Source organism: Rhinoderma darwinii, chromosome 10 (assembly GCF_050947455.1).
Source record: "Rhinoderma darwinii isolate aRhiDar2 chromosome 10, aRhiDar2.hap1, whole genome shotgun sequence".
Lineage (NCBI taxonomy): Eukaryota > Metazoa > Chordata > Amphibia > Anura > Rhinodermatidae > Rhinoderma > Rhinoderma darwinii.
In genome coordinates, this window is record NC_134696.1 from 79,253,771 (window position 1) to 79,325,859 (window position 72,089).

The 72,089-nt window shown below is 42.3% G+C and overlaps 1 long non-coding RNA gene across 2 annotated transcripts; it reads right to left on the reverse strand.

Moving 5' to 3' along the window:
* Nucleotides 1–13,081: 13,081 nt before the first annotated feature.
* On the reverse strand, nt 13,082–58,165 carry LOC142661505 (uncharacterized). 2 transcript variants are annotated; one of them, XR_012850755.1, is made up of 4 exons: nt 58,101–58,165; nt 51,468–51,571; nt 32,381–32,464; nt 13,082–13,202 (listed from the first exon to the last, which is right to left on the reverse strand). It is a non-coding gene; the product is annotated as an uncharacterized LOC142661505 (long non-coding RNA). The 2 variants fall into 2 exon arrangements; XR_012850754.1 differs by lacking the exons at nt 13,082–13,202; nt 32,381–32,464 and adding an exon at nt 48,634–49,118.
* Between the last annotated feature and the right edge of the window lie 13,924 nt (nt 58,166–72,089).

Sequence of the window (72,089 nt, forward strand, 5' to 3'; positions counted from 1 at the left end):
TTTTTGTGTTAAAAATTATGTTTTTATTATGAAAAAGCACTAAAATGTAAACGTTTTTTGGTATTGCCATATTTGTACTGACAGGTAGAATAAAGTTAACTTACTATTTTTACCACACGGTACACAATGAAACTAAAACAGAAAAGCAATGGCAGAATTGTTGGTTATTTATTTTTTTTTAATAGACCTAAAAAAATTATAAAAACTAATCAATAAAATATATGTACCCCAAAAAATACATCTCTTCCTGAAAAAAGAAACAAGCCATTATACTACTACATGGACAGTAAAAATGTCTTTAGAAAAATAACAAAAAAAAAATAGCTTGGTCCGTAAGGTCCAAAATAAACCAAACCTTAATGGATTAAAAAATAAATGAAAAACATGATAAGAGTTTACTTTCTTTGAAGGGACCAAAAATTACTGTTCATTGAACTGAATATTGCTTTTATTTTTACATGACATTTGCACATTTTATATTGAATTCAATTTATTACAAGTTTTTATACTATAAGTGTTTTGAAGTGTGCACATTAAATATAATTTTCTATAATTTTCAAAGAAATATAAGTTCAGGACCATGGATAAGTTCCAGGGGAATACATTTTTATTGCATTTATTGGTTTTATTGGTTAGGGTCCAGAATCTAGATTAAAAAAAATTGGGAAACAGATTTATTTAATGGTTAATTTAATATTCTTAAAAATATGTAAACCATTGTACATGTGATCCCTGACACATCGTTTTGTCATCCTTCTTAATTTTTTGCTCAGTTTTATTTTTTCTAAGTTGATTTTGTGGCAACGATGGGTCTTCATCGGTTAATTATGATCATTCGTATGTAAAAAATGTGTTAAGAGATAATAAGGGCACATTCAGACGTGGCAGAATTGCTGTGGAATTCCACTGCGGACAGTTCGCAGTGGAAATCCTTTGCAGACAGTTTGTCCATTAGTTTCTGTCATGGTCACAGGGTATATGGACCCACTAGGCTGCTCCGCTGTAGCGGAGAGGCAGCTGGCCAGGTCACAGTCTATATGAAAGTCTATAGCAGTTAGTAACACTCGGGTACCTGAACTAGTCCAGACAGTGGCTGTTGCTTCAGCACGGATGGAGGTCGGTTCAGCAGGTAGCGCCAGACGTGGCGGGCAAAATCCGATGTGACAGAAGACACTGGACGTGGCAAACGACAGCAGGTGCAGTAGACTCCGACACTAGTAGGCACAGGAACAAGAACAGCATGAGATACAGGAACAGGTAACAAGGCACAGGTAACAACTGGAACGGGAAACACTAAGGAACCATTTGCAAAACAGACTTGGTATAACTAACAACGCTCAGGCAAGGATCAGAAGGGCTGGTGCCTTCTTATGGACCAGGAAATCACGTAGTTGATGATGATGATTGATTTACAGGTGCGCACGCTGGAACTTTAAGAGTGGGCACGAGCGTGCACGCGCACCCTACGGGACACAGCAGACCGGAGCGGAGCGGGCGTCGGGAGGTGAGTAAACCCGACGGCCCGTGGCCATGGACTCTACAGTTTCCACAACTTTTTAGTTATCTTCGTGCAGACATTGCGGAAAACTCCGCTGCGGAACATAGACTGCGGTGCAGAATTTTCAGTCCGCAGCATGCACTGTCTGTTGCGGAGAAGCGGAATTTCACTGCGTATTCCAGCCTTTGCAATGCAAAAACTGAAATCTGTGGCAAGTCCGCTGTGTTTTCTGCAACGTCTGAATTACCCGTCAAATATGCAAATGTTGGTGCAGATTCGTTGCGTAATTGCCCCAAATCTGCATCAACATTTGCAGCGGAAAAATTCTGCCATGTCTGAACGTGCCCTAAGGGTCTGCTTGTCTTCCAGAAACTGAGAACTTGAATAAAGTTAAGCTGTAATACCAGACAAAGCCCATAGATAAGAGTGGCACTGTTTCTAATATCGCACAACATATTTAAAATCTTTATTAAACTCAGAATATACCTCACGAATCCGGATGTATACCCCAAACGTAGTCAGCGAACGTAATGAGAAGGGAACTTACCAGACAAATATCTGACTCTAATAACATCGAACTGCCCACACAGGGTAAAACAATGCTGAAACTATGTAAAAAATAGAAAGACAAATATGAGTATATGTCAATAGGATGTAGTTATTTACATGAAGGCAATGCAAGCAATGATTTCCAAAGAGGTAGTCTCATGAGTAACTGCTGTAGAAGGCAAATATCAATATGTTATCATAACGTTTTCTAACAAACAGGAAGTTGGATCCTCCATATGTTACTATATACGTATATAGTACCCTGTATGTTACTGTAGTATCGAGAAAAAAAATATTTGCCATTAGATTGGTTTTATTTTAGTTAGCCATTAAATGGTTGTTGGTAAATGCCCGTCACTTTCGGATTGCTGTAATACCAGCCTAGCTGCTGGATTTTCTTATTCCTTCCTGGTTTGTGATGCAGAGCCAATCCTATCTCTCTTTCTGCATCCAGTCCTGGTCCTAGGAAGGATATTTAACTCTGGTTTGGTCTCTGAGTTTTGCGTCTTACGAGTTTCATGTGTATGGATGTATCTGATCTACACTCTGAACCTCCCCTTTATAACTTCGGATTTCTTGGATTTGGACTTTGGCTTTCCTGTGGATTAACCCTCTGCTTACTGATTTGGATGTTCTACTCTCGGCTAGTTTTTGACCCTTGCTACTCCTCCTGGTACTCAACTGTTCTTTAATTTGGACTTGTATTGTCTCTCCTGGTTACTCGACTCTGCTTGTTTGACTTCTCTCTTAGTCTGTCAGGTTTCCTGTTCTAGTATAGCCTGCAAGTGCACCTCTTGTCTAAAATCTTACTCTGCAATCGCAACCTTGGTCCCGAACAGCCAAATCCAACCTGTCTCATAGCGGGCTCTGGTGAAAACCTTGGGGGTGCCTTAGACTCTGCCAACCAGAGTGGTGACAGATTTGATCTGATCCAGACAGTTTCCTGCTACTTTAGGGAATTACTCTTATAGTAATTCCATAAACATACATCCTGGGAAATTGCTCAAATAACTATTCCTTGACAATCATATCACATATTGAGGACTCTCATTTTCTAATGGCTAAATTATATATTTTTTCATTATTTAATGCAAGAGTTAATAATTTTCTGTTTCTTTAACAAACAAGTTTAAAGTGTATAAAGTTCTGTTACAGTGAATGGAAGGTTTCAACTGCAGACTCAGATATTCTGATCAATAAAGGGGCATGGTATTCATGCCCCTTTACTGTCAAATAGCCTGTTAATGGATTTGCGTTGTTGTGGGTAAAACTGCCCTTTACCTGCAAAATCGTGTTGCCATAAAGGGTATATTAATTAATGGCCTACAATTTTGCGGGTAAAGGGCCCTTTGACAGCAATTTGACAAACGCGCCGAACATTGTGCCGTTGTTGGTCGCATCGCGGCTGGGTCAGTGCAGCTCCATGTGACCTTACCCTAAAGGTGGGTCTTCCCTTTGAATTTTCCCTATGATGGAATATAAGTGTGTGTTTGTATAACTTTGTCTGCAGGTCATTTTGATCATTGTATATCTCACTCCTAGCCCTTGGTGCCCTCCGTCCTGATTTTCTTGTATACATTCTGTTTTTCTCTGTTGCCTCTGTGCTTAATTACTTTCTGCAAATTTCTGTTTTCCGCCATCTGTATTTAATTGTGTGAGGAACTTTTCTATAATGTACAGTAAAGGGAATAACCCAGATAAGCAGGTTCACTTAATTAGTTAATCCCTTTTAAGAAGTGTTAGTTTTTTACTTCACAAATAACTGAACTGTTACATTTACAAATGGTTTTCTTTTCTTTATACTGAGCTAATTATATAACAATCTTCTTCACAGGAGTACTATCTTTATCTGAGATCCTAGAAGGGGCCTTTAACCATTTTAGCAATTATTCTGCTGAGATGAAACTCTTTATCAGTGTGAGGACTATTCAGTGCTCATTAAACAGTTTCTGTCAAATCACAGATACTTTTGTAGATAACCTTTGTTTTTTGCAACGTTTTCTGCTGAGTTGATGGTCTTTCCTGGCTTCTGGGCACTCTGCCACTTTCTAAACCCTTAGGCATTGATGCGTTCCTGCAGTTACAAGAGACTGCGTACATTTTGTAAGGAACGGTGCATCATCCGGGACACTGCGGATATGGCCCCTTGGGGAATTTGTGTTTATAGAATTCCATATTCTGGTCTTAAAGGTCAGTGATGGGGAGAAACATCAGTTCACATTGACTGAAGTGAACAGAAGTGGAAATAAAGCAAACTTCCATTAAAATCCATGGAGATGAAATCATACTTTTGTTTAACCCTTTAGCTGCCTAGGTTTTCGGAAATAATTTTGTTTTTCACCTATCACATTTCTCACAGCAGCAAAACCGTTTGCAAGTCTTTCTCATGTAGTTGAGTCACTGCAGACATCTTGCTATGTTATTATTGTAGATTGTATAACATACAGAAGCACCTAGCGTTTACAGTCTGCACTTTGCAAAGAGATGAACACAAGAAATGACTGTGCTGTCTTTCTGGCGAAAGAAAGCTGAATGGATTCAATATTTGGGTTAATTTCCTTTTCTGCCGTCTGGAATCTGTCCTTCTGCCCTATTTCTCTTAATCCTTTTGCATTCTGAGCAAAAGCTTTAAACATCCCTGCATTGTCTTATCTTTATTTCTTTCTATGTCTCAATTTTTTTTCATTGTCACTTGTTGTTAACATTTTTTTCAGCTCTCTCAGCGTTGTATTTTCTTGAGACTAAGTTATTACCATAAAGTAATTCACTGCTGCATCATTGGGTAATAATTTCTCTTGTGTAAGCATTCCATTGTGTTCTACTAGATAACGAAGCAGTTTATTAATGTTTTATGCTTTTCCATTTCCTTTGTCTCAATTATTGTTTATGTGTAGTTGTATATAGATGTGAAATGTATATATGTTAACAAGAATGCACACGTTAATGATGTCCTTGCTTTCACTATGGACGCTTTTGTAGGGCTAATTTTTCAGATATTTTTGCATTTTTCGCAGAAGTGCCCAACTAATAGTCCATTGACCTTTTTGTAAAAAGCAGAAAGAAAAATAATATGTTTATTTTGTAACCTAACTAGCTGGACAAGATAGTATAGCATGTTGCCCTATTCTCAGTGGTAGACATATCATATGTGCGACCTGTGCAGTGGCACAGGGGCCTACAAGGTAAGGGGCCCATTGCCATCTTAAAAAAACCTTCCATCCATCTGTCCATTCATGTCAGGGACTGAACTAATGAATTTCATAGCACTCAATTATTGGTTAGAGTTGTAAGGGAGTGCTCTATGATAAGCTGTTGGAAATCAAGGGGCCTATAAACTGTTTTTGTACAAAGGCCCTCTGCTGTCTGTGTCTGCCCCTGCCTATTCTATCTGGTTCTTTAGGCTACAAAAAAGTGTAAATTTACTTGCGATTCATCTTTTCTGTAGGCTGCAGCACAGACATAAATACATAGTAGTCAAACTCTATAAGGTTATGCTAAGAGAATTTCTGCCATGGATAACCACAAATACCGTACATCATAAATCTGCAACAAATCTTGGAATTTCAAATTCTCAACATGCCCTAAAAACTGTGCTGACTTTTTTTTTTTTTAATGTATGAGCATGACTTAAGAGTTTAATGTTATCGCCTTTTAAATGTGATCCTATTTTCTAGAAACCAGATAAGGAATGCCCATAAACAGAATAAATTTTGTTGGGCAAAAAAACTGTGATGCTGATCAGTCTATAGGTTCTAAAATTTGCATTGGTAAATTCACATTTTCTTTGTCATAATGGAAGGAACACATTCACGTGGAAATGTAGCAAGATATCTTAAAGGGAATGTGTCGCTAGAATTTTTTTTTTTTTAGTTAAACAGTTAGTGTATAAATGATTAAACATTGTTCTAATTTTGAATTTTTTCACGAGTCAGGAAATATTATAAATTAGATTCTAATTTATAACATTTCCCAGTGCTGGTCACTAGATGGAGCAATTCCCAAAATTGCAGCATTGGCATGTGGTAAAGCAACCACATTGCTTTATGCTGCAAAATTTGAGAATACACACTCGCTCTAGTGAGCTCACAGAATCCCCCCTCCTTTATCCTGGCTAGTGCCGGGAGAAAAGAGGGGATTGAACGGTCAAACCTCCTACACTGTGTGTCGCCATTTTTTGAGCGATCACACAGTGTAGTAGGTTTACATACAGTAGTAATCACACACTAAAACACGTACATACACAGAAATAACTTACCTGCTCCTGCCGCCGCCGCTCCCTCCGGTCAGTCTGCTCCGTCTGCTCCCTCCGCTCCAAGTGCTTGCTTCAGAACACAAGTCCGGAAGCCGCGACCGGAAGTAGTAAACTTACTGTTCGGCCGCGGCTTCCGGTCCACAAGAAAATGGCGCCGGACGTCGCTCGGCCGAAGACCTTCAATTTGGACTGTGTGGGAGCGGCGCATGCGCCGTTCCCACACAGACGGCGTACAGCATAGTGGATGGACGGGTCCCGTTCGCATTCACTATGGGGCTGTATGTGCCGTATTCCATGTCTGTATGTGTCGTTAATCGACACATACAGAGATGGAAAAAAAAATGGCATAGACAAGAAAAAGTTAAAAAATAAAAAAAAGTAAAACACAAGCACACAAATAAATAATTTTTTTTTTAATAAAACACTAAAAGCAAATTGATATAAAAAAAATTTTTTTCGCGACACCAGTCCTTTAAAGGTGGGACAAAGCACAAGACAAAACAGAATGGCTTCCTCTGAAGCTCCAAAATCAAGGAAATAAGGGTCCTCTTACACAGCACGGCACAGGTCGTGTAAACAAGCGTCGATCAACTAGACAGCTCGTTGATCGACGCTCGTTTGCTCCTTTCGCAAGTAGCTATGATTGGAGATTAGTGATCGTTACTACGTGCTGCCAACAACGATAATATTTCTTGCAGCACAAAACAATACAGTAAGCCGATGAACGTTTTTGAGGATGCAGTTCTACATATGTTTCTAGTATGGACCTGAGCCTTTCACAGTGGCATATCTACCATCATGAAATGCAAAAAGGAAAAGGAAGCAGCACTCCAGCAAAGATTTCAAGAATCCAGATTTATTCTCCCATATGCGAAACAGAGATGATGCAAAGTTTCAGATGCTTAATGCAGCCTTTGTCAAGCATTGAGCAGCTGAAACGTTGCATCATCTCTGTTTCACATATGGGAGAATAAATCTGGATTCTTGAAGTCTTTGCTGGAGTGCTGCTTCCTTTTCCTTTTTGCATCTACATTGTGGGCATCCATCAGTCGGATTCCTGGAAGCTGGCACCCATTTTGACCCTGGAGGTTTAGTTCTGCTGTGCTGCACACATTTCTACTTTTTTACCATCATGAAATGATATCGGCTCATGATGGTTGGGGGCCAAGTCCCGAACTGTTCACCTATAAAGACATATTGTAAAAGGAATTAGCACAGAATATTAGACGTAATAATGAAGTGGTGTACATTAAATTAAATAAAGGCACAGTACATTTTGGAGTAGCTCTCAGTGGGGAGAGGTGCCAATTCTCAGCTTTGAAGCCCATGTCGGATTAGTAGAATGTGCATAAACTCCTTTTGGAGGTTCCCTCATTGCAAATGGTAATGGTCTCCTTGTGCCATCAGGCAATGGTGTGATTGAAGGCCTTAGGAGCTCTGTTTGGCAGGGGTGGGCTGGGTCGGGGGGGAGGGGGGATATTGCTGATGCTGATATTATGTAAACTGATATAAAGTTTGGGCAGTGCAGGGGAATGTGGAGGACAGGAGCGGGAGCGGTTCAGCACAATCCATGGCATTCTCCTGCACAGGCAGAGTGTGTGTACTCTGAGAGGCTGCATTATACATCAGGCGTGATGTCATTAAATGCAGCCTCCTGAAGGTTATACACTCTGCCTGTGTAGGAGAATGCCATGGATTTTCTCAAATCTCTTTCACTCCTATCTCCAACTAGGCTCTCTATCTCTAATCACACAGCTCTCCTCTCCTCCGGCCTGCAACTTGATAGGATGATTCCTCCATGGAGCTTAGGACTGGAAAAGCTAAAAATGCTTTATAAAATATTTTTTTTGTGGGGAATGGGGACTTGACTGTAAATGTTATGTCTGAGGGGAGGGGACTCTGTATAATTAGTTTTAGTAGGAAAGGGGAAACTTGAATGTAAATGTTATGTATAGGGAAGTGAATTTTTTATAACTAGTTTTTGTAGGGGAGGGGGGACTTTGCTGTAAATGCTATGTGAGGGGTACTTCTTAAAGATAGTTTGTGTGGGCGAAAGGGAACTTGACTGTGAATGGCTTGTGTGGGGGGACTTCTATAGCATTCACATGTTGCGTTCATATCCCCTTTTTTTGCCACAATTTTTGCAAAAGCTTTAAAAAAATGACATGATTATAAAACTAACTCATGAAAACCCTTGAAAGAGGATGATTTGACTGTTCATTGATGTTGGGTAAGGGGTAAGGGGTTTTGTTGTAATAATTATGCGCGGCAAAAGTTTAGTCATAGTTTTTGTGTGTGTAAAGAGGGGCTTCACTATTTTCTTCCCTTAGGTTATATTCACACGTAGCGAGTGAGGTGCAGTTAAAAACCGCATTGTGATTTGCAGCAGTTTTGTGATGCAATAGTTAACCGCACATTATTCAGAACATACATAAATGTATTTCACCTGTTAAAAGAAGGTGCAGTTAATTACCACATCGCACAAACTGTGGTCAAACCGCATGAGTTTTTACAGATGTGGTTTTGATGCGTCTTTTTACCATACCTCAATAGGTACATGTGAATATACCCTTAGGACTCCTTCACACAGATTTTCTTTTGGCATTTCAAACTGCATAAAAAAATACATGTTAAAACACCAGCCATTTATTGAAATATTGAAATATTACAGTGATTTTCTCACTTAGGCTTTGTTCACATGGCGTGTATTTAACGTATTTTTGACGCGTGCCAAAAAACGTGTGCATTAAGCTTCCCATTGACATTGTAGTGCATACGATGCATTTTTTTACGCTCGTGTGTTTAAAAAAATGCGTCCTGTAAAAAAAGAAGCGTCAGATCAATTCTTGACGCATAAGACACGCAGAAAATGCAAAATTCCCACATCCCGGCAAAATGCATAAAAAACGCCTGTATTTTAAAAAGTGCTTTACAAAAACGCTAACGTTTTTACACATTTACACGTCAGTTTTTTTTAGCGCCATATGAACAAAGCCTTACCCTCCATGACAGCACTGTAGGAGAATAGGGCTTTGCCTCTATTAGGGACAGGAAACACACAAGAGGTTAAGTAGTCCCTCCCTGCCTCCCTCCTCAGTGTTTGGCTGGTATCAGTCGGTTAGCTTATTGTAAACGGTTAATCACTAGGCTGTGAGTTGTCGTTCCTACCTCCACTTTAGCATTGCTCCCATCTTCCCTGAATTTGGGACCCTGTTCATCTCTCCTGTGCCTTTGGTGAGTTTGCCGGTTCTGGTCCTCCATGAGTTCCACAGCTGTGCACTTCCCCGCAACAGGGAATCCTACTGCTGGTCCAATGTGGCGTGCATTCCAGCGTCGAGTGTCATGGCGGTGCCTTGTTACCAGCGTCCGCATGGAATGGGCTTCAGTGCTTCAGGGAGCAAACAGAAGAGGAGCGCACTACCGATTGATAGATATGATCAAGCCTCATTCTCTCAGGTAGGATTGTTTGTACAACTCTCTTGACTGTTATCATTTCTGAGTCTGAGAAGTCTGCATCCAAACCCGGCATGGTGGAGCATAGCATGTTTTCCAACCCAGTAAGTAGTTTCTGTTTATGGGAATTGTTGTAAGCTGATTAATTACTCACCCCCCCCTCTTTATTATTGTTGTTTCAGTGTGATAAGGAACCATCTAGCAAACCTAAAACAGAACCCTCATCTTGTAAATGTGCTATATGTTATAAGAAATTATCTTCTATTAACAAAAGACCCCAATGCCATCTTTTCAAGCACAGGAAAGATTATCAGGGATGAACAACCGTCATTTATGGAAGAGATTAAGGGGATGGTCAAGCAAGAGATTCAATCTCCTTTGGCCACTTTCTCTCAGCAATATTTTACCTCTGAACCCCTTCCAACTCCTAAGAAAAGGAAAATTGTGGTAGAAGAGGATTCAGGGTCTGAGGGGGGTAGATAACTTCCCTCCATATCAGAAGATATCCTTGAGGAAGGTGAACTACTGGGATCTTCTGCTCCCCAAAAGGAAGATAAATATTATTTTTCAAGTGAAAATATGCAGGAACTTCTTAGTGCAGTAAGAAGTAATATGGGGGTAGAAGAAATACAATAAATCCTTACGATCCAGGATGAGATGTTTGCTGGGTTGCAGGCAAAAAAGAAGCTATGCTTCTCTATCCATGAAAATCTTCAGGGTCTTATTGAAGACGTATGTAAATTTCCCCAAAAACAACTATTTTGTCCAGCAGAGATAAGAGATAGATTTCCACTAGACGAAGACAAACTAAAAAAGATAGAAGGCCCAAAAATGTATATAGAGGGTGCCAAAGCAGGTAAAAAGACAATACTACCTTTGAGGATTCTTCTCAGTTAAAAGACCCACTAGGCAGGAAGACTGATTAGGCCTATTAAAAAAATCATGGGAAGTTTCTTCGGCCCTGCATCAAGTAAACATAGTGGTTACTTGTGTCAAGATCCATCTATAGATAGTTAGGCCAACTGGAAGTTCACCTAAGAGAAGGGACTTCCAGAAAATATATAATTGTCTCCATTCCCCTATTGGCCAATCCAACAGAGTTACTAGCTGATGCTTCAGCAGAATCCAACAGGATTGCTTCCAGAGCAGTGGCATACTAACTCCACCAGAAGGGAAATCTGGCTAAAAATGTGGACAGGTGATCCCATATCCAAAACCAAGCTATGTGCAATCCCCTTCCAAGGGGAATATGTGTTTGAGCCAGATGTAGTTAACATCTGGAACAGACGACAGATAGGAAAAAGGCTCTTCCTGAAACTAAAATTTCCAGGAAGAAACCATCCTTTCGTCCTTTTCGTGGCCAGGCCCAAAACTATAGAGGGAAAGGGAAGATTGGTAGATGGTGCTATCCCAAAGGCGGCAAAGGCAAGAATATCTTTCTCAGCCAAAATAAACCATATCAAACAATGACAACAAAATTGTGGAGGGAAGAATCTCAAAACACCTAGAGCAGTGTAAGGTGATAACACAAAAACTCATGGATCCTTTGTTCCATAAAAGATGGATTCAAAATAGTTACATTCTATCCCCCAAAAAATATGGTTATTACATCCCTTCAAGATCCATCACAACAATTTGCGCCAAGAGGAAGTCTTCAGAAGTTATTGATACAGGAAGTTTTTTCCCCAGTTCCACCTATGGAAAGACGATTAGGTCACTATTCCCAGTTATTTCTAGTCAAAAACCCAATTCATCATACAGGATTATCATGAACCTAAAACCCATTAAACAGATTTGTAACCTACCACAGGTTCAAAATGGAATCAATAAAATCTACTATTCCACAGATAGGACAAGATTTCATGTTTGCTACAATAGACCTCCAGGATGCATATTACCACATTCCTATCCATCAGGTATACCGGAGATGCCTAAGGTTTCCTATGTTGGAAAATCAAAAAGTAGTGCATTATCAGTTCAATGCTCTCCCATTTGGAATATCATCAGCACCAAGAATATTCTCAAAAATGATGGTGGAAATAATGGCTTTCCTCAGACATCAGGGTATTCACATCATCCCTTACTTAGAAGACCTTCTGTTAGTAGCTCCAAACGCTTCTAGTCTGACAAACCAGATCATCCAGACACAACAGACCCTATAACGTCTAGGTTAGATTATGAACAGAAAAAGGTCAGATCCATCTCCTTCAAGACGCAAGACCTTCCTGGATTCTCACCAGCAAATGTCCTTTCTCCCACAGGACAAGATAATTATTCTAAAACAAAAAATATTTTTTTCTGATATAACAGAGACAGATATCCATAAGGACGACAATGTCAGTCCTAGGATCCATGACGTGCTGTATGCAGGCAGTGGCCTGGTCCCAGGCTCACTCCAGAGAACCAAAACAAATCCCATGTATCCCTAGACAAAAAGATCATATTGAGAAAATCAGTAAAAACCTTTCTCCTTTGGGCGATACAGATCAACAATCCATTGGCACCCTTATCAAGTAAAATCCATAACTACGGATGCACGCAAGATAGGCTTGGGAGCAGTGGTGTAGCTATAGGGGTCGCAGCGTTCACAATTTGGACCGGGCCCCGAAGCCAGGGGGCCCGCGGCCACCCGCACCACATCAATAAAAACTTACTATAGTAACTGGGGCCACGGGGCCCGTTACTATAGTAACTAAGAGTACTTACCTTCCTGCTTCTGGAGCGCAGTGGAGGTCCTGACGTCACAGCACTTATACAGTATAAGATTAGTGTCTGCCGGTGCAACACTAACCCCCATTATTACCCCGGTACCCACCGCCACCAGGGGTGCTGGGAAGTGCCAAGTACGATCCAGTACCCAATAATCTGTAGTGATGGTCGGGTAATGGGGCGGCCGAAGGCTGGTATTACCAGCCTGGGAAAGGCCAGAAACAGCACCCCCCCAACCCCCCCATAATGCTAACCTGCTGCTGCTTTATTGTATCTGGCTGATTATGAAAAAATGTGGGGGACCCCCCGTCATTTTTGAAAAACAAATAAAAATGAATTGGAAAGAACGATGTGGGGTCCCCCCCAATTTTCATAACCAGCCAGATACAACACAGCAGCAGCCTAGCATTATCAGGGTGGGGAGGACCACTGATTTTGGCCTTTCCCAGCCTAATACTACAGATGGTCGGGTACTGGTTTGTACCCGGCTCTTCCCAGTACCCCTGGTGGCGGTGGGTACACCTGCTAACATTAAGCCTTGTCTTAGTAATGGACGCTGTCAATCAGCCAGCAGCTATTACTAAGGTGGTAATAATAAAGTTTAAAAAAATACAAGGACATAGAAAAAATATTTTATTGAAATAAAAAACACACACAAACCCCATTAACCATTTTATTGAGAATAAAAAAAACCCTGTCATTGAAGTAGTCCTCGAACCCGACGTAGTTCAACAACCGAACCTGTAAAAAAACACAAGAAAATAATTAGTAACACATAAGCAAAACAATTATTATACTTACCTTTCCTGGTTCAGCGCTGGAGCCGCAATGTCAGCGAGCTGGGCCCTATATCTAATCCTATCATGTGTGATACTGTCTGCTGCGCTATGTATCTAATCCTGTCATATGTGATACTGTCTGCTGAGCTGTGTATCTAATCCTATTATGTGTGATACTGTCTGCAGAGCCCCTGTATCTAATCCTATCCATAGGTTATAGGGTCGTAGTGCTATAGATATGTTGTCTCCTATACACACACACATATATATATATATATATACACACACACACACATACACACATTATTTTTTGGGGGACACATATGTATTGGGCAGGGGCGTAACTAGGAAAGACTGGGCCCCATAGCAAACTTTTGACTGGGGCCCCCCCTCCCCTGGGTGTCACACAACCCCCCCCCCCTTGTAGATAGTGCCTTTTTTACAGCCCCCCTGTAGATAACGCCATAAAGCCCCCCCTCTGTAGATAGCGCCATACATCCCCCTGTAGAGAACGCCATACAGCCCCCTGTAGAGAACGCCATACAGCCCCCCCTGTAGAGAACGCCATACAGCCCCCCCTGTAGAGAACGCCATACAGCCCCCCCTGTAGAGAACGCCATACAGCCCCCCCTGTAGAGAACGCCATACAGCCCCCCCTGTAGAGAACGCCATACAGCCCCCCCTGTAGAGAACGCCATACAGCCCCCCCTGTAGAGAACGCCATACAGCCCCCCCCTGTAGAGAACGCCATACAGCCCCCCCCCCCCCTGTAGGGAACGCCATACAGCTCCCCCCTGTAGGGAACGCCATACAGCTCCCCCCCTGTAGGGAACGCCATACAGCTCCCCCCCTGTAGGGAACGCCATACAGCTCCCCCCTGTAGGGAACGCCATACAGCTCCCCCCCTGTAGGGAACGCCATAGAGCCACCCCCCCCCTGTAGGGAACGCCATACAGCGTCCCCCCTCCCAAAAAAATGCGACCTACAGTGTGTCCTACAAAATACATGTATCCCCTCTCCACAGGATCTCCACAGGATAGGGGATACATGTGCGATCGCTGGCAGCGATAGGGAGAACGGGGGACTGAAAGCTCTGACTTCCGGCGTCTGCGCAGCTCAATAAAAATGAAAGGATCGCTGGTCATGCATCCGCACAAGCACGACCGGCGCTCCATCCATTTCTACGGAGCTGCCGACACAGACCCCGGAAGTCCGAGGTTTGTGATGGAGAACTTCAGGGGACTTTCAGTCCCCCGTTCTCCCTATCAATGCCAGCGATCACACATGTATCCCCTGTCCTGTGGAGATCCTGTGGAGAGGGGATACGTGTCCTGTGGAGAGGGGATACATGTCCTGTGGAGAGGGGATACGTGTCCTGTGGAAAGGGGATACATGTCCTGTGGAGAGGGGATACATGTCCTGTGGAGAGGGGATACGTGTCCTGTGGAGAGGGGATACATGTCCTGTGGAGAGGGGATACATGTCCTGTGGAGAGGGGGGGATACATGTCTTTTGCTCTATTTTGCGCCTTCAGGACCAGACACCGTTTAGCCATTTTTAGCACGCGCTAGTTGAACGGCTATAACTTTTTTATTTGTTGGGCTAACGATGTGATTTTTGCGACGTTTTTTCCGTAGACCATGCAGGTTTCATTTTTTATCGTTTTTATACACACCTTTTTTGCTATTTTATAATTTTTATTCATAAAGTTTGAAAATAATAGTAAAAAAATAAGCTTTTTTACATTTCAGCTATTTTTTTTTTGGTAATAACATAGTTTTACCCTAAAATAGACCTTTTATTTGTGATCGTCATTGTCTACCGTAAATTTTTATATATTACATGTCTATATTAGGGTAATTAGGTCAGCGCTAGAATTACAGCAATGATTGGCGGGGGGGGGGGGAACGTTTTTTTTTTGGGGGGTGGGTATTTTATGTGTATTTATTATTTAAAAATTTTTTGCACTTTACTTTATTATTTTTTTATTACTATGGTCTGTCCCCCAAAGGTCAAAGAAGACCTTTGGGGAACTTTATATATATTTTTTCTTTCTTTTACACCATGTTTTTCCACTGTAACTGGAGCTGCACAGCAGCCCCAGTTACAGGGGAAATCAGCCCTCTCATAGTGACGATTGTCACTAATAGGGCTGTGCTGGGTCTAGTAAGACCCAGCAGTAGCCTGCCACTAACGGCACCCGGCGATCATGTGACCAGTCACATGATCACCGGGAGGAATAGAGACAGCGCCGCTGCTGCTGTCTCTATTCCTATACACAGCGTTCATTCAGCGCTGTGTACAAGTGATCAGAGAAGACAGAAGCAGCGAAAGCTGCTTCTATCCTCTCCTCAGGGTCCCCGGCAGTCACTGACAGCTGGAGACCCAACATTCAGCTGCCAGATCGCGCGGGCAGCAAGTTAAAACCCGAGCCGTAGAAAGTCTATGGCTCGGGTTTTAAGGACCCGTCCCTGACCGCTGGCCGTAAAAATACAGCCAGCGGTCGGGAACCAGTTATTGGCAGAGCGGGGAGATACCTCCCTGCTCTGCCGTAGTGTTCAGTGGCGTCCCGCTGTAGCAGCCATAGCGGCTGCTAGCGGAGCCTCCGGCCATGGTGGGGGCCCGTGCCGGCGGGCGACATGGGCCCCCTCATGCCGCGGGCCCCGTAGCAGCCGCTACTGCTGCTACGGCGGTAGTTACGCCACTGGTATTGGGGCTATTTCCCCATGATGCTTTAAGTCCTTAGTGACACCCCTGTCTGCTAGTGCTGCATTGTTGGGTAACTTAGGAGACCCAGTGATGCAACTGAAAGCTGTGGGCCGTCGGCCATGAGAAGTTTGCAGTGGGGGCCCAATAAGAACTTTTGCATCGGGGCCCATGAGCCTTTAGCTACGCCCCTGCTTGGGAGCAACATTGGATCAAAGATCTTTTCAAGGGATTTGGTCAGGATGTCATCATTCTTCAAATTTCAGAGAGTTAAGAGCAATCCTGGAGTCCCTAAAAGTAACAGAACATCTAACCCTAAACTCACATGTGAGAATTTATTCAGACAATATGACTACATTTGCATACCTGAGACATCAAGAAGATACCAGACAAAAATCCTACAGATCCTGGCGGGCCAGATATTTACTTGGGTAGAGCCTCGACTATTATCCCTCTCAGCCTCCCATCTCAAGGGTTCTTCCAACATCCAGGCAGATTTCTTAAGTCAGAAAGATTTAAATCCACCTGAATGGTGCCTAAAACAAGAATTGCGAACCAGAAAAACTCAAAAACTGCTCTATTCTTTTCTCTGAACCCAAATTCCACTGATACCAAAAACCTTACAAAGAATCAGGTTCAGAAATCAAAGGTGATCTTAATTGCCCCCCCCTTTGGGACTGGTTCGGACTTTTAAACAGTCTAAAACTAACAGAACCATGGATACTGCCAATAACTCAGGATCTCCTATATTAAGGACCAATCTTATATACAGACCCTCAAAGGTTGCAACTATCAGCCTGGCTTCTGAAGCCTCCATCCTAAAATCAAAAGGACAATCTGAAATAGTAATCCATACACTACAAAAAAAAAGCAGGAAAGAAGTGACTAATGCTATATATAACAACGTTTGGAAGAAATTCCTTTCCTGGTGTGGGGATGAAAAGCCAAATATTCTTCATCCCAACATAGCAAAAATCCTGGACATGCCCGCAGAGTAGGAGAAATCCAAGCTCTCTACAAGAGAACCATATCTAAAAATTATGGAAGACAGAATTATTTTTTTTGTTCAGACCCCACGTTTTTACCAAAAGTGGTATCAGAATTTCACATCTCTCAGGACATTGTACTCCCATCTTTCTGCCAAAATCCAAAAAACAAAAAGGAAGAAGAGTTCCACTCCCTGGACGTATGCAAAACCATACTGAAATACTTGGAGTTGACAAATTTTTGGAGGACAGAATAGAATCTCTTTCTCCAGTTCTGGGGATTAACCTGTTAGTGACCACCAATATGCATTTTCACGGCAGCCACTAACAAGCTTTATTCCGATGCATACGCCTTTTTACAGTGCTGCATCAGAATAAACAGAGCAGGGAGCAATTTAATCTCCCGGCTACCTCCGGGAGCTGAAGCCTGGGAGCAGTCCTGCTCGAAGGGGTGAGATCGATATCGCCAGTTTAACCCCTCAAATGAGGCTCTCAATAGCGAGTGCCGCATCTGAGTGGTTTTGGAGAGAGGGAGGGAGCTCCTTCTCTAATCCCACCAGCACCCTGATCGCAGGATGTCGGTGGTTTCTATGAAAGCTGGGGGGCCTGGGGGCGTGGCTTGGACATGGCGCTGACCAGACGTGCTGCTTGAGAGCTCCGTTCCTGCACTTCCCTAACCCGATCATAAGCACATTAATAAGCACCATTTTACTTACCTGATGGTCAGGAAATCCAAGGCCTCCACGGGGACTCCTTATTGTACACGGCAGATGTCTTCAGCCGGCTCCATCCAGCGATTCCTGACCGACGCTGCTGCTGGAACATCTTCTAAGATGGCGCCGCTGGAAGGGAGATGAGATGGCGCCGGGACTTCGCTTCCAGAGGGGCTGTCATTTGCGGCCGGCGCTGCTGCATCAGGTACTGATTGTACCTTCTCCTCGATCTCGGGTTCTCCGAGGCAGTTTCCCTCCCTGCTGGATGGGATAGAGCCGTGCTCTTCTGGGGCTGTGATGGCGCTGCCTGCGCGGGACTGCTCGCCACGTGGTGCCTGTCATGGCGGCCGGGTCTCTCCTTCATCCTCCCCTCATGTGTTGGGGTCTGCATTGCTGCCTTCTACCTCTCCCAGAGATTTGGCTGTTCATCCCTCCTCTCACATGAGTGGTTCTGCTGTCCTAGGGGATGATTTACAGGGCCTGAGACGACAGTTATCAGCATTGCCCACTAAACAGGACATGGAGCGTTATGTAAACCGTCTTGAGACGACGTATAAATCAGAGATACAATCTCTTACCACCAATCTATCTCAATTGTCCGATCAAGTCCAGCGGACGGAAAGCGATGTTTCCGTTATTACACAGCAGCAAGTTTCTCATGCCGACCGATTGGATCAACACTCTCATCAGATTCACGCGTTATTTAACCTTGCTGAGGATCATGAGAATCGGAATCGCCGTAATAATATTCGGCTTCGGGGCATCCCTGAGGATATTTCTCCGGGTCAACTCATCCCTGCTTTACAGTCTCTTTTTAATGCATTATTAGGGCGCCCTGCTGATGATCCTCTGGAGCTGGATAAAGCTCACAGGACTCTAGGCCCTCGTAACCCGGATCCGGATAGGCCTAGAGATGTGCTATGCCGTGTCCATTTCTTTTCTCTTAAGGAGCAGATCATGAGGAAGGCCCGAGATAAAGGCGAGGTTTTATTACAGGGGGTCAAGATCCAGCTGCTGTCTGATTTGTCCAGGATGACGCTGGACAAGCGCAGAGTGCTACGTCCTTTGCTGGATGTCTTGAGAGAACACGAGATCTCCTATTACTGGGGTTACCCCTTTCAGCTGCAGGCTCGCAGGGATGGGACACTGCTGAGTGTTCGGGACCCAGGGGATGTTCCGGATTTCTGTGCTGCTCTTCGCTTGCCTAGAGTTTCTCTTCCTGATTGGACTTATGTTCCCATCCCGCCGCCGCGTCCACGGTCTCGCAGGCGAGGTCATTCTCCTGCTTCTCCTATGAGGCATCATGATGGTCGTCCTGCTGAGCCGATGTGATACCCTTCTAATGTCTCCCACTTGCGGCCTGCTGTCAGAGTTTAATTGCAACGGTTATTGTGTTTATCATCTGAGGCAATTGTATCCGGAGTTTCATGTAGACATTGCTGTTTGGGTCTGCATTTTGTTCTAGGTGATTGCTGCTGGAGATCTGGTGGCCACCTGATGCTGATTGATTGCTGTCAATGCGCTACAAATGTGAATGTTTATAATTTTTATTATTTTCCTTTATTGCTAACCTGTATGTGCATTTATGCTGACAATGAATGTATTCAGGGGTGTTCTCTGATGGGGTTTCTTTAGGTCCCTACTAATGCTGTACACCCTTATTTAATTATTTTGGGGTATCATGCTAAGTGCCTTGGTTTTCCTTTCTTTTCTGTTATATCATTATTTGATATATAAAATTTGCTGGGTTGGGGGGTGCGGGGCGCTGGCTAGACCTTGTCCTGACACTTCTCCTCTTAGGGTCTCACTGGTTATATCCGGTGTATATTGGATTGTTTCTCCTTGATTAGATCAAGGAGTGGGTGCTTGTTTCACCCGCTTGTTTGTCTCTGTTATCGTGTCTCCCTTCCTTGTCTGTCTTGTCTTTCTCTTCATCGCTGTAGCACATTTTTGGGCTTGCTCGTACTACATGCGTTGGAGATGGCACAGTTGAAAATCTGTACCTTTAATGCTAGAGGGCTTAATGTCCCGGAAAAACGCTCGCAGATATTGTACAACATGCACAAAGAGCGTGTAAATATCTTGTTTTTACAGGAGACTCATTTTCAGGTGGGCCATACTCCACAGTTTACGAATCGTTATTATCCAGTCTGGTTCCACAGTGCCAACTCGGAATCCAAGTCTAAGGGCGCTAGTATATGTCTTCATAAGTCACTTTCTCATAAACTCATAGACGTCCTAGTTGACCCAGGTGGTCGGTATGTGTTTCTTAAACTGTCCATTCCGAATAAGCTGTTCACCTTGGCTAATTTGTACCTCCCCAATCAGGATCAGGCTCGGGCGTGCTGCACGTATTTGCGGAAATTGGAGGAGTTCACGGAGGGAGTCTTAATTGTGGGCGGTGATTTTAACCTGCCATTCGATTCCAGACTTGACACCTCCACGGGCAGGTCTGCGGTTCCGAAGTCCCACTTGGGAACCTTGAAGACTGTGATGCATTCCATGCAATTGATTGATGTGTGGAGGATACTGCACCCTCATGTAAGAGAGTATACTTACTTCTCCCCGCTACACAATATGTACAGTCGGCTGGACGCCTTTCTTGTTAGCCACCATTTGCTTACCTGGCATCCTACTTCTGAAATGGGCCCTATGGTTTGGTCGGATCATGCCCCCGTATTTCTGACACTTACATTTCCTAGCTCGGTACCCAATTTCCAGTCTTGGAAACTTAACGATAATCTATTGCGTGACTCAGTATGTGTGTCAGCCCTTAAGGACTCGCTAACTGGCTTTTTTGAGGTACATGCACATGAAACCACCCCATTACCATTACAGTGGGAGGCGCTGAAGTGTGTAGTTAGAGGAGTCCTGATACAACATGGGGCACGTTTGAAGCGGGAAAAAGGGGTAGCTATTGCGCGGCTCCTTATTCAGATACGGGATCTTGAATCCTGCCATAAGCGCGTTTTTTCCTCTCAGATTTTTGCGGAACTTACTACAGCGAGAGAATCCTTGCGTTCTCTGATAGACCAGTCTCACGCGATTGGTAGACTGGTTCCACTCAGATGCGGGTAAGCAATGGGTGCACATTGAGAAGGCTATGTCTCCCCTAGCACTGTCGTCTCTGCCTTGGTTGTCTGTTCTCCAGCGACCTTCATCTTCTCTGCCTTCCCTCACACGTCAGTTTCTTGTAGTCTGGGAGCGGATCGTTGCTACGATGGACCTTGTTCACCGTCCAGGTCCTCTGACTCCTCTTTTTGATGACCCTTCCTTCCCTCCGGCGGTGGGTGTGGACACATTCCTCTGTTGGGAGAGACAGGACGGTGGTTATTTGGCTAAGACTCTTACACCTGAGGGTGAAATTTTGTCACAGACTGTTGTCTCTGAGGCCTGCCTGGGGAGACGGTCAATATGGTGGTCCTATTTTCAGTTGCGCTCCTATCTTTCCTCCATGGGCGATTGTCTTGTATTGCTGCAGGATAAGACTCCTCTGGAGCACTATTTGTTGTTGACTGCTGCCCCCTCTCATGTGTTGTCCTACTTACACGGGATCCTTCTACTTAAATACGATTACTCTCAGTTGACATTCACTACAGCATGGGATGAGGAATTGGGGACTCGACATTCTGCTGAAGAGTGGGGCACATCTTTCTACCTGGCGCACAAGTTACCGACCTCGTGTTTCGCTCAGGAAAAAAATTATAAGATACTCACCAGATGGTACCGGTGTCCTGCTTTGCTGCATAGGATATTTCCTAATGTATCTGAAGAGTGTTGGAGGTGTGGGGAGGCTCCTGGAACTATGTTGCACATTTGGTGGGACTGTCCCAAGCTCCGTCCCTTTTGGGGAAAATTTTTTGATCTTGGTGACAAACTTTTTCATACTGAGGTCCAGACTTCAGCCTCCATTGGCTTACTTTCCATGGTTCCTGGATCACTCCCACACCTCAAAAAGGGTGTCTTTCGGCATTTTTTGACTGCAGCGAGAACAGTGATCCCTCGTCATTGGAAGTCCAGTACTGTGCCTTCTTTGAAGGAATGGGTAACAGAGGTGAACGGGATTATGAGGATGGAGGAGTTGATGTCCGCTGATCGGGGTAAATCTGAGCTCTTTGTCCGAACTTGGGCAGTGTGGTCCGGATTCCAGGGTGGTACTGATCTAACTCTCTGGCTGGATGGCCTCTTTTGAAACACCTATATGCCAACTTTTATGTGCTATGTCCGTATGTGTTTCCCTTTGTTGTCTTGTGTCTGTGTTAGTCTAAAGTATAATGTGCACCTATATGTGACAACTCTTATTCAAATGTGGGGACTGGTTTCCCTAAATATTGCACTAATTCCGCTGCACTTATGGTACTGGTATTCTCATTGCATTTCTTATTTAGCTTATACTTGCTGATTAGGAGGCTACCTCCTACTGCTGTTTCTATGTTTCTGTAAATTTTATGCGATATTGAAGTTATTATATTGCACTGCGTGCAAAGTTTGCAAAATTATGAAACAATGTGTATGCTGTTATATTTTTTGTATTTTCAAAATAAAAATCTTTGATAAAGAAAAAAAAAAGCTGGGGGGCCTAATAAAGGCCCCCATGTCTGCCACTAGTTAGCAGATGCCTGTCCGTTTTACACGGACAGGCACTAATACACTGCAATACAAAAGTATTGCAGCGTATTATAAAAGCGATCGGATGATCGCATAGTGAATTCCCCTAGTGGGAGCACTAAAAAAGTAAAAAAAAGGGTAATTAAGTTCATTTAAAAAAATATAAGTGAAAAAAAATGAAAAACCCACTTTTTCCCCTTACAAAATGCTTTATTATTAAGACAAAGTACAAAAAATAACACATATTTGGTACCACCGCGTCCGTAACGACCCCAAATATAAATGTTTTATATTATTTAACCCGCAGGGGGAACGTCATAAAAAATTAAAAAAACAATTGCTGTTTTCTGGGAATTTTGCCTTAAAAAAATGTGATAAAAAGTGATAAAAAAGTCGCATCTACTCCAAAATGGTACCAATAAAAACTACAAGTCACCTCGCAAAACAAAAGCTCTGATAAAACTGCATTGGCGTAAAAATAAAAAAAGGTATGGCTCTTGAAATATGGAGGCACAAAAACAAATAATTTTGAAAAAAAAGTGTTTTTACTGTGTAAAAGTAGTAAAACATACACAATCTATATAAACTTGGTATCGTTACAATTGTAACAACCCGCTGAATAAAGTTATTGTGATATTTATACCACATGGTAAACGGCGTGAATTAAGGACGCAAAAAAGTGTGTCAAAATTGCTGTTTTTTTATTCCCCCAAAAGTTAATAAAAGTTAATCAATCAATTCTATGTACCCCGAAATGGTACTATTAAAAATACAACTTGTCCCACAAAAAAACAAGACCTTATACAGCTATGTCGACGCAAAAATAAAAAAGTTATAGCTCTTTGATTGAGACCATGGAAACAAGTAAAAAAATAGCTTGGTCATTAAGGCCTAAAATAGGCAGGTCATTATAAAGGCACAAAAACTTCCAAAATGACTATAGCAAATGCAAATAAAAAAGCTATCATTGAAATTTACCAAATCTATCACCTCAATCCCCCAGAAAATGTAAAAGCTCACTCTACTAGAGCAATGTCTGTGTCTTAGACTGAAAGAGGAGATGCTACCTTAGATCAGATCTGCAAAGCAGCTACCTGGTTTCTGTCCATGCATTTATTAATCATTATAATAAACATATGTCTCACAGGACCAGTGAAATGTTGGCTATGTGATTCCACATGCGATATTACAGCTCCACCTCCTGTATATTTTATATTTCCCATTTTTTATGATCAAATAAAAGTTGAGATTTTTCTACTTTAATATATAAATAGTGTATGACTCCTTGTTCTCTTTTGTATATATTTATTAATCATTACAGACTTAATCTGGCTTCTGTTGGGAATGTTTCCTTTGGCAGGAAAGTTCTTCACACTATAATCTCCCCCTAAATTTTTAAATTGTTAACTCTCCTGTGGTGCTGTCATGGAGGGTAAGTGAGAAAATAGATTTAGACTTACCGGTAATTTGGTTTCTAAGAAACCCTCCATGACAGCCAGGGCCGGACTGGGACTTTTAATTAGCCCTGGCATTTTTAAGCAGACAGTCCCTCCGCAGGCCATACGCAGCCGCCAGTGTTGGGCTGGAGTACATGGGACCACCTTTCAGCTATACAAGACATAGGGAGATTTATTAAAACAGGTGTAAATGAAAGAGGAATAGTTCCTGATAGCTCCAACTCCAAAAAATCCACTGCTTTTCTACGAGTATAATGAACATGCTCATTATTCTAGATCATGGCCTGATATACTGACGTATAAAGATTGCAAATTATACCATTATACAATGCTAAAATATCACCATACTGTAACTAAATAGTATGATTTCAATTTTATATTCAGCTATATACACAAACACTCAAAGAATGCACTGAAATGGATTTTTCAAAATGCTTTATTCCAGGTATTGGCCTTTTAGGTAGGCGATTTTAAAGGAGACGTTTCTGCCTATCCAAGGCCTATGTCACAATCACTGTATTTCAGTAAGGCTATAAGTGTAATGGCGTCTACCATACGCTCCAGGGAGACACTGGTTTGTAACAAACTTTAAATACTCACCTTGATCCCGTTCCCAAGCAGTCCTATGTCAATGCAGGCCTGCTCTCTTCTGAGCAGGTCTGCTGGGGCTGAACGACGGCGCTGATCGGCAGGGCAGAATTATTTGCCCCTTCAATCAGCGTCTTTCAATAAAGGAAGCTTTGCGATGACGTCATCGCGCCACTAGAGTAGTTGAAAAGCACTGATTGGCAGGGCAGAATGACTTGCCCTGCCAATCAGTGCCTTTCAACAACGGAAGCGGTGCGATGACATCATCGTGCCGCTAGCATCATTGAAAGGCGCTGATTGGTGGGGTAACTCATTCTGCCCTGCCAATCAGTGTCATTGTAAGGCAGGTACATTTAGTGCAGAAGTGGGTGGTGGCTGGGGCTGATTTCATTGGCGCTGCTGCCCCCTCAGAGAGGCAACTGGCCACCGGTCTTAATTGTTTGGACGGCCAGCAGGCGGCCCCCTGTTCATCTGCCCATCTGGCCCAGATGACAGAATCGTGAGTCACCCCCCCCACCCCGTATTATTATTATTTATATATATATATATATATATATATATATATAAATACTAGTATATATATATATATATATATATATATATATATATATATATATATATATATATATATATATTTATGCCACTATTTCCTCTGCATGCTCTTTTGCTCATATTATCATTTGAGCCATGGGTAGCTGGCTCTACAATGCGGGATTATGTACATCATTGTGGTGGTGTCAGATGGTGGTGGATAGCTCTGCCAATAAGAGATTGGGAAAGTGCAGTAAGGCATTTGCTATGGTTTTGACAAGCTTGATAATTTTATCCAGATGAAAAAGGACAGTTTTAGACTCATCTTCTTTGTCTTAAAGGGAAACTAAACGTTCAACAAACTACTGGCATGTTATAGCGACATATCAGAAGTTTTGAGCGGTGGTGGTCCGAGCACTGAGACCCCCACTAATCACTAAAATAAAGCGGCAGAAGCGCTCGTGTGAGTGCTGAGCCGCTTCATTTCTGTTCCGCTTTTTCCGGAAAGCCAATGTAGCGGTGCACGGGCTCATAGACTTTCTATTGAGCCCGCTACATTGATTTCCGTAGAAAGCTGAACAGAAACGATGCGACTCAGTGCTCAGACCCCCACCAATCAAGACTTCTGACATGTCACTATAACATGTCAGAAATTTGTTGAACGTTTAGTTACCCTTTAAGAAAAAGAGATGACTTTATCAATGCTTCTGAGCTCTTCTCTAGAATGGACATAGGCCACAGAATTCTAGCTTTTCAAGCTTTCTTCTTGAGATGGGAGAAACTGCACCAGGGTGTTTTCACTCAACCAGACAAAAAGAAATGTATGAAGCATAAGGAACAGTTGACCCCTCTGAACCCATGTCATCACTTCCTGGGACACCACTTCTGAATGTTGATCTAACTTGCATTTGAGACAACCTCTGCACAGTGTTTCTTCTTAGCCAATGGAACATTACAAGCATGACAACTCAGATATCTTCTTGTAGTAGATTTTGTGTTGTGAGTGCTTCTGCGAAAGGGCACTTGTACAAACACTCATTCCCATTCATTGCCCTGTGTAAAGAGGGCAGGAATCAGCCGACAAATGCACAAACTCCCATTTTTTGCGGCCCAAAGGTCTATGAAAATAAAGAACCCATAATGTCCTTTGAAAGATGAAGAACAATCCCTTTCCCCTAGAAGACAAATCTGGACAAACTGGACTCTTTTCACATTTAAAATGTTGCTGATTGTACAAGATGACAATGTAAAAAAACCAGACCCATTCCACCCTTAGGCCTCATGCACACGACCGTAGCCATGTGCACGGCCGCGGAGTGTCATCCGCGAGCCGCCCGCAAGTCGCGGGCCGTGCACATGGCCACGTCCATTATTTTCTATGAGCCTGGACCACAGAACACGGCCGTAATAAGACATGTCCGTTCTTTCTGCGGTCCAGGCTCCTGGGCCATGCATGGACCATGGAAACCACCATCGTGTGCATGGGCCCATAGAAATGAATAAGGCCGCAATTCTCCCGTGGATTTTTGGGGGAATTGCGGCTGCACAGGTCACATCATTCTTGCTGCTAGATCTGTGATTGCGAAATCCTGGAAATCAGACTCTCCCTGTACCACTAAAGAACTTTGCCAGACTGTACAATTTGCTTATAGTATGGAAAGAATTCTAGCCATAAATGCGCACTCGTTTTGAAGTTGGATGTGAGATGGGAGATTTGGAGTACCTATTATTCAATTAGAAATCCCTGATTCTATTTGACATTTTCTTGCTCTTTAGACTTCGTATAAAGCTCTTGGGAGAGGATCTCCTTTGGTCCAAGGTCTTTTCATATATTAATACAAGATTATGATGCAATGCATTATGTGATAGCAATACTATTCTCACACATGAGCACTGTTTTTGTTTCTATTTGTTTTGTGTGTTTATTTCCTACATCTTTTTTAATCTTATGCATATATGAGTGCAATATTTATTAATCCCCATCGTACATTTCAGTCCCTGCGTGACCAACAACAATTGTTAAATATGCCCAGGAATGTCATTTGTTATTTCTATGTTGAGAAACACGAATAAAAAACTTAATTTAATTTAAAAAAAACAGACCCATTCCACAGCAATATAAGCTCCTGGAAGGGAAACTCATGTCTAACTTAAGAAGAAACACAATGGAAAAAGTCACTGCTAAGTAAAAATAGGTGGATGGAATTAACCCCTTAATGACCAGCCTATTTTAAACCTTAATGACCAAGCCATTTTTTAAGTTTTTCCATCGTCGTATTCCAAGAGCTATAACTTTTTTATTTTTGCGTCGACATAGCCATATAAGGTCTTGTTTTTTGCGGGACAAGTTGTATTTTTGTAATAGCACAATTTTGAGGTACATATTATTTATTGATTAACTTTTATTCACTTTTTTCGGGGGGGGAATAGAAAAAAACCTGACATTTTTTCCACACTTTTTCGCGTCCTAAATCTACGCCGTTTACCGTGTGGTATAAATAACAAAAAACCTTTATTCAGTGGGTTGTTGCGATTGCAACGATACCAAATTTGTATAGTTTTTGTATGTTTTACTACTTTTACACAGTGAAAACACTTTTTTTTCAAAATTATTTGCTTTTGTGTCTCCATAGCTGTAACGTTTTTATTTTTTCATCAATGCAATTGTAGGAGGGCTTTTATTTGTGGGACGACTTTTTAATCACTTTTTATCACATGTTTTTTAAGGCTAGATTCAAGATTTATTTTTTACAACGTTCACCGTGCAGGTTAAATGGTGTAATAAGTTTATAGTCGGGGTCGTTATGGACGTGGCAATTCCAAATATGTGTAAATGTTTTACTTTATTTTGTTTGTTAATAATAAAGCAGCTTGTAAGGGTGAAAAGTGGGTTTTTAATTTATTTTTTTTCACTTCTTATGAAACTTTTTTTTTCACTTTTTTACTAGCCCCACTAGGGGACTTCACTATGCGATTATCCGATCACATTTATAATACACTGCAATACTTCTGTATTGCAGTGTATTATGCCTGTCCGTGTAAAACGGACAGGCATCTGCTAGGTCATGCCAGAGGCATGATCTAGCAGGCATTCACGACAGGCAGACCTGGGGGCCTTTACTTGGCCCCTCGGCTGCCATCGAAGACACAGACACTCGGCGATCTTATCGCCGGGTGTCGGTGGGATGAGGGGTAGCTCCCTCCCTCTCTCCAAAACCACTCAGATTCGGTGCACGCTATTTAGCACCACATCTGAAGGGTTAAACGGGTAAGATCGATACTAATATCGATCTCACCCGGCAGAGCAGGGACGCCCCCAGCCCTCAGCTGCCTCTGGCAGCTGAGAGCAGGGAGATTTGACAGCTCCCTGCTCTGTTTACTTATTCCGATGCAGCGACGTAAAAAGTCTATTGCATCGGAATAAGGCCCGTTAGTGACCGACGTAAAAACACTATGGGCCGGTCACTAACAGGTTAACATCTCATAGATATCAGCACCTTAAAAACTTTCCTTTGGAAGCCAAAGGGAAAACTAATTAATCTAGAAACTGGAGGAAACAGGCCACCACCTAAACATAAAAAGGGTCAAAGGGAGGTGACCCTGACCCATTTTTACCGAGCAGGTACAAAATAATACAATGGGAGGAGGGTAAAAAGTGGCTCTGATAGAGATAACTCACAGTTTCAACTTCCTGGAGACGGGAAAAGCTCATGCACATGCTGTCGCACCTCCAACAGGCTTACTGAAAATAGAAGTGATTGCTGGAGCTAAGAGAAATGTATATGGCTTTGCAAATTCTATACAAATAGGACAGCATCAACGCGTATAGACGGCCCGTTACATGTATTAAAATGTTCCGTTTTTCTTTAACCCTTCATTGACGTTTAAATGAATGAAAAAACTAAGAAATGACCTATATGACATGTATTGTGCTGTATATATTTATGTATGTATTAAAGCCACGATTATCAATAATCATCACTGACATACTGCGTAATATTGAGTCAAGCCAAGTTGATCAATTTTCTAAATAAAAAAAGTGGTGCTTTAACAAACATTTTCGTTATATATTTTAAAGGCTTAAAAAATATTGTTTTAAACATATTGATTGTTCTCAGCCTATACTGTGAGAGGCTTAACTGTTTTATTCCGAGTCCTACAGCAAGAAATGCTCTGATGCTTTGTAAAAATGGCACTTAGCCACTAGACAATCATTTAGCATATGTCCATTAAAGATGTTTTTATATGTTTATATTATATAGTTAAACGCATGCCATGACTTGGATTTATATGGATATTTGCTAGTGTATGCAAATGCTTGACTTTAATGTTATGTTTATGCAGATGCATTCACTGTAATTTCAGAAGTAATGTCTTTGTTTGACAATACAACTAAAATGTTACCATTAAAAGCCAAGAAGACATTAAGACTGAGACAAGAATTCAGGAGATAATATAGACTTTAAAGCACATGTATTATTTTTCAAAAACTTTCATTACAGGCACGAAATACGCCTAAAGAAACCACATGCCAGCGCCCAAATTACTTAATATAGAGAAGAATATATGTGGCAAAAATATCTACCGTCTTTCAGGCCTTATATATCAACCTAAATTGCTTTAACCTCTTAAGAACACAACTTACTTTGGCCTTCAGGCTGCAGCAATTGTTTTTTCGTTTTTTTTTTTTCATTTTTATATTGACACATTCCAAAAGCCATGGCTTTATTATACAGTATAAATAAAATATTTACTTTATTATACTGATGTTGAGATTGCGGTGATAATAAATATGTATTTTTTTTAATTATTATTATTATTACTATTTTTGCACAATAAGTTTATCTAGTTTAACAAGTTTATTTTTAATGAAAGAAGTGGAAATTATTTCATTTATTTCTCCTTAGTCTCACTATGGGACTTGAATGTGTGGTCCTCTGATTGCTTCAATAATGTATTTCAATACTCTGCTTTATTGACAGGCCCTGCAATAGACCCTGCCTAATAAGCACAAACACATGAAAGATGCAGTGGCTTTTGTTGACAACCCATCGGCACCTCAGGATTGCGTTGCAGGGGTGCCGTTGGGGTAACAGAGGGAGCATTCTTCCTCTGTAACCACTTAGATGCCACGGTCGCTGTGCCTGCACCATCACCATGACATAATAGTACATCAGTTTGCTGTGACATACTAATATATATTATAATGAGGCTGGGAGGGTTTGACTGATTTAACTAAGAAAATGATAATACAGAATACAGAAATAAGTTGCTCCTCAACCTGCAGTAAGTTGTAAGAATTTTCAAGTTTGCATCGTAGTTTCTATCAATAATGGACGGATATCACAGTAACCGACGGATTCCATTAAATTATAATGCCATTTTTTCTATAAAATCCGATGGAATCTGCAATGGAGGCTTGGAATGAAGCCTCCAGCACAAATGTGAACAGAACCTTAATTATGTTCAAGTTCTCTGTTTAGCCAATGGTTTAGCTCCATTACTCTGTTAAATTATAAACCCGGAACAGTGGACACAATGGACGGAAGCCATAGAAACATGCAGTACTGTATAGTAGTTATTCGATATATGGACAAAAGTATTGGAACACTTACACATTACACCTACTGGAGCTTTTATGACCTCCCATTTTAAATCCATAGGCATTAGTATGGAGTTGGTCTATCCCTTTGCAGCAAAAACAGCTCTTACTCTTTTTGGAAGGCTCTCTACAAGATTTTGGAGGGTGTCTGTGAGAATATTTGTCTATTCGTCCAGTAGAACATTTGTGAGGTCAGACACTGATGTTAGACAAGAGTGCTTGGCTCTCAATCTCCGTTCTAGTTTCTTCTAAAGTTGTTGGATGGAGTTTAAGTCATGGCTTTATGTGGGTCAGTCAAGTTCTTCCACATCAAATTCATGAAACCATGCCTTTATGGAACTTGCTTTGTGCACTGGGGCACAGTCATGATGGAACAGAAAAGGGCCTATCCCAAACTGTTCTTACAAAGTTGGAAGCTACAATTGTCCAAAATGTCTCGGTTTACTGAAGCATTAAGAATTCCCTTCACTGGAACTAGTGGACCTTGGCCAACCACTGAAAAGCAATCCCATAGCATTATCCCTCTTACACCAAGCTTTACAGTTGGCACAATTCAGCTAGGCAGGTAACGTTCCCATGGCATTCACCAAACCCAGTCTCATCCATCAGACTGCCATATAGAGAAGCGTGATTCATCACTCCGCATAACACGTTTCCACTGCTCCAGTGTCCAGTGGCGGCATGCTTTACACCACTCCATCCGACGCATGGCATTGTGCTTGGTGATGTAAGGCTTGCATGCAGCTGCTCGGCATGGAAACACATGTAATGAAGCTCCTGGAGCACAGCTTATGTGCTGATATTAATGCCAGAGGAAGTTTGGAACTCTGCAGGTATTGAGTCATAAGAGCGTTAGCAACTTTATGCACTATGTGCCTCAGTACTCGGCTACCCTACTCTGTTACTTTACGTGGTTTGACACTTATTGGCCGAGTTGCTGTGGCTCCTAAATGCTTTCACTTTGCAATAATACCACTCACAATTGATCGTGGAATATCTAAGAGGGAAGCAATTTCCCGAACTGACTTGTTACAATTATTACAGTACCACGTTAGAATGCATTGAGCTCTTTAGAACGACCCATTCTTTCACAAATGTTTGTCAAGGTGACTGCATGGCTACGTGCTGGATTTTATACATCTAGTGCAATGTGACTTAAAAAAAAAATATATATATATATATATATATATATATATATGAGGCAATTCTTGAATGAGCCTTAAGGCTGGCGCTTCATTGATGATTTTGACTAATCACATTCACGCAGCCATTTTGTTTAAGAGGCATGAAAGTCAGGAGGATCTGAGTATGAGTTATATACAGACAATAGCTTTCTTATAGAGCAGAATATAGTTATTATTATATAAATCTCACTTGAGCTATGCACACTGCATAAAAATAGAAAACTGGGATTTTGAAGTCAAATACTCAAACAGCTGACGATTTTGATAAATGATAGGACACATTATCTGAAACATGCTATACAAGTTACAAAAATGTTAAAACAATATTATCCCCAACTTGTTATTGCATGTTACCAATTTTTCTAGAAATATGTTGCGACTCATTAGAAATGTCAAATCATAATCAGTGTTTGTGGAATGGAAATGGTGATCAAGTTACTAATTACCTTTTGGAAAATTAGTAAATATGACAAGATTTGGGGTATTACACTTTTCAGACTTTGATGAATGATGACGCTCCTTTGTTTTGAAATTATAATAACAGTTTTAAAAGTTAAAGAGTTTTATGTGGAAAGAATCTTCCAAACTACAGACTCTCTCTCTCTCTCTCGCTCTCTCTCTCTCTCTCTTTTCTATTAGATGGTCATTGAATGAACACAGAGGCTGGTGCTTTAAATTGTATTTGAGTGCTGAGGTGAACTGATCCAATGATCCATAGCAAGTGATTAATACAGACCAGTTACTAGCAGAGTGGTTTGCACTGACCTGTGGCTAACACTGTCACACTTGGACAGAACTGTATTTCTCTTGTCATCTTCTTTGTTTTTCCGAAATTAGAGTTCCTGTGTGCTAAAAAAAATAAAAAATGACAAGGCCCTGTGCACATTAACTTCACATGCAGTTGTCATATAAAATAAACAATAAAAAAATTATTTTAAAATATTTTAATTTTAACTATAGAAATTCAAAATAATAATATCAATATATATATTTGAAACAATTTCTCATGATAGTAAGAGACGGTTGATTATATTAAATGTTATTATTGTTATTGCATTAGAATTATTTGACACATGTTCCAACAATAGACAATCAGAGGCCTTACATTAGTTTATAACTTGTTATCTTATGAGAGAGTCCTGACTTTTTCTGCATTACAAGAAAAACACCAGATGCCGCGCGAGACGCTTTATCACTGATCCCTCATAGACTAGAGTCTATGGCGGGATGAGTGAAAATGCAAGAAAGTAGGACATGTCCTATATTTCCATGGACCCTTCACACACTATGTTGAAACAACGGCCATGTGAACAGCCCCATTGAAATACATGTATCCGAGTAACGGCCGTTAATTTAACGGCTGTCACACGGAGGAGTTACATGCTCGTCGGAATGAGCCCTAACTTCATTGGTACCTAGTCCCTGCAAGAATTGTCCATACAGTACCCGACTATTCCCTCAATTGTTTTAGAGGCTGCACTTCATCTAGTACTATGAATCAAATCTGGTCGGAATGCCCCAAAGTGTCAAACTTCTGGACAAAATCTTATTAAATTGGTGACTAGGTTTAAAGGAACAGTGTCACGGAAAAAAATATTTTGATATCAATTTGCATTTAGTGTTTTATTATAAAATCTTTTATTTATGTGTGTGTTTGTGTTTTACTTTTTTCTTTTTTCTAACTTTTACTTCACTATGGGGGCTGCCATGTTGTTTTTCATCTCTGTATGTGTCGATTAACGACACATACAGACATGGAATACGGCAGCTACAGTCCATAGGAGTCAATGAACGGGACCCGTTCCATTGACTTTGCTCTATGGCTCTGTACAGCGCAGACGCAGGTCAGAGTCACACAGAGCAGAGCAGCTGTTTGCAGGGAGAGAGCAGGCGCCATCTTGAAGACCAGCTGCACTGCAGGTAAGATGTACGTCTCTGCATGTCCCACTCTCTCTCTCACAGACTGCCGCTCTGGTGACCCCCGACAGGCCCCCCCCCCGACGGCCCCCCCCAACGTCCCCCCCCTTGACGGCCCCCCAACGCCCCCCCCCCCTAATGGCCCCCCTCCCTTGTGTGAAGGACACATGAAGAAACTGTACTGGGAAAGCCCTGAACGATAAATCTCTAGTTGTGCTGAGACTGTTTGGGGATGTGACTAATGAACCTCTCAGTCTCAGTACAATTAGAGAGATTTATCATTCAGGGGTCTGGGAAAGCTGGGTGACCACCATTACCCCTCCTAATGTAGTGTGTTTGGGGATGTGACTAATGAACCTCTCACACTCCAGTAGGAGGGGTAATGGTGGTCACCCAGCTTTCCCAGACCCCTGAATGATAAATCTCTCTAATTGTGCTGAGACTGAGAGGTTCATTAGTCACATCCCCAAACACACTCCAGTAGGAGTAATGGTGGTCACCCAGCTTTCCCAGACCCCTGAACCATAAATCTCTCTAGTGCTGAGACTGAGAGGTTCATTAGTCACATTCCCAAACAGTCTCAGCACAACTAGAGAGATTTACCGTTCAGGGGTCTGGGAAAGCTGGGTGACCACCATTACCCCTCCTAATGTAGTGTGTTTGGGGATGTGACTAATGAACCTCTCACACTCCAGTAGGAGGGGTAATGGTGGTCACCCAGCTTTCCCAGACCCCTGAATGATAAATCTCTCTAATTGTGCTGAGACTGAGAGGTTCATTAGTCACATCCCCAAACAGTCTCAGCACAACTAGAGAGATTTACCGTTCAGGGGTCTGGGAAAGCTGGGGGACCACCATTACCCCTCCCACTGGAGAGTGAGAGGTTCATTAGTCACATCCCTAAACACTCCAGTATGAGGGGTAATGGTGGTCACCCAGCTTTCCCTGACGCAGATATAACCAGGAAAGGGCTGGATGGACGGGCTGAGGGTGCACAGGGTTTTTGGGGATCCCCCTCTGTCATGTGATCGGACCTAGGTTACCGGTTCATCAGACGGGGTTCATGTGACTATAAATCTGTCCATAACAAGAGACAGTGCACTCAGGACAAGCCCTGCCCTCATGCCGTAGTTGTGTGGTTCTGTCTGCAGTGATGGCGGTGGGTGGCTCTGACACCCGCCTCCCCCGTCGGGTCATCTCAGGACAGAAGGGGTCTGGACTGGAGACACAGCGCCGCACCTGTCCTCAGGTCGTGTCTGGTATTGCAGTTCACCTCCATTGAAGTGAATAGGACAGAGTTGTAATACCACACACGACCTGTGGACAGGTGTGGCGCCATGTTTTCCTGGACGACCCCTTTAAGACTTTGCCCGTGTGTGTGTGGCAGAGCGGAGTGTGCACGGGCGCCGCTGATACTTCATAGCCGCTTATCAGCTGTTTTGAAGAATGAGCGGCGAGCACCCTCCCCCCCACACACACACAAATCCCCCAAACACGCAAAATCAAATGTAATCAAGCGTTTAGTATGTGTTTTTTTGCACGTAAAATGTGCAAAACAAAACATGTCAAATACACAGCGTGTGAACCGGTCAACTGAAAAGTCATTCACTTCACTTTCATCATTCCAAGGCTGGGTTCACACGACCTATTTTCAGGCGTAAACGAGGCGTTTTACACCTCGATTTACGCCTTAAAAGACGGCTCCAATACGTCGGCAAACATCTGCCCATTCATTTGAATGGGTTTGCCGACGTACTGTGCCGACGACCTGTAATTTTACGTGTCGCTGTCAAAAGACGGCGCGTAAAATAACAGCCTCGGCAAAGAAGTGCAGGACATTTCTTGGGACGTAATTTGAGCCGTTTTTCATTGAAAAACGCGAGTACGAGCAATTACGTCTGAAATGACGGAGCTGTTTTCTCCTGAAAACAGCTCCGTCATTTCAGACGTAAATGCAGTTATCATGTGCACATACCCTAAGGGTATGTTCACACACAATGTTTTCAGCTGAAAAATCAGAAGCAGAACGCCTACAAACATCTGCCCATTGGTTTCAATGGGAAATACGGCGTTCTGTTCCGACAGGGCGTTTTTTACGTGGTAGTTTTCCAAAAACAGCACGTAAAAAGACGCCCGACCAAAATGAAGTGCACATCACTTCTTGGGACATTTTTGGAGCCGTTTTTCATTGACTTTATAGAAAAAAGCTCAAAAAACGGCCGTTAAAAACGCGAGTTTGATTAAAAAATGGCTGAAAATCAGGAGCTGTTTTCCCTTTGTTTAGTAAGCGTGTGAACATACACTTAGCCTTTTGGTGTGTCCTATAACTTCTTCCAGCTGCAGAATCACACCAAAAATGGCTGCCGGACACTGCTTAGCAATTTGAAGACACCTTTACCTGGCTTGTGAGAGGGGGGGTGAGGTTCCCTCCCACATTTACAGCAGCTGTGAGTCAGGTTGCTTTGCCTTATTCACTTTGCTGTAATTCTGGGAAGTGCTCCCCCTGGTGGCCAACATTGGAAAACATGTCAAATTATTATTTAATTTTTAATACTTTCCACCATACGGAAAAAATAAATAAATACAGCAAAAAACGTAAAAAAATATAATAGAAATAAGTAACGACACTTAAAAAAAAAGGTTTAATTTGCGACACATTCCCTTTAATATCAGTAAATGCCTCTGGGAAGTCTTACTTAAAATATCCATAGAAAATGTTTTTTCTACTTTTTCTTGGCTGCAAAACAAACAATAGCACGAGCATAGAAACAACCTGCTCTCGACTTCTCCGAAATCAAGCGGAGACTAAATTACTATATGATCAATGAAAAGCTTACAACACTGACCCAAAGAAACATTGAACCCTTTGAACGGATGTGGGAATCCTGAAGACACTATGCATTCTCCTTTTCTTGAATGCCTGATACTAAATTCCCCAGCCACAGAATCTAGTAATTTGAATGTCCCTTTACTTATTTTCCATAATCCTCTTCATCCTCCTCCTCTTGTATCATTGTTTTTTGTTAACCTTTTTGTGATTTATAATCCTTTGCTCTGTTTTTGGGCTAGCTGAATTAAGTGGTTTATGATATAAATGGAGTTAATTAACCCACTGATTGTGTTGCTGTGTTCCTGTGTGTGATACTGTGTGAGATTACGGAATTGAGTGCTTACAAATAGAAGATAGCAAAAACTGACACAATTTAAAAAACGATTTTTCTTTGCGGTTTCTTTCCTGCTGAGCAGCTGACTAGGGGAGGGGTTAACTGATCGCAGGTGATATAAATTAGCCTGCAGGCCTCAGTTGAGCTTGCTCTGTTTTTGGTCTAGCTGAATTAAGTGGCTTGTGATATAAGTGGAGTTACAAAACCAAATTTAAAAAGAGGAGTTAAAGAGGCTCTGTTACCAGATTATAAGTGTATATCAGTGCTGTAATGTAGATAACAACAGTGTTTTTTATTTTCAAAAACTATTAATTTTGAGCAAGTTATGACCTATTTTAGATTCATGCTAATTTGTTTCTTAATAGACAACTGGGCGTGTTTTTACATTTTTACCAACTGGGCATTTTAAATAGAACTGTATGACGCTGACCAATCAGCGTCATACACTTCTCTCCATTCATTTTTAGCAGTACTCGCAACACAGCGGAATCTCAAGAGTTTACGCTGTGCAGTCACATATTCCCACATTAACTTTACCGAAGTGTCTTGAGAGTGAATAGACATTGCCTCCAGCCAGGACGCAATTTCTATTCACACTCCTGACATTTCGGTAAAGTTTCTGTGAATGACAGCACAGCGTGATCTCGCGAGATCACGCCGTGCTGTGTGAGTAAGTCCCCAAGAAACTTATAATCTGGTGACAGAGCCTCTTTAAAGTCCCTGCAATTACTCTTTTTCCTTTTACTTTTTCAATTGTTCACAGTTTTTTTGTAACTGGGATAATGGACAGCAGGATTGGAGGTTTTCTTCAGTGTACAGTGTGCCTTATGTATGCACAAATTGTAAAGGGTTTGCCAGACACAGGTTCTGCGTCGACGCCCGGGGTTAATCAGCCTTCATCAGCTCCAAGATCTGCCAGAGTGATGCGATCTGTTACCACTCAGGCTTGCAGGCTGAGGAGAGGGAGAACCTATCACAGCCTGGACTGATGGTTCTAGATCTCGCCCTTGGTCTATTTATACCCTCACTTGCAGCATGTTCCTTGCCTGCGATTGTCTGGTTTCCTGGCTCTGCTATTCCTGCTGTTTACCTGATTGACCACTGTAACTTATTGACCCTGGCTTGCCTGACTATTCTCCTGATCTGATTTTGCTACTACGTACTCTACTGGTTTAATTTGGCTCGTTCACCTCTGCCTGTTGCTCACGGTGTTTCCGTGGGCAACTGCCCCAACTTCCCCCTTTTGCTTCTGTGTGCCCTTGTCTTGCACTTACTGAGCATAGAGACCTTCGCCCAATTGTACGCCGTCACTTAGGACAGGCCGTGCAATTAGGCAGGGACTGAGTTGCGGGTAAGATTAGGGCTCACCTGTACGTCTCCCTACCCCTATTCATTATACAAATGGAGCCGGATTTCCAGGGTAAATACCTCTGTGGCAGATGTGAGCATATTGTTCACCTGGAAGCTCGCATTAGAGATGTGGAGGAGCAAAATGCAACACTAAGGGCGATAGACAATCTTGAGCGGAGCATGCTGCTCACTGAACATGCAGTTAGCGGGGTAGAACTTGAGGGTGAAGACATGGGTTAGCAGGATCAGGCAAGTAGCTGGGTTAATGTAGTTAGGGGCAGTAGATAGGGGTCCAAGAAAAGCAATGCCAATCCTGTTTCTGATATTCCAAGTAGAAATTGCCAAGTTGGGTGATGATGCGAGGGTGTCGGTCTCAGAAATGGCACCCCTAGTGGATACTGATCTCCCTAACAGCTAGGAGAACAGCCAAGCTAGTAGTCGGCGGGATGGTAATGCAGGTAAAGCAAGACAATTGCTAGTTGTAGGGGATTCTATAATCAGGAAGACGGAGAGAATAATTTGTCACCAAGACCGCCTCAACCGAATGGTTTGCTGTCTCCCTGGTACCAGGGTTCGGCATGTGGTGGAACGGGTGGATAAAAAGCTGGGAGGGCCTGGTGATGAACCAGCTGTCGTGGTCCATGTGGGAACCAATGACAGAATACATGGTACGTGGAGGAGCCTTAAGAATAGTTTTAAAGGACTAGGCTACAAGCTGAAGGAAAGGACTTCCAAGGTACTATTCTCAGGAATACTACCTGTGCCATGCGCATCACAGGAAAGACAGTAGGAGCTCAGGGAGTTAAATGCATGGCTTAAGTCTTGGTGTAGAGGAGAAGGTTTAGGTTTCTAGAGCACTGGGCTGACTTTTCATTGGGGTACAAAATGTATTCTGCAGATGATTTGCACCTAAATGGAAGGGGGTCTGCTGTGCTGGAGGAGAGAATTCTAGTTGGGGTGACAGAGTATTTAAACTAGTGCTGAAGAGGGAGGTCAATGAAGAAAATAAAGGGGTAGTTAGGTTAAAGAGGGGTCAGACTATATTGGTGGGGGGAGAAACAGACTGTGGGTAGAGGACCAGACAACAGGATAATGAGATCCTTTTGTTACAAAACATCAGTAAAAATAAAAATGCCCAAATAATGTCAAATAATCACATTTCTGATACTGAAAGTGAAAAATTGAAAGGCAAGTTAAAGTGTATGTTCACAAATGCCAGAAATCTAGCAAGCAAAATGGGGGAGCTGGAGGCCTTGGTACTGGAGGATAATATAGATATAGTTGGTGTTGCTGAAACATGGCTAGACTCTTCACATGACTGGGCTATAAATCTACAGGGTGTCACGTAGAGTTCGTGGACCCACTGGGCCGTATCGCCTTGGTGGTATGGCAGCTGGCCAACAGGGCGCAGGTTAAAGTCTATAGTTCGTATAGGGTAACTGTGGCAGCTCGGACAGTAGCAAGGCAGGCTCGGCTGGGACTAGGCAGCAGGCAGACGTCAGGAGTGGTGAAGCAGGAGAGGCATGGTATACAGCACAGCACGACTCTGGCTCAGCACGGCACACGACCAGGATAGCATGGGATACAGGAACTGGAACAGGAACAGGAGCACACTAGGAGACCATCGCATAGACAAACTTAGGGTATGACAACAACGCTCAGGCTTAGAAGCAAGGGGCTGAACCCCTCTTATAGTCCAGGGCACTCATGGGCTGGTAATTCATTAAAGTCCGGTGTGAGTGCTGCCCCTTTAAGAGCGGGCACGTGCATGCGCTTACACCATACGGGATCCGGCCGAGGTAAGTAAAAGCGAGCGCTGGCGTCTCCTGATGGCCCGCAGCCACGGACATGACACAAGGTTTTTCCCTGTTTCGGAAAGACAGGACAAATAGGAAAGGTGGTGGTGTATGTGGGAAGTTATATGAAGGCGAGTGTGAAAGAGACAATAGTGGGTGAAGATTGTGAGGAGATTGAAACCTTGTGGGTGGAATTACAAAGGGAGGTAAACACTGAAAATATTACTTTTGGTGTAATCTATAGACCCCCCAATATATCTGAAGAGATAGAAGGTCAAATGGAGCGGGCTGCACAGGCTGGTACTGTAGTAATAATGCGAGGTTTCAATTACCGGGATATCAATTGGGGTCATTGTTCGGCTTCAACTGCAAAGGGGAGACATTTCCGCAACCTGTTGCAGGAAAATTTTATGGGCCAGCTTGTGGAAGACTCGTTTAGAGGTGAAACTCTGTTGGATCTGGTCATTTCTAATAATGCAGAGCTTGTTGGGAATGTCAATGTTCGTGAAAACCTCGGTAATCAGATCACAATATAGTTACATTTTACATATACTGTAAAAAACAAACACAGGCTGGGAGGGCAAAAACACTTAATTGTAAGAAGGCCAATTTCCCCAGGATGAGGGCTGCAATTCAGGATAAAGATTCGGAAGAACTAATGTCAAATAATGGTACAAATTATAAATGGGAGATTTTAAAATCTACTTTGGGTAATTATAGTGCAAAATTTACTCCTATAGGTAACATGTATAAACGACTAAAATTAAACTCCACATGGCTTACACCTTCTGTAAAAAGGGCAATACATGACAAAAAAAGGGTATTTGAAAAATACAAATCTGAGGGTACAGCTGCAGCCTTTGTAAATTATAAAGAGCTTAATAAAAACTGTAAAAAGGTAAGAAAATCAGCAAAAATACAAAATGAAAGGCAGATGGCCAAGGATAGTAAAACAAATCCCCAAAAATTCTTTATGTATATAAATGCAAAAAAGCCAAGGTCTGAAGATGTAGGACCCCTAGATAGTCGTAAAGGGGAGTTGGTCACAGGGGATCACGAGAAGGCAGAGTTACTATATGGGTTCTTTAGCTCTGTATATACAACAGAAGAAAGAGCAGCTGATGTAGCTGGTGCCAGTGCTGTTAATATATCAGTTGATATACTGAATTGGCTGAATGTAGATATGGTCCAAGCTAAGTTAAATAAAATAAATGTACACAAGGCCCCGAACCAGATGGGTTATACCATAGAGTTCTTAAAGAGCTTAGTTCAGTTATTTCTGTCCCCCTCTTCATAATATTTAGAGATTCTCTTGTGACTGGTATAGTTCCAAGAGACTGGCGCAGGGCAAATGTGGTGCCTATTTGCTCTAGGTCTACCCCAGGTAATTATAGACCAGTAAGCATAACATCCATAATGGGAAAAATGTTTGAGGGGGTATTGACGGACTATATACAGGATTATGTGACAAAAAATAGTATTATAAGTGACAGCCACACGGTTTTACTAAGGACAGAAGTTGTCAAACCAACCTGATTTGTTTTTATGAAGAGGTGAGCAGAAGCCTAGACAGAGGGTCCACAGTGAATATAGTGTTTTTGGACTTTGCAAAGGCATTTGACACTGTCCCACATAGATGTCTAATGGGTAAAATAAGGACTATAGGTTTAGAAAGTATAGTTTGTAATTGGATTGAGAATTGTCTCAAGGACCGTATCCAGAGAGTTGTGGTCAATGATTCCTACTTTGAATGGTCCCCGGTTATGAGTGGTGTACCCCAGGATTCCATGCTGGGACCACTATTATTCAACTTATTTATTAATGATATAGAGTATGGGATTAATAGCACAAGATATGTAGTAATGTTTAGTCTATGGAAGATGTTCGAGATTTGCAAGTGGATTTAAACAAACTAAGTGTTTTGGCGTCCACTTGGCAAATGTAGTTTAATGTAGATAAATGTAAAGTTATGCATCTGGGTACCAACAACCTGCAGGCATCATATGTCCTAGGGGGAGCTATACTGGGAGAGTCACTTGTTGAGAAGGATCTGGGTGTTCTTGTAGATCATAAACTAAATAACAGCATGCAATGTCAATCAGCTGCTTCAAAGGCCAGCAAGGTAATGTTGTGTATTAAAAGAGGCATGGTCTCGCGGGACAGGGATGTAATATTACCACTTTACAAAACATTAGTGCGGCCTCATCTAGAATTTGCAGTTCAGTTCTGGTCTCCAGTTCATAGAAAGGATGCCCTGGAGTTAGAAAAAATACAAAGAAGAGCAACAAAGCTAATTAGGGGCATGGAGAATCTAAGTTATGAGGAAAGATTAAAATAATTAAACCTATTTAGCCTTGTAAAAAGACGACTAAGGGGGGACATGATTAACTTATATAAATATATTAATGGCACATACAAAAAGAATGGTGAAATCCTGTTCCATGTAAAACCCCCTCAAAAAACAAGGGGGCACTACCTCCGTCTGGAGAAAAAAAGGTTCAACCTGCAGAGACGACAAGCCTTCTTTACTGTGAGAACTGTGAATCTATGGAATAGTCTACCGCAGGAGTTGGTCACAGCAGGGACAGGAGATGGCTTTAAGAAAGGTTTGGATAATTTCCTAGAACAAAAAAATATTAGCTCCTATGTGTAGAAATTTTTCCCTTCCCTTTTCCCATCCCTTGATTGAACTTGATGGACATGTTTTTTTTTTTCAACTGTACTGACTATGTAACTACTATGCTAACCAACTGAATATCATATACAGTCCAGTTTTATAATATTTATTGGAATATTTTTATGCTCTTGTTTAATATTTCATCATTGTTTTTGTATGCATTGTAATACATTGAGTAAAAACAAATTCTTCAAGAATTATTTGACACCTTTTTTACTCCCATTCCCTCCCCTCATCTATTATCCAGAGTTATGAGTGGCTACAAACCACATATCTCCCTTTGGAAGACCTGTCACATTGATGTACAATATTACATGTGCAGACCATGGATTTTTAATGGAAACTGTGTAGTGCTTAATTTCCCCTTTGGTGGCGCTGCAGGAAAATTGAGCACTTGCTGCCATGTTCACTGACAGATTAAAACTGATTCTTAAGGTTCCCAGAAGCAAAATGCTTTGTGAGCAGCTTATCAGCAAGGATTTCTCTGGTAAAAATAGATTTTCCAAAACAATTAAGTGTATCCACTGTGATCACGATTCATTAAAATGAATACATACTTTGGCAAGATTTATAATTATTTGTTTATCTCTAATTAGTATTTATAGTATATAAAGATTAACACAGTTAAATATGATATTCGTTACTGAATAAGATGTCAGTTATACAAGGATAAGGGTTCCGTCCGACCTTTCCGTCAAAGGAAGCAATGAACGGAAAGTCAAATGGAAACTATAGCTTCCGTTTGCATTACCATTGAATTCACTGGTAATGCTTCCGTTGCAGTTGGTTTCCGTTTGTTTCCGTTACGTAAAGTTTTCATTTTTTTTGTAGAAACAACAGCGCAGCCCACTACGCTATTGCTTCCATGAAAAAAAGCGGAAAATGTACAGAACGGTAACAAATGGAAACCAATTGCAAATGAAGCATTACCAATAAAATCAATGGTAATACAAACGGAAACTATGTTTTCCGTTTGGCTTTCCGATCATCAGTTCCTCCGACAGAAAGGTGGAATGGAACTGATGAACGGAAGCCTGATGTGAACACACTTAGGCTACATTAGGACAAGCGTTTGCAGTCTCGGACATGAAAAACTGATGTTTTTCTCGTCCGAGGTGCACAGTGCGGGACCCGTTATCACGGATCCCTCATAGACTATGGAGGGATGCGTGAAAACACAAGAAAATAGGACATGTCCTATTTTTCCACGGATCCTTCACACGCTCCATTGAAACAACTGCGGTGTGGATGGCCTCATTGAAATACATGTGTGCATGTGATGGCCGTTGTTTTAACGGCCGTCGCATGGACAAGTTACATGCTCGTCTGAATGAGCCCTATCACTGATCTTCAAGTAGTGCTACAATGCAATTTTTTAATGGTAATACCATATAAAAGAAAAAACAATCAAAAGATATCAGATAGGGTCCTGAATGATAAAGTACTAAACAGACAAACAAAGGTGAAATAAAAAGGGGGATAAAGAATTCAGGTATAGTTAAGTCGGTCTGTTCCTCTTTGTGCACCATATCATCCCTGCAACAACCACAGAGCACCCGCTCCAAAAATGTAGCTACTCACATGACCCATGCACTGGTGAATGATCACATTGCTTGCCACTCTGGTAAGCATCCAACACAAATAAGTCAAACTTTATGAAAGGCGAATTCACGGTAATTTTTTTTGGAAACACATTAGACCTCTTGTATATTATCTCTCCTCCAGAAAAAAAATGTCTATAGGTAGTTATTTTTTATAAATCTTACTTAAAGAGGCTCTGTCACCCCATTATAAGTGCCCTATATTGTACATGATGTGATCGGCGCTGTAATGTAGATTACAGCAGTGTTTTTTATTTAGAAAAACAATTATTTTTGACGGAGTTATGACCTATATTAGTTTTATGCTAATAAGTTTCTTAATGGACAACTGGGTGTTTTACTATATGGCCAAGTGGGCGTTGTGGAGAGAAGTGTTTGACGCTGACCAATCAGCATCATACACTTCTCTCCATTCATTTATACAGCACATAGCAATACAGCTATATTGCTATGTGCAGCCACATACACAAACACTAACATTACTGCAGTGTCCTGACAATGAATATACATTACCTCCAGCCAGGACGTGATGTGTATTCAGAATCCTGACCACTTCTCTGCACTTCTCCGTGATTTACAGCACAGCAGGCGTAGTCTCGCGAGATTATGCTGTGAACTGTCATTTACAGCGAGATCTTGCTGTGCTGTAAATCGCAGAGAAGTGACAGGATTCTGAATACATATCCCGTCCTGGCTGGAGGTAATGTATATTCAGAATTCTGTCACTTCTGTAGCGTCTCTGTGAGATTTACAGCAAGGCAAGCGTAATCTCGTTTGAAATGACAGGTTACATCGTAATCTCGCGAGATTCCGCTTGCCTTGCTGTAAATCTCACAGAGACGCTACAGAAGTGACAGGATTCTGAATACACATCACGTCCTGGCTGGAGATAATGTATATTCATTATCAGGACACTGCAGTAACGTTATAGTGTGTTTATGTGGCTGCACATAGCGATATAACTATATCGCTATCTGCAGTGTAAAGGAATGGGGAGAAGTGTATGACGCTGATTGGTCACTGATTGGTCAGCGTCATACACTTCTCTCCACAACACCCACTTGGCCATATAGTAAAACACGCCCAGTTGTCCATTGAGAAACTCATTAGCATAAAGCTAATATAGGTCATAACTCTGTCAAAAATGATCGTTTTTCTAAATCAAAAACACTGCTGTAATCTACATTACAGCGCCGATCACATCATGTACAATATAGGCCACTTATAATGTGGTGACAGAGCCCCTTTAACCAATCCGAACCCTACTCTGTTCTGACGAAGAGCAATGACCCGGAAACAGTACTGTCTACAGATGGGAATCTCTGGGTTGACTTTAGGGCATTGGACATCACCTCTAGGTGACTCTGAAGAGACTGTTTTCTTCATTCGGGAGGAGAGCTGTTTTGCACAATTTTCCCAGGGAGTTTTGCCTTAAAAACTCCTTACCTTTTGCTGGATCTTTGCAAGGAGAATCAGTGCTAAGAAAAAGTATAAATGTACCCCATAGCAACCAATCAGATCCTTTCCTTTATTTTCAGACCTGCTCTGAAACATTGAAACTTTGTTTCTATCCAGTTAACTACAGTATTCCTGACAATTGGTTGACTTCTTCTAAAAGAGAAACAGCATTCATAAAATAAATCTTTATCAGTTATATCTATCTATCTATCTATCTATGTACATTTAATTATATAGAACTAGTGTTAGACGAAAAAACCTGTTTATAGCAATTTAACTCATTAGAATCCCGTTCATTAATTTATTATGGCGCTATGAAAGACTTTTTTGTCTGACATTTGGTATTAAGATTGTTCAACAGTTTTACATATGACAATAAATTATTTAAATGAGATTTGACATATATGCATGTTTGTTCGGGGATGCCTGGAGAGCCGGTGTAATTGTTTATTGTAAAGATATTTACTTCAGGTACTTTCTATAATCTTAATTAGGATATAGTATTTTCAAAGTTTAATATATTCTGATTGACTATGATTATTATTTTAAAACTCCAGAAATCACTACTAAGACTCATCAATTTCATTTTAATGCTGATGGTGTAGGGGGTTTAGGTTATACTATTTCCATAAATATTTGTAAAGAAAAATTAACTAGATCTTTAGTTGGATAAAGCCAAAGTAGAATTTAAATATGAAGATGTAACGATAATGTTTACATTTAAATTTTGTTTTACACGGTAGCCTCTGTTCCCATCTGCATTCTATATTTATTCCATCATAGGAGCAAACAATGAAAAACAACGGCACTGACGGGTCTGTCGCAAGACAAACACCAACGTTGACCAACGGACCCCATTGACTACAATGGGGTCCTTCAGGTTTCCGTTATGGTTTCCTTCATTTTGTTTAGCATTTTTGACCGGATCCGCAACGAAGGCTCCTAACGGATGTGAACACAGGGACAGGAAGATATGCTGTCCATTAAACGAGCGCTGATTGACAATACAATATGACGATGGGCACTTGTTTGCTCCATTCAAACAGAGCAATCATTGAAAGTTTGGAGACGAACGAACGTTAATACGACCGCTATTCCCCATACATTTGCATCTTTTCGGTAACACATCCCCTGTTCTCGCAGGGTGATGTGCCACCGACAAGCAACCATTTTTCTGAAAGATGCAATCAGCCGATACAGGAGTATTTCCACAATCGTTGGCTGATCACTGGCCTGTTAACACAGGGAAATTATCATAAATGAGCATTCGTTTGAGTACCTGTTCGCCCAATCATTTGTTGTGTAATAAACCTAAGTTCACACGTAGCGTAAATACTGTGGTTTTTCCGCAACAAATTTCTTTGCGGAAAATCTGCAACATAATACAGTAGTAGCAGAGTGGATGCAATTTGAACAAATGCGTAAATAATGAGCGGGAAAAACGCCCTGAAATTTACCTGTGGTGCATTTTTTAAATCTGCAACATGTCAATTCTATTTGCATAATCGCTGTTTTTTTGTTGCGGCCTTTCTTAATTTAATTAAGTGGGGAGGTAAATCCCACAACGAATAGCAGATTTTGTGGCGGAAAAATTGTGATTCCGCCACAAAAAAATAATTCATCCCATGTGACTGCTGCAGTCACTCACAGGGCAGATATGCTGTGGGTTTTACGCCGTAGTCGTATAGTCATAGAGTTGAAATATGGCACAGAGATGCATTTGGGAGCACTGGCAACATTTTAAATGGTAGTGCCAGGCAGGTGATGTAAAGGAATATGACTTCATAGAATAAATACAAGGTAATGTAAGATACAAGACAACATTTTTTTCACTCTGTTTTAATAACTGGTTTGACTATAGCTAGAATTTAGGTACTATGATGAACACTAAGGGTCCTTTTACACTGCCCAAAATTGGCTCCTATTCACAAGGAGCTATGATCAGAAATGTATGGAGACGAGAGATCAATACTCGATCGCTCTTCCCCATTCATTACCATAATTTTGGCAGCACATCTCCCTGTTTACACAGGGAGCTGTGCTGCGACAATGATAATATTTTAGACTGTATATACGATGCGATCAGCCGATAAACAAGCGTTTTCTCGTTCATCAGCTGATTGTTGTTCTGTTTACACAGGGCAATAATCTGGAATGCCTGATCATTGGCCCGTGTGAAATGGCCTTAACCATATGTACAGTGGACCCTCAAGTTACTATGGCCTCAGCCTACAATATTTTTTACATTCAATGGTCTCTCCCGGCATATTGTAACTGGTAACCACATTCACCATACGATGCCACAGACACATGGTCTGCGACACATGCGATTGGCTGGAAGATTTAGTCAATTATCATGGGCATTTCTATGGTAAAAACCTGCATTACTGAAGGGCATGTTGTCTAGTAGCAACACTCTGCATGTTCTGTACTGCTATCTACCTGTCCCAAGATGAGCTGCTACTTTGGATATCCGGTGCGGGTGACTTCATGTTATTTTTTCAGTACACTGTGTATTCCACAGCAACCTGAAGAAGATCTGGTCCTCATACTGTACGTGATTTACAGCTTCCAGCAGCTCTCTCGGGTTTTCATATGTAAGGACTTGCTTTATCTGTATTTGCTATCCACTTATTTGTTGTTTTTTTCCTATGTTGGGAAGACGTTTTTAGGATTTCATTACTGATTATTCATAGAGTTATAGTCTCAAGTAACAATATTTTTTCCGAAACTAATTAATATTGTAACTGGAGGGTAGGGCTGGGCAATTAATCATAAAAAAAATGAAACTGAAACTCAGCGCTGATAACCAAGTGTATACTCCTCCTAAAACCGCACATTTATTCATTTTTATCACACACAGTAAACTAAAGTGAATATTGGACGTCCACAAACCTCACCGCTGAATGTAACGATCCATAGCCACTATGGATATTCACAATAATGCCATATTTTCTATTTTGCGTCTAAATAATGCCATTGTGCATGTCCGGAGTACAGAAGCAAGAAGGGCTTCATTGCATCAATAACATGGCGGTTATCAGTCCTAGTGCGCACGCGCCATTGTGCATGTACGGAGTACAGAAGCAAGAAGGTCTTTATTACGTCAATAACATGGCAGCTATCAGTCCTAGTGCGCATGCGCCTGGTGGCCACGCATGCGCAATAGCGACCAATTCCACTCAGGACTCACAGAGCTGAGAGTCATAGCTCCCTGGTTCAATTAACTTAAGTGCGCATGCACGAGCGTACATCCACCGCTCAGTACAGTATACCAGACATCCACTGCTCCATTAATACAGAATACATAACAATGGTATAATAGTTATGTCACAACATAACCAAACATGGTCCAGCACAATAATAGATAACAAAACAAATATTTTATGTATAGAAGATAAATGTGAACAGCAGTCTATGCAAACATTAACAAGGACATAAGATCCATATGGACAATTTTACTCGGAATATATCCAATCTATTTTTCTGATCCATTTCAGCCATTTTGGTAGGTTTGTGAGCTTCCTAATAGATAAATTGCTGTAAAAAAAACAAACAACAATATGGAGGTGTGCAATTAGAAACAATCAAGAAATACCTAAAATGTACAAAGTAAATTTAAGCCAACAAAATGCCTTTATATAAACGGTTTAAAACTGAAATCAAGTTGAGTCCCCTAGAGCTTAACGTGTCAAATTCATAAATCAATTTCAACTCCCTGTGTTTCAATAATTTCTCTGTCACCACCCCTCCGAATGGGCGGTATATGATCAATGATTCTAAAACACACTGTCTACAGGAAGCTCTATGGGGGGCACTATCTACAAGGGGCACTATATATGCAGCATCCCAGAAGATACCCTTCTGGTTCCCGGTTATTTGTATGTCATGCATTGTATGTGTTTTACATGTCTTTATTATTTTTCACACAGTGTGCTGTTCACCAGCTGAAGAGAAGGATGAAGGTATCAGTGGGGAGCCACTAGAGGGTGCATTGTACATCTAGCATTGTTTGAAAAGGGGGTGGAGCCTGGCTACAGCCCTAGAGCCTCACTCTGACTCTGTCTCACAGTCTACACAGAGGAGTCGGGTCGTGTCTGTGAGGAGACAGACATGTCTGCTAGCTGCTCTGACACAGCAGATTAATACAATCCTTTCAACTGGCAACAGGTCTCAGCACCTGCAGCCCAATGCAAGAGGAGGAACAGTAAGGAGATTGTAACCAGCATATCATCTCTATCATCACCACAGCAAGTATTATTTAGCTGAAAAGCTGTCTGTCTGTTTCTGAGGAGAAGTCTATATAATATTGGGCCTCAGAACTCCTGCTGGCGCTGTTACCGGTTCTGCCGCACACCACAATTAATATAAGAAGTGTCTATCAAGTCACTCAACTACAACCCTCATCACTGAGAAAAGTGAGTTCATTTATTACACACGCTGCTGGAAAAGTGAATGATTTCTAGATATAGCTGGACAATTGAAACCCTCATTGGTCACCCACTGGTCCCTTCTTCCCCTCAACTGCTGAAGTGGACAGAAGATAATGTGCCTCCATTTTGGAAGACTGTATAAAGTTCTTCAGTAAACGTGAGTTATTCAAATCCCCTGTGTCGTCTGGTCCCTGCACTGCATAACATCAAGGGCACCCCACATACCACCTTGCCAGGCGCACACATACTACTACCACCATCACGGGAGTTGCTACGGGGGAAAAGACTATCACCACCATCATCCATAGTGCAGCCCCCCTGTCACTGTGCCAGCCCGAGAAGGAGCGAGGGAGGAGAGGTAGAGATTCCTACAGATACCTCAGGCCATACACCGTGCACTTCACTACTGCTCCCATCCTCCTGGGAAGCTCTTCCTCGTGGTTGCTGCATATACAGGGGGCTCTATGGGGGGGCACTATCTACACGGGCACTGTGTGTGTGTGTGTGTGTGTGTGTGTGTGTGTGTGTGTGTGTGTGGGACAAAGTGTATGGTGCTATTATAATCAGAGACACAGTGTATTGTTCTAATAGAATTAGAGGTGCAGTGCGTGGCACTATTAGATTTAGTGGCGTAGTGTGTGTCACCATGAGAATTTTATCTTCATTTATAGATGCAGAAATGTTTGAAAAGTGAGAAGCTGAAAACATCTGAGTGGAAAACTGCAGAAATAGGCTATGGCCGGGAGAAGTCATCATAGAGGCCTGGACTGGATGGAGACGCCACCTGTGAGTCACTTAATGTAAATGTTTATTCTGCCTCTAATCAGTACTGTAGTCACTGTATGATCTGCAGCGGGATAATGGGTGGTGTGATTTTTTTGTGAGGCTGCTAGTGATGTAGAATAGCCAGGGGGATGTCAATCAAGATCTGGGGGACGCCATTTCAATTTTCTTCTCAGGCAGCAGAAAAGCTAGAATCGGCTCTGACACTCATACACCTTTTTATTACAAAATAATATAAAATTGCCTTTCAAAAGTTTACATAGCCTTTGAAGTATACCTCCGATCAGGGCTGCCATCAGGATTTTCTGGGGCCCATACTGCCAATGAGTCTGGGCCCCCACCCACTCATCATTAGAAGGGGGGGTGAAATGTAAAGGGGCGGGAGGTGGGGCACATTAAAAAGAAAACTAGCAGGGTTTCTTTGGAGGAGCAGGGCAGAGACAGGAGGTGGGTGTTGGAGGGCAAAGGGGAGAGACTAAGTGCCAGGGCTGGGAGAACTGAAAGTAGCAGTGGTAGCCAGGGGGGAGACGCAACCTCACAGGGGCTCTGTGGAGTGACAGGGAAGAGACAGCGGCTCTGTGGGGGGCAAAAAGGGAAACAGTGTGTGTGTGTGCAAAGAATCTGTCAGGGTGAACATAAACAAAAATCATTGGACTGAAGCTGAGTCACTCACCAAAATGTAGGTCTGGCTGCTGCAGTCCCTAAGATCTCCCACCGCCACGGGCATGCCTGGATGATGCTTTTGCATTCTCTTCACACGCCACACACACACGTTATCTGTGTAAAAACCACACAACAAAATTAATTCAGACACCAAACCAGAAAAAAATTCAGACCCTAGACCAGACCTGCTAGGTAATTCAGACACCTTTCCACCAGACCCCTACCTGTGGCCAGAGTTTAGCATTTAGACTTTTATCTATAGGGGGCTGTGTGTGGCACTCTTTACAGGGGGGTGTGTGTGGCGGTATCTACAGGGGGCTGTGTGTGGCGCTATCTACAGGGAGTGTGTGTGGCGCTATCTACAGGGGGCAGTGCGTGGAACTATCTACAGGGGGTGTGGGTGGAACTATCTACAGGGTGGTGTGGTGCTATCTACAGTGAGGTATGTGCAGCGCAATCTACAGCGGGTATGTGCGGCGCTAAATACAGGGGTGTGTGTGCCATTATCTACAGTCGGGTGTGTGTGGCACTCTCTACAGGGGATTCCAGTCCAGGAGGAGACCCAGACCTCACTGTCCATATATGGACAGTGACCTCAGGGGCTACCTCTAGGAGAGGAATCCCCGGCCAGAGTGTCGGCTACTCTCTGGCCGGGGATTCCGCTCCTGGATGGGTGAATGGCAGAGCAGGAAGTTGATAGTTTCCTGCTCTGCCATAGTATTCCATTGTATCTTCATCCTGTGGACGCAGATACAATTTAATATGGCAGTGGCTGGGACACGTCTGGGACAGTAATTTGCCAGGACTGTCTCTGTAGATTCAGGACAGTCCCTGCAAATTTGGGACTGTTGCCAACTATGCCTCCGGTATAAGATTTCTCCCCTATCCAGGTATACTCTCCCTTTCCTCTACCCCTCCCCATGTATAATTTCTCCCCTCCCTTCAGATATCATCAATTTTTCCCCAATTATTACCCCCCCCCCCGTAGTATAATGCCTCCTCCAGTGTAGGGATGTCACGATACCAGAATTTGGACTTCGATACCGATACTTTGTGTAGTATTGCGATTTCGATACCAAAATGATACTTTGCCAACAGTAAAAAAAATAAAAAAAAAATAAAGTTCTTCCATTTTCTCATGTGAGTCGCGTGGTATGATGATGAATTTTGAATGTGCCTCGCATTAATAGTAATTATCATGTTTCTCAGTCACAACGGGTTAATGTGTAAGGTACATAGTAACATAGTTACATAGTTAGTACGGCTGAAAAAAGACACATGTCCATCAAGTTCAACCAAAGGACGGGAAAAGGGAAGTAAAAAATTTCTACACATAGGAGCTAATACTTTTTTGTTCTAGGAAATTATCTAACCCTTTTTTAAAGCCATCTACTGTCCCTGCTGTGACAGCTCCTGCGGTAGGCTATTCCATAGATTCACAGTTCTCACGGTAAAGAAGGCTTGTTGCCTCTGCAGGTTGAACCTTTTTTTCTCCAGACGGAGGGAGTGCCCCCTTGTTTTTTGAGGGGGTTTTACAAGGAACAGGATTTCACCATATTTTTTGTATGTGCCATTTATATATTTATATAAGTTAATCATGTCCCCCCTTAGTCGTCTTTTTTCAAGGCTAAATAGGTTTAATTCTTTTAATCTTTCCTCATAACTTAAATTCTCCATGCCCCTAATTAGCTTCGTTGCTCTTCTTTGTATTTTTTCCAACTCCAGGGCATCCTTTCTATGAACTGGAGCCCAGAACTGAACTGCATATTCTAGATGAGGCCTCACTAATGCTTTGTAAAGTGGCAATATTACATCCCTGTCCCATGAGTCCATGCCTCTTTTAATACACGACAATATCCTGCTGGCGTTTGAAGCAGCTGATTGACACTGCATGCTGTTATTTAGTTTATGATTTACAAGTACACCCAGATCCATCTCAACAAGTGAATCCGCCAGTGTAGCTCCCCCTAGGACATATGATGCATGCAGGCTGTTGGTACCCAGATGCATAACTTTACATTTATCTACATTATACTTCATCTGCCAAGTGGACGCCCAAACACTTAGTTTGTTTAAATCTGCCTGCAATTCATGAACATCTTCCATAGACTGAACTATATTACATAGCTTGGTGTCATATAGAAATAGTGCTATTAATCCCATCCTCTATATCATTAATAAATAAGTTGAATAATAGTGGTCCCAGCACTGAACCCTGCGGTACACCACTTATTACCGGGGACCATTCAGAGTAGGAAACATTGACCACAACTCTCTGGATACGGTCCTTGAGCCAATTCTCAATCCAATTACAAACTATATTTTCTAAACCTATAGTCCTTAATTTACCCATTAGGCGTCTATGGGGGACAGTGTCAAATGCCTTTGCAAAGTCCAAAAACACTATATCCACAGCGGCCCCTCTGTCTAGGCTTCTGCTTACCTCTTCATAAAAACAGATTAGGTTAGTTTGACAACTTCTGTCCTTAGTAAAACCGTGTGGCTGTCACTTATAATACTATTTTTTGTCACATAATCCTGTATATAGTCCCTCAATAGCCCCTCAAACATTTTCCCCACGATGGATGTTAAGCTTACTGGTGTATAATTACCCGGCGAAGACCTAGAGCCCTTTTTGAAAATAGGCACCACATTTGCGCTGCGCCAGTCCCTTGGCACTATACCAGTCACTAGAGATTCTCTGAATATTATGAAAAGGGGGACAGAAATAACTGAACTAAGCTCTTTAAGAATTCTAGGGTGTAACCCATCTGGTCCCGGGGCCTTTTGCACATTTATTTTATTTAATTTAGCTTGGACCATATCTACATTCATCCGATTCAGTATATCAACTGATATATTAACAGCACTGGCACCGGTTACATCAGCTGCTCTTTCTTCTGTTGTATATACAGAGCTAAAGAACCCATTTAGTAACTCTGCCTTCTCTTGATCCCCTGTGACCAACTCCCCATTACCATTATCTAGGGGTCCTACATGTTCAGACCTTGGATTTTTTGCATTTATATACTTGAAGAATTTTTTGGGATTTGTTTTATTATCCTTGGCCACCTGCCTTTCATTTTGTATTTTTGCTAATTTTATTACCTTTTTACAGATTTTATTAAGCTCTTTATATTTTACAAAGGCTACAGCTGTACCCTCAGATTTGTATTTTTTAAATGCCCTTTTTTTGTCATGTATTGCCCCTTTCACAGAAGGTGTAAGCCATGTGGGGTTTAATTTGAGTCGTTTATACTTGTTACCTATAGGAATAAATTTTGCACTATAATAACTCAAAGTAGATTTGAAAATCTCCCATTTATCATTTGTCCCATTATTTGACATTAGTTCTTCCCAGTCTATATCCTGAATTGCCGCCCTCATCCTGGGGAATTTGGCTTTCTTAAAATTAAATGTTTTTGCCCTCCCAGCCTGCGTTTGTTTTTTACAGTATAGGTAAAACATAACTATATTATGATCACTGTTACCGAGGTTTTCACGAACATTGACATTCCCAACAAGATCTGCATTATTAGAAATGACCAGATCCAACAGAACTTCACCTCTAGTCGGGTCTTTCACAAACTGGCCCATAAAATTTTCCTGCAACAGGTTGAGGAAATGTCTCCCCTTTGCAGTTGAAGCTGAACCATGACACCAATTAATATCCCAAAAATTAAAATCTCCCATTATCACTACAGTACCCGCCTGTGCAGCCCGCTCCATCTGTTTATATAGCTGAACTACCATCTCCTCAGTTATATTGGGGGGGTCTATAGATTACAACAAAAGTAATTTTTTCAGTGTTTACCTCCCTTTCTAGTTCCACCCACAAGGTTTCAACCTCCTCACAGTATTTACCCACTATTGTCTCTTTCACACTCGCCTTCATATCATTTCTCACATACAGACATACACCACCACCTTTCCTATTTGTCCTGTCTTTCAGAAACAGTGTAAAACCCTGTAGATTTACAGCCCAGTCATGTGAAGAGTCCAGCCATGTTTCAGCTACACCAACTATATCTATATTTTATTCCAGTATCAAGGCCTCCAGCTCCCCCATTTTGCTTGCTAGACTTCTGGCATTTGTGAACATACACTTTAACTTGCCTGTCAGTTTTTCACTTTTATTATCAGAAATGTGATTTGACATTATTTGGGAATTTTTATTTACACTGCTGTTTTGTAACGAAAGGATCTCCTTATCTTGTTGCCTAGTCCTCTCCCCACCATCTGTTTCTCCCCCCACCAATATAGTCTGACCCCTCTCTAAACTGGCTACCCCTTTTTTTTCTACATTGACCTCCCTCCTCAGCCCTAGTTTAAATACTCCACCACCACAGCTAGAATTCTCTCCCCCAGGACAGCGGACCCCCTTCCATTTAGGTGCAAATCATCTGCAGAATACAGTTTGTACCCCAATGAAAAGTCAGCCCAGTGCTCTAGGAACCCAAATCCTTCTCCTCTACACCAAGACTTAAGCCATGCATTTAACTCCCTGACGGGAGCACTTGACAGCTCCGTGTGTCATCAGTGTATGATGCGCGGCTGCGTGATTTTCGCGCAGCCGCCATCATAGAGATGAGGCTAGTCAACGTCAGTCACTGTCCAGGGTGCTGAAAGAGTTAACTGATCGTCAGTAACTCTTTCAGCACCCTCGACACTGAATTCCGATCACAATATACAGCAACCTGTGAATAAAAAAAAGACGTTCATACTTACCAAGAACTTCCTGCTTCCTCCAGTCCGGTCTCCCGGCCGTTGCCTTGGTGACGCGTCCCTCTCTTGACATCCGGCCTCACCTCCCTGGATGACGCGGCAGTCCATGTGACCGCTGCAGCCTGTGATTGGCCTGTATTTGGCTGCAGCTGTCACTTGGACTGAATTGTCTTCCCGGGAGGTCAGACTGGAGGAAGAAGCCGGGAGTTATCGGTAAGTCAGAACTTCTTTTTTTTTTTACACGTTCATGTATATTGTGATCGGAAGTCACTGTCCAGGGTGCTGAACCAGTTTAACTCTTTCAGCACCCTGGACAGTGACTGTCTCCTGACGTCGCGTACCAGAACATTTTTTGCCGGGTTCGGTCAAAACGAGTTCGGCCGAACCCGGTGAAGTTCGGTTCGCTCATCTCTAAGACACTCCGTTTGGATGTTTGTAAACAGAAAAGCACGTGGTGCTTTTCTGTTTACATTCAGAGTTTGACAGCTCTTGCGCGAATCACGCAGTTCGCACGGAAGTGCTTCCGTGCGACCTTCGTGGTTTTCACGCACCCATTGACTTCAATGGGTGCGTGATGTGGGAAAAACGCAGAAATTTAGAACATGTCGTGAGTTTTTTTCAGCGCACTCACGCTGAGCAAAACTCACGGACTGTCTGCATGCCCCCATAGACTTGTATAGGTCCATGCGACCCGCGTGAAAAGCACGCGCGTCGCACGGACGTATATCACGTTCGTGTAAATGAGGCCTTAATGTGAGGCACATGGAGGTTACATTCATCACACCTCGTGCCTCAAAATAAGTGATAGAAAGCAGTTTTTATTTTATTTTTTTACAGCGTACACATCATAAATGACGCAAAAAAATAGTTGTGCAGGTTATTACGGCCGCACCAATACCTAATATGTGTATATTTTATGTATTGAGACTTATTTTAATGTTTATTGTAAAAAAGGTGTATGTGTATTTTTTTTAAATTTAACATTACTTTATGTTTTTACTTTATTTTTAAACTTTAATGTAGTGGTATATATCTATATACTGATAGTACACAGGCTTATATCTATATTACAGTACATTAGCCTGTGTACGGATAGTACACAGGCAGTTGTTAGGACATACCTAAGTATGCCCTAATAGGAAATATGGTAGGACAGTCCTGGGGTCCTTCAATGGACCCTGGACTGTCTGATCATATATGGTTTGTCCCTCAATCGCATCACAGGGATTCCTGTGATGCGATCCAAGGGGCATCCCCCTTCTCATTTCCTCTTGAATGCTGCAGTCGCTTTGATTGCAGCATTCAGGGGAATAACGGCTGAGATGAGAGGTTTCTCTGATCTCCGCCGTTATAGAGCAGGGCTGCGGCTGTGTAATACGTAATACAACCATTGCCCCACACCTGACAGTAAGTGCGAATGCAGTCAGCATGAGGTGATGCGGCCGGCGCTGCACTAAAGAGCGGCGGTTCAGGCTCTTAAGGCAGGACATGGGGGTGTTTTGAAGTGCGCCCGCCATGTTGTCTTCAGTGCCGCCGCTCATTAGTGCAGCGCCAGCCGCATCGCATCATCCTGACGGCGCGCACTTGTCATCAGGACTCAGGAGCAGGCAATGGCTGTATCACACAGCTCCAGCCCCGCTCTCATACGTTAATCTGTTACTATACTAAGCTGTGCGGCCGCACAGCTAAGTATCGAAATACATGAAATAATGGTATCGAACAGTTTGGGTATGCAGAATATTGAAGTTTTGATGCATCATGCATCCCTACTCAAGTGCCATCCTCCCTCCATTATAATCTCCTTCCCACTAGCATAATTGCCCTCCCCATCCAATGCCATCTCCCTGCCCCATTATCATCTCCCTGCCCCCATTATAATTTAACTCTACCCCCTCCCAATAGAAAGCAAAAATCTTACCCACGTCTGTATTAGTTTACACTGCAGCATAGGATTGTTTCACTCAGCTCTACGACGGCTCTTATCTCCTGTCCTGTGTAAACAGAGGGAGAAGACAGGTTTATTGTCACATGTTACACAGGACGGGAGATAAGAGCCATAGAGCCGATAGTGATACAATCCTACGCTGCAGTGTTAACAGGAAATAATACAGAGGTGGGTAACATATTTACTTTTTATGGGGGCAGGAGGAGATTTTTTCAATTAGTACTCACTGTGTCAGAAGAAGACGACGACTGCTGCTGCTGCTGGACGTATCCTCCGAGGCTGAGCTTATAACTCCCGCTGCTGTGATGTCTCCACCCCTTGTCTCCTCCCCACACGCTGTCACGCTGTTGTGGAGGAGGAGGGGGGGGGCACATCTCACTCTCCAGCGGGCCCTTATGGTTTTAATCTGATGAAAAGAACGGGCCCCGGCTTCGTGATGGGACCTGTTCCTTTCACCAAAATGAAATCGTAAGAACCACACTGCTGTGAGTATATTAATTCCAGCGGCAGAGTGCGGGCCCCTTTTTTTTACATTTATGCCCGGGCCCCTGACTGCAGTACCTCCAGTACTGCCCTGATGGCGACCCTGCCTCCGATTATCAAACAACTTTTCCTTAACCCCTTCCCGCCACAGCCATTTTTCAGATTTTAATTTTCCTTTTTTCCTCCCTACCTTCCAAAAGCCATTACTTTTTTATTTTTCCATCGATCTAGTCCTATGAGGGCTTGATTTTTGTGGGACGAGTTGTAGGTTTTCGTAGCACCATTTATTGTGCCATATAATGTACTAGGAAATTGGAAAAAAACTGTGATTCCTCAATTGTTTTTGTGCCATGTTTAAATGGAATTCACTGTGCAATTAAAACAAAATGTTAACTTTATTAACTGTAGGTCAATACGATTGCGGCGATACCAAATTTATATAGATTTTTCTATATTTTACTACTTTTACAAGTAAAAACCTAAGTGTAAAAAATAAAATTTATTTTGTGTCGCCAAATTCTGAGAGCCATAACTTTTTTATTTTTCCATCGATTAAGTGGTATGAGGGCTTATTTTTTGCGGGATAAGCTGTAGTTTTTAATGATACCATTTTGGGGTACATGCGACATTCTGATCACTTTTTATTTCATTTTGTGTGGGAGATTAGGTGACCAAAAAAATAGAGATTCTGGCGTTTACAATTGTTTTTTTTTTACGGCGTTCACCGTGCGGATTAAATAATGATATATTGCAATAGTTCAGAGGCAGGGCTTAATAGGAGCACAAAGATGGCGGACCAGGCAGCCATAGCAACCATCTCCACCCCGTGATTGCATTGCGGGGGGGCGTGATGAGCTGTTAGAGGTGGTCGCCCCCCCACTTTCTAACGATTTAAATGCTGTGGTCGCTACTCTGTAAAATACAGACTACACCAGCATCGTATGGAGCAGGTTCACTCCGTGAGCCTGTTCCATACTTTCCCTACCCGACTTTGGCGTATGGATATGTCAAAGGTCGGGAAGGGGTTAATCAATAGTACAAGCGAAGATGAGAAACCTTGTAATATATATTATTACAGAAAATTCCTCTTTCTCCAGTTACCATACTTCTTTCCTACTCCACTCTGCCTCTTTGAAAATACATTTTGCCTGAGCTATTGCTGCAACAGTTCCAGAGGTTTGCTTTGCAACCTGGATTTAAGAAGCCTCAGTCAGAAAAGGATCTATTGACTTCTATGGCATGAGTGTTGTGAGAATCCTCTGTGACATGTGCAGAGGTCACTGAGCAGGAAGTGCAAGGAAGTAGAAGTAGCTGAGCTGTCTTTATTACCTATTGTCATATTGTGTGATATATTTTTTTGTGCATTCAGTTTTCTTTCATTGTAATCTTGCCCTCGAGAATGAGCTGACCGTTTACCCACAGTGTACACAGCACAAACTGAAAAGCAATCGCTAAGGTGCAGGAGGTGTTAAAAGTGTAAGAACTGCAAAATGTAATTTATTATATTGATAGCGACATGGAAAATTAAAAAAAGAAAACTCATCAAAATATTTTTTCTTATAAAAGTTTAACATAATAAAACGTGATTTCAATATTAAGTTATTTTGTAACATTAGTTTCCCTTTAAGTAGTGGGCTTATTTAGCATACAGTGTATAGAATATCTAATTACATTGAAATTAATTATATAGTTTTTTTAAGCATATTATTAATTTCTGTCATATATGTTTATATGTTTCATTCTAAAGTACACATTTACTATTTCTACACTAAAAATACAAGTATGAGAAAGGTATCAAGTTATAGTAAAATATAAAGAAAACAAAAAAGAATATAGATAGTGTCCAGGACTCAGCAGTCAGCTAAATAACATTGTGCTTAACTGTGCCAACTGTGCCATGGAACAATCATCTCCAGCTGCGCTACTATTATGCTTCAATTTCCCTGAGAGCCCATGCTCAAACAATGAAAAATCACCGGGAGCTGCTCAGTGTGTGATACATTCCTATACTGTCCTGCAGTCATACTGCAGTGAACAATGTGTTACCCAGGGGCTTATACAGTACATGTCAACAAGATTCTTACTGCAACCTAAATTGTCTTACACTCAGATAAGGAGACTGTTCCTTTAGAGACTATTGGTGATAATTAGTATATATATATATATATATATATATATATATACACATATATATATATATATATATATATACACTCTATATATATACTGTGTGTCTATCTATCTATATATGATACATATATATATATATATATATATATATATATATATTACTGATTTAGGGCTCCTTAACACGACCACAGTGACTTGGACGGTCGTGGAGTGTCACCTGCGAGCCGCCCGTAAATCACGGGCTGTGCACATGGCCGTGTGCATTCATTTCAATGAGCATGGACCGTAAAATGCGGCCGTAATAAGACATGTCCTATCTTTTTGCGGTCCAGGCTCCCGGGCAATGCACGGAACGTGGAAACCACGGTCATGTGCATGGGCCCATGGAAATTAAATCGGACTGCAATTCACTCGCAGATTTGCGTGTGAATTGCGGCCACAAAAACACGTTCGTGTGCATGAGGCCTTAGTTAATGACACATGCAGTATCACTTTCTTCTTTATCACATTACATACTATAAAAATAGTTATCAATTATTCACCTCTGAAACTGTTTGGTTTAGCTGTAAAATGGAGAAGCTTTTGTGTTACCAATATGCAAAACATTTAACCACCACACATAATTAATACAGTGTTATTACAGTTTAATGATCTATTAAGATTTGGCCATATTATGAACTAAAGTGTAGCTCCACTCAAGGCTTGGACAAGGTATTTTGATGTTCCAGGCAGGAAAGGCAAAAGCCCCCCCCCCTCCACAACTCTGACCCCCCACCCCACACAAAACACCTATTTAAGATGACCTTAATAAAGAAGATGTAAACTTAAACACGTATAAAAAAAATAAAACATGTTTTAGAAGTAAATTTTAATAACAAAATAACTGTAAAGGATCTGCCAAAAACAGCTTCTGTGTCGACGCCCGTGGTTAATCAGTCTGCATCTGCTCCTAGGTCTGATAGAGTGACTCGATCTGCTACCACTCAGGCTGGTAGGCTGAGGAGTGGGAGAACCTATCACAGCCTGGCCAGATGGTTCTAGCTCCCGCCCTCGGTCTATTTATACCTTCATTTGCTTCTAGTCTTTGCCTGTGATTCTCTCTTGTTTCATGGCTCTGCTGTTCCAGCTATTACTATTGACGTCTGGTTCATATTGACCCTGGCTTTACTGACTACGCTCCTACTCTGCGCTTGGTACCTCGTACATGCCTGGTTTGACTCGGCTCGTTCACTACTCTTGTTTCTCACGGTGTTGCCGTGGGCTACTGCCCCATTTCCCTTAGCTTCTGTGTACCCTTGTCGGTTTGTCTGTGGTGCACATATTGAGCATAGGGACCGTCGCCCAGTTGTACGCCGCCGCCTAGGACGGGTCGTGCAAGTAGGCAGGGACTTAGTAGCGGGTAGATTAGGGCTCACCTGTATTTCTCCCTACCCCATTATTACATAATAATTGTCTCCCGGCTGCAGTACGGCCCCCAAGAATGGGCCTTCTCCTTGGCTCCTGACGCCTCTGAACTTTCCTCTGTTGACCTTTTTTTTTCTGCTCTCGGGCTCATTTATGACGAGACTGACAAGACTGCCTTTGCCGAGAGTCAGCTGGTGACCTTACGTCAGGGTAAGAGACCCGTTGAGGAGTACTGTTCTGACTTTAGGAAGTGTTGTGTAGCTTCTCGCTGGAATGACCCTGCCTTGAGGTGCCAGTTTAGATTGAGTCTGTCGAACGCCCTGAAAGACCTATTAGTTAGCTATAACTCTTCTGACTCTCTAGATCAGGTTATGGCTTTAGCGGTACGTCTTGACCGACATCTCAGGGAACGGCGACTTGAACGTTTTTGTGCCTTCTCCTCTGGCTCCCCCATGATGGCTCCCGAGGTTCCGTTGCTTCGTTAGGCGTAAATAGAAAACTTCTGCGCCTAAGTGACCATCGGGGAGGTCGCTTGGGCGCACAGGTATTTCCCGTAAATATGAAACCTAATAAGATCTTGCTTCCCTTTCAGGTCTCTTTTGAGGGTAGGTCTGCCACCGGCAGTGCCTTCATGGATTCAGGGTCTTCTGCTAATATTATGTCTGTGGAATTTGCTATGTCTCTAGCTATGGCATTTATTGATTTGCCTAAACCTGTCCCGGTAGTGGGTATCGACTCCTCTCCACTTGCTAATGGTTATTTTACGCAGCATACCCCTGTTTTTTAGCTCATTGTTGGCTCCATTCATTTGGAGCAGTGCTCTGTACTGGTGATGCAGGGATTATCGTCCGATTTGGTTTTAGGCCTTCCCTGGTTGCAGATGCATAATCCCACGTTTAACTGGAATACTGGGGATCTTACTAAATGTGGTAATGAATGCATGACGTCCTGTTTTTCTGTTAATTTTATTTCTCTCCCTGAGGAGGTGAACACCCTACCTGAGTTTATTCAGGACTTCGCTGATGTTTTTTCTAAAAAGGCCTCCGAAGTGTTACCTCCTCATAGAGAATATGATTGCGCAATCGATTTGGTACCAGGAGATAAACTCCCTAAGGGTAGGATATTTAATCTCTCTTGTCCCGAACGTGAGGCCATGAGAGGATATATACAGGAAAGCCTGGCCAAGGGTTACATTCGCCCCTCTACTTCTCCGGTAGGTGCTGGCTTCTTCTTCGTAGGGAAGAAGGATGGTGGTCTTAGGCCGTGCATCGATTACCGAAACTTGAGTAAGGTCACTGTAAGGAACCAGTATCCCCTTCCTTTTATTCCTGATCTCTTCAATCAGGTTCAGGGGGCCCAATGGTTCTCTAAGTTTGATCTTCGGGGGGCTTATAACCTTATCCGAGTCAGAGAAGGGGATGAGTGGAAGACTGCGTTTAACACGCCCGAAGCTCATTTCGAATACCTCGTCATGCCCTTTGGGTTGTGTAATGCTCCCGCGGTCTTCCAGAATTTCATAAATGAGATTTTAAGAGACTAACTGGGAGTATTTCTTGTAGTGTACCTTGATGACATACTTGTGTTTTCCAAGGTCTGGTCCTCCCACATTGAGAATGTCAGGAAGGTGCTGCAGGCCCTTCGGGAAAACAAACTCTTTGCTAAATCCAAAAAATGTGTGTTTGGGGTGCAGGAGATACCATTTTTGGGTCAAATCCTCACTCCTAATGAATTACGCATGGACCCTGCCAAGGTTCAGGCTGTGGCTGAATGGGTCAAACCTGCCTCCCAGAAGGCGTTACAGTGCTTCCTGGGGTTTGCTAATTATTAATTTCAATAAATTTTTATTTGAATTTTCCAACACAAAACATAACACGTATACAAAGACCTCTAAACATTTCGAGATCTATCAATGTTACATGTATATATAAACAAGAAAATTATAAAAAATTATAAAGAATAAACAAACAAGAAATAAACAATGCCTCCATGTATGGAATATCCCACTACACCACATTCCTGTTGTTTTATTTAAAATGTTTAGAATTTAACCACCGTTCCCATAACTTTCTAGTACGGAGATAAGTCTGAGCTTGTGATAGTACTGATGTTTCATAATGACAGTTCAAATTTACCCTCCTTATGACTTCAGCTATGGTAGGAGACTTAGGGGACTTCCATGTTTGAGCTATAGTTAGTCTAGTCGCAATTAGAATGTGATAAATGACCAATCTCTTGTCTGGTGGGATGTCTTCAAGCAAGATATCTAGTACTGCTAAAGAAGGATTAGGTTTAACCGTTAAGTCTGATACCTCTGAAATTAGATTAAATGTCTTGCTCCATAAAGAAGCTATCATAGGACACGACCACCACATATGTATTAGAGATCCCCTTGCGCCGCATCCCCTCCAACACAATCTGGAGGACCCCCGATAAATATGTCCCATCCTAGTAGGAGTAAGGTACCACCTTAAATGAATTTTCTTCATTAATTCCGTGTGATTCACACATTTGGACATTTTAGATGACCATGTAGAAGCTTTAATCCATTGTTCTATAGGGTAAGAAGTCCCCAGTTCTCCCTCCCATTTCTCCATATACCTTGCTTTCCCTTTTTCCCCCACCTTAAGAATAAGATCATAACTACACGCCGTGCCTTTACAATTACCTGACCTTGCCCACATAAATTTGTGGAAGGCCCCAGCTTTCTCTGGAGCCCTTGGAAATTGTACCGATTGCATTAGATGTCGTATTTGAAGATATTGCAAAAAATATCTAGACGAGATGTTATATGTGCTTGCTAAATTTTCAAATGATTTAAACATGTCTCCTTCAAAAAAGTCAGAAAACCCCTCAATTCCCACTTCCCGCCATGGGGTAATTGATAAGTGAGGGAGACAGATTTCAATAATCTGGATTGGGATTTGAGTCTTTGGTACATGAATCCATTTTTCTTTACATACATATGCCCTCCAAACCTGTAGAGAATCTGACATCGACCGCAAAGGCATAGGAGGTATTTTAGCCCCTAGGTAAGCAGCTACCATGAAATGCTTCATTACTAAGGAGGGGAACATTGCATCTTCTAATTGAGCCCATAAAGGTTGTTCTGAAGAAGCCCAACTTGGTCTCATCTGATCCATTATGGCCGCTATATTATATGCTTTTAAATTTGGGACTCCCAATCCTCCATGTTTTCCCCTTTTAAACAATATCAATTTTGCCACTCTTGCTCTCTTGTTATTCCATATGAATTTCATAAGTACCGTTTGTAATCGTGACAGCAACGAGGACGATATTATGTAAGGTATTGTCCTGCAATAATATAGATATTTGGGAAGAAGTAGCATTTTTACTATATTAATCCTGGCCATCCACGTTAGCTGGAATTCATCCAATCTGTTACACTCCTTTGTTATTTGGGATAGGAGATTTGTGTAATTTATGTTCATAACCATGGATGGGTCAGGAGTCAGTAGGATACCCAGGTATGGAAGACCATCGTTTGCCCAAGTAAAATTGAAGCTCGCGAGAAGTGGTTTTAATAATGGAGGGATATGAATGGGCATTAACATGGATTTTGATACATTCAATTTATAGTATGACATCTCCGAATAACAATCTATAATCCTGGTTATTTCTGCTAATGAAGACATAGGTGACTGACAAATAAGGACCACATCATCCGCGTATAGACCAATTTTGTGTTCTCTTCCCCCTACTGTAATACCTGAAATATGTGGTGATGTTCTAATCATTTCCGCAAAAGGTTCCATACATAAATCAAAAATTAAAGGAGAAAGCGGGCATCCTTGGCGAGTGCCGTTGCTTATCAAAAATGTTTTGGACAAGAATCCAGATATGTATACCAGAGCTGATGGAGTGGAGTATAAGGATAGGACTGCCTGTTTTATAAATGAGTGGAAGCCAAATTTATCCAAAACAGCTTCTAAAAAACGCCAATGTACCCGGTCAAATGCCTTTTCCGCATCTAATGAAAGGACTACCGTGGGTTCTGATGAGTCATAAGCTATCTGAATCAGGTCTAATAATCTTCTGGTACCATCCCTGGCCTGACGTCCCTTCACAAACCCTACCTGATCCAAGGATACCAAGGAGGGTAAACATTCATTAATCCGCATTGCTAATAGTTTTGAAAAAATTTTGATATCACTATTTAGCAGCGAAATTGGCCGAAAATTCTCAGGTCTATCCATCATTTTGCCTGGTTTAGGGAGAGTTATCAATATTGCCTGCAGCATTTCCGATGGGGGATACTGCTTGGTCGCTATCTCATTAAATATCTTAGTCATATATGGAAGAAGTACTTCTTCAAATATTTTGAAGTATTCATTAGGGAGTCCATCCGGACCCGGAGCTTTATTTAATTTTAACCCTTTCATTACCTTTTTAAGTTCAGCTTCCGCAATTGGCTCATTTAAGTTACCAATCTGTGTTTCAGATAGTTGTGGGAGGTTAATTTCAGATAAGAACTCTTTAATTGAGTCCGATGTAACCTGGGGTAAAGAAGAGTCTTCTTTTAAGTTATATAGTCGGCTATAATAGTCTGCGAAGGAATCTGCAATCTTCTGGGGATCGTATACCTTTTTTCCATTTGGAAGGGATAAATATTGGATTTTTGATTTTGCTGTCTGTACTTTTACCCTTTTCGCTAAAATTTTACCAGGTCTATCCCCTTGTGTATAAAAATTCATTTTGAGGCGTGTCAAATTTTTATCATATTGAAATAGGTTCAGAACTTGAAGTTTATCCCTCAAATCTCGAAGGATTTCCCCTGTACCCTTAGTAGGGTTAGTTTTCATCACAGATTCATTGACCTTAATTGCTGTTAATATTGCATCCATTTCTTTATTTCTATCTCGTTTCGCCCTAGCCGCCTGTTGAATGAACAAACCTCTTACAAAAGCTTTATGAGTACACCACACCATTCCTGGCGTAGCGGAGGGAGCGTTTAGTTTAAAGAACTCAAGTAATGCTGTCCGTATCCTTTCCTGATTTATCTGAGATTTCAAAAGGAATTTGTTTAATTTCCACGGGGCTCTAGGGGGTAGACAGTATTTTGCCTTCAGGGTTAAGGATATAGGGGCATGATCCGACCAGGTAATAACCCCTATGTCAGTTTTTTCCGAGTTTAAGAGAATCTCACTATCTACTAGGAAAAAATCTATTCGGGAGTACGCTGTATGAGGTGCCGAGAAGAAAGTGAAGTCTTTTTCAGATGCGTGTTGGTAACGCCATACATCGTGCAAGTATTCCCCTGATATCAGAGATTCTATTTCCATTCCTTTGCCTCTCTCTGGGTTCGATCTATCCAATCTATTATACATAACAGTATTAAAATCCCCACAGATTAGTAAACCTCCCTGTTGCATTGCTTTAGCTTTAGTAAGAATTTTAGTAATAAACGGAATTTGTCGGTTATTAGGTACATATAAAGAAACAATAGTATACATAACCGAATCCAATTTGCATACCAGAATCACATATCTACCCTGGGGGTCTATGGAAGACGTAATCTTTTCAAACACTACCGAGTTTTTAATTGCGATAGTAACCCCTACTGTTTTCACATTATTTGTGGCTGAAATAATATTTGGAAATTTAGGGTGTTTAAGAAGATGAACATCTTTGGTGCGTAAATGTGACTCTTGAATGCATACTACATCCCCTCTAGAGTCATTTGCTTCCTTCCAAAACATAGAACGCTTATACGGTGAGTTCAAACCATGAACATTAATTGATACAAACTTAAGACCCATTATAGTTGAATAAGGATTCCTCAAGTACAGCCGTAATCTTAGTAGTGGGGAGGCCGAAAAATAACCAAAACACAACGCAATCTACATTGTAGAAACCAATCGCCGTCTGAACTAACGGCTTGTTAAAGTAACCCAACAGCATGTTATTTCCCTCTTTCAGGGAAAAAAAATAGGAGCTAACAACAGTAGGACCTGCTTTCCTTAAATAGGTATGAACTACCTCCACAATCTATCAACGGGCATACCTAAGACATTTGAAGCTCTTATACAGTTAGCACAATATATTTAGACATATATCCATCTATCAATCTCCCGTTCTTTTTCTGGACCGGCTACCTTGTTCCGACCACAGTGGAGTGATTACTTCTGGACGCAAGTCTTCTCTACGACGAGGACTCTGTAGTGGTGACGCATTTATCAGTCCCCATTCTTGCAGTATTGTTTTCGCTGCCTCCGGAGAATTACACACATGTACATTCCCATTCTTGGAAATTATGAGTTTCACTGGAAATCCCCATTTGTATAGGATTCCTTTTTCTCGTAAAATTTTGGTGAGTGGCATGTATTCTCTACGCTTTAGCATAGTAGCTGCTGACAAGTCAGGATAAATCGCAATTTCCTTGAAACGATCTGGCAATTCTGGAGAATTTTTCAGAGTACGCAGGAACTCCTCTTTTATGTGGTAAAAATGAATCCTAGCGATGGAATCTCTCGGGAGGTGTGGCGCGATATGCCTCGGCTTAGGAATACGATGAATCCTATCTATAGTCATATCCAAGTTTGTTTTTTGAGGTAACACCACCGCCAGGAGATCTGTTAGGTATATAGAGAGTTGGTCCGGGGTCACCGATTCCGGAATACCCCTAATTCGAATATTGTTCCTGCGTGATCTATCTTCAAGATCCAGCACTTTATTAGATAACCTCTGTACTTCCTCCTCTAGCGATGAATTTGCGTCTATTAGCAAATTATGCGATTTAGCAAAGGATTCGAATTTATGTTCAATATGGTCTGTTCGAGATGCTATGGCAAGAATGTCAGTTTTCAATTCTCCTAAAATGTTTTTGATGTCTGACTGCAGAGAATCCCTCAAAGAGTTCAATAGTTTTTTAATTGTGTTCTCCGATACTGGCTGTATGTCTGAATCCTCTCCCATGTCGATGTTTAGTGATTCTGCTCTGGAGGAAGATGCAGGGGACAGTGGAGGTAACGATAATCGCCTCTTTGCTCCTTCCTTCCTGGAAGGAGAAGTAGCAAAAAACTCTGTGAGTTTAGTAGGTTTGGATTTCTGATCCTTTTTTTTAGTAGTGCCTCCCATTGGGAACTATGTGTGCTGTTATATAAAGATATAAACGACTCCTCTCTGTCTGTTGCAGACCGTCAGATTTTGAGGCTGGAGGCCTGCCTATTACACTTTACTTGCAGTGATGTAAAGGAGGGGGGAGAAGAGGGAAAATGGCGCCTGTTCCCTCCAAAACTTTATGTTCACCGATCTCTTCTATATGTACTCTTGTTTCAGAGTAAAGACGATAAGATGTAGAGATATATATGGAAAGGAAGGGAAAGGAAGGTTTGTCAGTCTATGTTGTCACCCTTCAGCTTAGGGCAGATTTCTAGGACATACCTCCTTAGATCAGGTTGCACGGGATGCACAAGATGGCGGATCTTCTCCTTCGACCTGTTCTCCTCCTCTCTGCACCTCTCCCCCTGGATTTGCCAACAGCCGTGTTACTCCCCACTACGTGTGCCTCGGCCTCTCCTACTTGTTGCTGTAGGCTGTGAGCACTCAGCCGCTGCTTTTATAACACAGCTCGAGCACAGGCCCTCGCACCTCGTGACACCGCTCCGCCGTTGTAATGGAGCTCAGCGCCGAACCCGCTCCGTTCTGCGTCCTGTCCCACACCTCCAGTCGTTCCCTGTTCGCCAGACGTCCTCACACTCCGGGAGAGAGAAGTATATACTGAATTTTTGGTTTATTTCTGCCGCTTCTGAGCTTCTTATCCACGGAGCTCCCGGTCACACGTCCGTCCTCATGCAGGTCCCAGCCACGCCCCGGGGTTTGCTAATTATTACAGGAGATTTATTGCTAACTTCTCGGTCATCGCTAAGCCTCTTACGGATCTTACTCGCAAAGGTGCTGATCTCCTCCACTGGCCTCCGGAGGCGATCCAGGCTTTTGAGATCCTTAAGAAGAACTTTATCTCGGCCCCAGTGCTGATTCAGCCTAACCAAATGGAGCCATTCATCATGGAGGTTGATGCCTCAGAGGTGGGAGTGGGTGCTGTCTTGTCCCAGGGTACCAGGTCCCTCACCCATCTCCGTCCCTGTGCCTACTTCTCCAGGAAGATCTCGCCCACTGAGAGTAACTATAACGTGAGCAATCGCAAACTCTTAGCCATTAAATGGGCATTTGAAGAGTGGCACCATTTCTTGGAGGGGGCTAGGCACCAGGTACGGTCCTTACCGACCACGAGAATCTGGTTTTCCTAGAATCTGCCCGGAGGCTAAACCCGAGACAAGCTCGATGGGCGTTGTTTTTTACTAGATTCAACTTTTTGGTCACCTATAGGGCTGGGTCTAAAAATATTAAAGCTGATGCACTGTCGCGTAGCTTCATGGCCAGCCCTCCTTCGGAGGAAGATCCTGCTTGTGTTTTGCCCCCAGGTATAATAATATCCTCTATTGATTCTGACAGTCTCCAAAATTGTGGCTGATCAAGGTTCAGCTCCCGGGAACCTTCCTGAGAACAAGCTGTTTGTTCCCTTGCAATTCCGGCTAAGGGTACTCAGGGAAAATCATGACTCTGCACTATCTGGCCATCCAGGCATCCTGGGTACCAAGCACCTTATTGCTAGAAACTATTGGTGGCCTGGGTTGTCTAAAGACGTTAAGGCTTACGTCGCCGCTTGTGAAATTTGTGCTAGGTCCAAGACTCCCAGGTCCCGACCAGCGGGCTTGCTATGTTCTTTGCCCATTCCCCAGAGACCTTGGACCCATATCTCCATGGATTTTATCACCGATCTGCCTCCATCTCAAGGCAAGTCGGTTGTGTGGGTTGTAGTAGACCGCTTCAGTAAGATGTGCCACTTTGTGCCCCTCAAGAAACTACCCAATTCCAAGACATTAGCTACCTTGTTTGTCAAACACATCCTGCGTCTCCATGGGGTTCCTGTCAATATTGTTTCTGACAGAGGGGTACAATTTGTTTCATTGTTTTGGAGAGCTTTCTGTAAAAAGTTGGAGATTGATCTGTCCTTCTCCTCGGCCTTCCATCCTGAAACTAAGGGCCAAACTGAGAGGACTAATCAGTCTCTAGAACAATATTTAAGGTGTTTTATCTCTGACTGTCAATATGATTGGGTCTCCTTCATTCCCCTCGCTGAATTTTCCCTTAATAACCGCGTCAGTAACTCGTCAGGGGTCTCCCCCTTTTTCTGTAATTTTGGGTTTAATCCACGGTTCTCCTCCGTTTCACCTGGTGGTTCCAACAATCCCGAGGTAGATGTCGTTCATCGGGAACTGTGCACAGTCTGGGCTCAGGTTCAGAAGAACCTAGAGGCGCCCCAGAGCATACCAAAGACTCAGGCAGATAGAAGACGTTCTGCTAACCCCTTGTTTGTGGACGGGGATCTGGTGTGGCTGTCTTCAAAAAATTTGCGCCTTAAAGTTCCGTCCAAAAAATTTGCTCCCCGGTATATAGGGCCGTACAAGGTCGTTGAGGTCCTTAACCCTGTCTCCTTCCGGCTGGAGTTACCCCCGTCTTTTCAAATACACGACGTGTTTCATGCCTCCCTCCTGAAACGCTGCTCCCCGTCCTTGGTTACCTCGAGGAAACCTCCGGTCCCTGTTCTCACCCCTGAAGGGGTAGAATTCGAGGTGGCCAAGATTGTGGACAGCAGGATGGTCCAAGGCTCCCTCCAGTACCTGGTCCATTGGAGAGGATACGGGCCTGAGGAGAGGACTTTGGTACCCGCCCGGGATGTTCACGCTGGGGTATTGTTCAGAAGGGTCCATCTTCGGTTCCCCAATAAGCCAGGTCCACCTAGGAAGGGACCAGTGGACCCTAATAAAAGGGGGGGGGTACTGTAAAGGATCTGCCAGACACAGCTTCTGTGTCGACGCCCGTGGTTAATCAGTCTGCATCTGCTTCTAGTTCTGATAGAGTGAC